Below are 54662 nucleotides of genomic sequence, written 5' to 3'. Positions count from 1 at the left end.
TATGGATTAACGACCCTTTGGTTTCCTTTTTTTCCTTTTTTAATTGAAAACTGATAATTTTAGGGGCGAAAAGAATGACCCTGCAATGAAAATTTTCCTGATTAGTAATCTCAGTCTTTACTCAGAAAAAGACCAAACATTATTGGCACCATTAGAGTGAGGAGTATACAGCTAGGCCACTAGGAACTGGATGTTCGACATCTCAGGTTCTTTGTGAGAGTTTACTGTCGATAAATATGCATGGAGATTCGCTTGCTTGCTGCTGGCATTTCCTATACAATGTTAAACATCAAAAAGTTAGAAAAAAGTAACGGAAAGTGAATGCCTAAAAAAGGCTACGTTCCTTTAAAGAGCAATGTTTTGATAAGGTTATAGCGTCCTTCTCTTTTTTTTTTCAATTTTTTTTCCTTAAAACGAGCTTCGAACGATAAGAATTGCCCGGTTATTTCTCAAAAGCTGCGATCATTCTTTTAACAATTAACCAGAGATTTTCATAGAAACATTGTGACCTCTTTAAAAAAATATCTTCTGCTTCTTACGCCTGCCAATCCTGTTTTTGGTGGCCTCTATTTTTATTACTGAATTGCAATTAGTATTTCAAGAAACACAAAATGATTCAAAATTCAGCTACTTCATCGAAAAGTATCTCCTATCCTATATATCCAAATATATAAATGACTTTAAACTAAGAAGACTGAATGCTTAAAAAGAAATCAGAGCTACTATCATGAATACAGCTGCACCTGTTTGGTATGACGATTGAATTCAGTAAAGCAGATAGAATAGTCGGGCATATGTCGTAAAATGAAAACATCACAAGTCGAGGCTATTTCCGAGACACCATATAGGAAAAGGGCTCGGGGAGACCGAGTAACATCTAAAGAAGAACCGCCTGAAAAACATCTGTTTCAGGTCGTTAATTGTTGGAATGGGGCCAGAAAATTCACATCAGACTGTTTCAAATAAAACAATACCGCAAAGACCCTATATGCCGGTTGGCACGAGATTTACAGATTATGACAGCTATAACTATTACAACTATAATGACGATGATGGATACAATAATCCAAAATCTAGTCCGCATGAGGGGTAAGACAAATTTGAGTGCAACACTTACTGAAGATTCGTCCTCACTAATCCCGGAGATTTGAAAACCCAGCTCCTTCTTACGTGGAAGGTGGGTGAAATGATTGAATTTCTTTTCACCATGGACATTACACCACTTAACACTGCCATTCCTAATGGCGAAGGTCTTCTGGCCCTCCAATTTTTTTTTTTTTTGATCAACGCACAATTAAGGAACCTAAATCTGAAACCCTACTTCGCTTAGCTGAACTAGTGCTCACAGTTAATTGTTTTTCATTCGGGGACCACTTTTTCAAACAAACCAATGGCGTAGCCATGGGTACTAAAATGAGACCTATCTATGCCAATCTTAATGTAGGTTTTGTTGAACACCAACTTTTTAGCCAACATATTGGCCCCAAACCTGAACCATACGGTCGCTACATCGACAACGGTATCGGCGCTACCTCCTCTACCAGAGAGGAGCTAATTCAATTCATAACTGCAGTCAATTCTTTTCACCCGGCTCTAAAATATACCTGGAAAATTTCCGACAATTCTCCACCTTTTTTAGATATCAAAGTTTCAATTGAAGGCAACGGTTTATGCACTAGTGTGTATTACAAACCTACAGACTCACATAGTTACTTGTTGTATTCATCTTCCCATCCATCTCATGTTAACAATTCCATTCCCTTTTCTTAGTTTCTAAGACGTCGTCGTTTATGTTGTGATGACTCTGATTTTTCCCACAAATCAGAGTCAGTGTGCCAGTTTTTCGAAAAATGTGGTTACCCTGTTTCTGTTGTTCAAGTGGGTCACCACCACGCCCAACTTATTGATCGATAGTCAGCACTACAAACATCACAGAAGGAAAGTTCCGACCGCATTCCATTCACTCTCATGTTTCACCCTCACAACCACTCACTTAAATCCATTATTCTTAAAACCTTTAAATTACTTCAAAACAGTCCAGAGACTGGCACTATCTTTGCGCAACCTCTACTTATTTCATTCAAACGCGACAAAAACATTGGGTAACTTTTTGGTGAGAAGTTCATTCCACACTAATGACCAACCCGGTACTTTTAAATGTGTTCGCGCACGATGCAAAACTTGTACTTTCATTCAAAACGCTGAGAAAATATCGGGACCCAAACGATCCATTAAGATCACCGATCACTTCACGTGCACCTTCGCTAACGTAATCTATTACATAACTTGAACTTATTGCAAAATGTTGTACATCGGCGAAACAGGAAGACGACTAAGTGACCGATTCCGAGAACACCTTCGCGACGTAGAAAGAAATGACAAGGACGCATCAAAACCAGTCGCTAGACATTTTAATTTACCTAATCATTCTAAGCAACATATGGCTGGTGGCAATCTGCGGTCTTTCCTTGCATTTAGGTAACACGGAAAGCCGCAAAACTCTTGAACAAAAGTTTATCTTTCAAATCGAAACTCTTAATCCCACAATGATGAACGAACGCTTCTCATTCCACTGATTATTCGTGTTATTCTCATCGCCATGTTCCCACCTATGGCGTAGCTCCACTTTCTGCATATAAACCCACACACAACCCACAATTCCTCCATTCGCTCTGACGAAGGGCTAACGCTCGAAACGTCAGCTTTTTACTCGTTACCGTGGCTAATTTACAATTTCAACTTATTTGATATAACCAAATTACCTGTGAATCTAGTTACCGTGGTCCGTTTCGTATTTGCTGGGGTTCCCTCGTTCTCGCCATAATTTGCCACCAATAAGTACGTTAGGAATTCACAAAATTTCCAAGATTAAATGTCATCTGAAATGTCCTTCGCCAGAAGACACCTGATTACAAGTTCTTGCGGCTCAGAATATCATGAAAATTAAGTGGGCCTCGAGTTACAGTCAGGTTTACAAACAAATAAAGTATCTCTGTGGCTGGATACATTAAATTAAAAGATGTGCCACTGGCACTTGGTTTTACCATTATTTTATGCCAAGAGAAATCATCTTACAGCTTATTAATTAATATTTCTTCGAAAAAAAGAATCGAACTGAAAGAAGAAATTGACTCATTAGTCATAATTATCCTTAAAGTTACACTTCTAGTGTAGGAATACCTAGCTAACAAGTAAATGATTTTGAATGGTATTGCTGCTGTTTTATATGCTATGCAACATTTATGTATCTGGGCTTTGTCTATAGGTACTTGTCTGAGATTCAAGTGCAAAACCTTCCCCCGGGAATCTTTGACAAGAACACAAAGTTGCGATTTTTGTGAGTACTATTCTTTTTTTTTATTTTCCTGTACGAGTTTTCAATCTCAGGATTACCGACAAATGGGTCTTAACCCGTATTGATGTAAGTAACGATACCTATAGATCAAGGTTTAAAGACATGAAAAAGTCCTGCTCGTTTGATTTCAATTTGTGCTGTAAAAAAAAAAGAGAAAAAAAACACCAAAAAAAAAAAAACAATGAAACAAATTAAGAACAGAGAATTCTCCTAGCAGTCTCTGACAACCGCTGGTTGAAAACTCAGACTTCAGACCAGTTATCACCAATTTCTCAAGGCTAGACGAACAAAGAGTTGTAATGATTCAGTAGTGGATAATATGTATTGTCAAATCTTTCTGAAAGAGCGGCCAAGATGTGTCTCTTTTGCTGCACAACAACTCCAAAAGTCTCTTAACGTTTTTGTTTGAAACTGATACAAGTCAAGGTGTTACAGAACCTATGACAGGTGTATCAGATTTCCCGCTCCAAGTCGTCATCTTAGTATTTATAACAAAAATGCAACCTGACATCAACTGTCACATTCTTGACATAAAATTCTGTAATCCGACAATGGTCCAACACTGCCCGTTTACGAGATCCACTCTTTATATGACAGGCGTTCCCTAGTGTCTTTAATAATAAAAGATTTCCATCAAATGGCCGTTAATTATACATAAGTTAGGGAATTAAAGAGGGCACATCGACTCTCTGTAACTCTGTCTGACGTGCGCTTAGGCGCGAAACTCAGAGATAAAGAGAATTGATGCGTCTTCTTTAATTCCCTAACTTATGTATGTATATATATATATATATATATATATATATATATAGTACATTTTCTATATATTATATAGAAAATATATAATATCTATATATTACAGTTTCTTTACATATATCTATATATATACATATACATATATATATATATCTATATATATGTAAATATATATAGATATATATATATATATATGTATATATATATATATATATGTAAAGAAACTGTAAACTTCCATATCGAATAAAGATACTAAAACCAATAAAAAACGAAAGTCCTCTTTTTCTTTTTCTTTGCTTTTGCGCTATGCGTTTCACTGCTAAAGCAGCTCTTAAGGCGTACTCGGGTATTTGGAGAACGAATTATACAACCAGGTCTCTGACAAAATGGGAGAAGAAATAAGCCATTATGTTTACACAGACTGGGGAAGATTCTTAGATGAATGTTATATAAACTGGCCATACGGTGAGGAAAAATTAAGGGAGCTTCATGATATCTTAAACAGTCTAGATGACAGCATTCAACTTAATGCTGAAACTAGCTGCAAAGAGCTCCCGTTCCTGGATGTGATGATAAGAAAAGACAATACTCTCCTAACAACTTATATTTATTATGAACCGACGGATTCATTCCAATACCTCCCAGATACATCCACCCATCTAAGACACACTAGAAATAACATACCATACAACCTGGCTCAAAGGATATGTATGATTGTGGAGGACCAGGAGAGAAGGAAACGGCGCCTCCACGATCTCAAAAAAATTCTACTGAGGAAACAATATCCAGCTTAGATCATTGATTACGGTGTAAACAGAGCCCTCACTCAAACGACGGAAGAGTTCAGAAGGGTGAGAGAGCAAACAACCGAAAATAATGTCCTTTCTCTTGTAACAACTTAGAATCCCAACAATCCGCAAGTATTTCAGCTGGTCAGGAGAACACTTCCAATATTGAACCAAAAATCCTCATTAAAATCCATTATGAGCAAGACTAAAGTAATTCACAGTCAGCTACAGCCCAGAAACCTAAAATGGATGTTAACAAACTCCTATTTCTCCAAGCAAAAGGACACTGATACGGAGGTTAAAATTTGTGAAACAAAACGTTGTAGAACATGCCCCTATTTAAAACAGAGTAAATAATTCACCTTCTCAGCCACGAATGAAACATTTCGGATAAAACACTGGATGAACTGCGCCTGAACGAACTAGATTTACGTAATACCATGTGCAGCATGTCGATATAATTATGTAGGAGAAACGGGTGATATCCTGAAAAACAGAGTGACAGTACATAAACAACAAATTAGAGACCCTCATACACGTATGCTTGGAGTCAGCAAGCATATTGATGAATATGCTGCGGGATTGACCCTCAGTTCACTATCTTTCCCTCTTACAAGATTCTCGGCCCCTCCAAGGTCATGAGAAAGAACAAAGAAATATTTCTTTTATTTCGAAATATAAACTCGTTCTTAATGATTTGAAATTACGCTAGTTACTCACGCGAGCTTCGAGTTACAATAACAAATATTATTGTAATTACAATTAGATCTGTGACGTAATAAGTCAATAAACACACTTTGCTAAGCCTGAAGAGCAGCAACAGCGGTAAAAAGCGTAGCGCAAAAGCAAAGAAAAAGAAAAAGAGGATTTTCGTTTTTCATTGGTTTTAGTGTATATATAATTTCTTGAACTTGATTTGAATGTATTTCAAAGAGCGCTCAACACTTAGAGGAGCATTGATAATGATAACAAACTGGTTCAAAACTTCAGAGGTAGTTGATCGTTTTATTACGACAGCTCTGTTTCGTATGGTCGAAAATGACCACACTCATCAGGTAATTTCAACGATTGACCGTTCGCTTGCAATGACTGGCTATAAAAGCTGGAATACGGTTCCTAGGAGAGATAAAAAAAAGCTACTTTTCCATTTAAGTCATGTGAATGGTATGTATAATTTCGGAAAATGTTACTTTATTATGAAGTTTTTAAGAAGGTATCTGTTTCTATGGGGGCATTAACTTGCTAGCTCATTTCGCTTGTTTCGACTGCAAAGTTCCTTTTTACATATGATCGTGATTTTTTCAAAAAGAAATGAAAAAACATTAAAACAATGAAAGAAATGAAAAGAAATGTAATCGGTGGTGCTCTTCTTTATCCATCGTGTGTTCTGGTGGTACAGCAGTGATTTTTTCGCATGTATGTTAATATGGCGGTCTTGTGGGCTGATGGATGTGAACTGGGATGCATAGTTTAGTGCTTTCTGTAGGAGTTGTTCAGAGATGGATGGATAAAACTCACACACATCGAAGGTTACAAACGCATGTTGAGCTTTATCAGGTATTGAATGAAACCATTCGATGACATTTGATGTGCTTTTCCAGAGGTTTACTTTCGTAAGATCACCATCGAAGCTAATAAGAAAGCAATCAATTCTTTAGATGTAACCTTCGACCTCGCAAATGAATCTTACAACCCATTCATGAAACCAAACAACAAACTCCCCTATGTTCACAGTCAAAGTAACCACCCACCTGCACTGCTATAGAACATCCCGGAAAATATAAACAAGCGATTAACCAGCATATCATCAAGCAAAGAAGTTTTCGAAAGAAGTTTTCGTCAGCCCTCCTTACCAAAAAGCCCTCTACGAAAGTGGCTACGACTATAAGCTTACATATGATCCACAGCCAGCCCAAAAGCGCAACAAAAATCGTAAAAGGAAAGTGATATGGTATAATCCACCATGGAACTCCAACGTGAAGACCAATCTGGGAAGAAAGTTCTTAAATATTGTTGACAGATGCTTCCCGAAAAACCATCCATTACACGAGATCTTCAATCGCCACACACTAAGGATAAGCGCTACTCCTGCATGCCTAACGTCAAAACAATCATCGCGTCACACAACAGAAACCTACTATCAGATTACAACCAGTCACAAACTACACCACAAACATTAGAAAAAGAATGTAACTGCCGGAAAAAAGAGTAATGCTACCTAGAGAGAAAATGCCTCAGATCAAACGTAGTCTACCAAGCAACAGTCAACTGAAACGTCAACGGATTCATACGTGGGACTCGCGACAAACTTTAAAGAACGGTACAGAAACCACACAGCTTCCTTCCGACACCAAAACAAGAGACACGAGACTGAATTATCTAAACACAGATGGACACTGAAGGACAATAATAAACCCTTTAATCTAACGTGGAAAATCATCAAACAATGCAAACCGTAGAACAACATTACTAAGAAATGCAATCTATGTCTGTTTGAAAAATTCACTCTCATATGTAAAAAGGAACTTTGCAGTCTAAACAAGCGAAATGAGGTAGCAAGTTCATTCCCCCATAGAAACAGATACCTCCTTAAAAACTTCATAATAAAGTAACAATCTCCGAAATTATATGACTTATATATATGGGTCCTTGTAAGCTAACGGTCAATCGTTCAAATTATCTGATGGGTGTGGTAGTTTTACGAAACAGATCTGTCGTAATAAAAAAAGCTTGTAAGGGGTCCAACAAACAATGCTGATCAGTCTCAAACGCGCTGCCTGGAGGATCACTGAAGCGATCGTGGGCTCTTGAAAGAACGTAAATAAAAGCAGAAATGTAATGGTCAAGAGGCCAACTCCAATGTAACTTTGTTGGTTTATCAGCTCGACGTTTCGACCGTCTCGGTCTTCCTCAGGAGCACACTAATTACATGAGCAATATTCAAATTTAGAATTCGTGTCAACAGTAAACATGACATGACGTATAAATATTAAAATAGAATAGATAACAGCGAAACGTGTTATGGTGACTAAAGTAGATCAGTTAAAGTAGTTGTAATTCATGTAGCTCACTACATGAATTATAACTACTTTAAACTTTAACTTATCTATTTTAGTCACCATAACACGTTTCGCTGTTAGCTATTCTATTTTTATATTATTACGCCACGACATGTTTACTGTTGACACGAATTTTAAATTTGACTATTGCTCATGTAATTAGTATGCTCCTGAGGAAGACCGAGACGGTCAAAACGTCGAGCTAATAAACCAACAAAGCTACATTGGAGTTGGCCTCTTGACCATTACATCTCTGCTTATATATATATATATATATGTGTGTGTGTGTGTGTGTGTGTAGTGGTTTGAGGAGTATTCATTAGGATTGTACCTATGACAGATCCTGACTCAGGAGACGGATGTCAATTTTTAATTAATGCCTAAATGTCAAAACACCAATATCTGTCAAGGACAACACGCCTGGAAATTTTCAGTGATCCCCCTTGTCTAGGGAAATACAATTATCTTAATTATATTAATCAGTTTATGTGATAAATAACGCAGACGTCTGAATGACAACGACATGAAAGGATTAAATGAAAGTGCCTTCAAAGACATGACTGAGTTAAAGCAACTGTAAGTAAATTTAGAAATACCTTTTTAAAGGCATTCCACGTCCCAAAAAACCAAATTATTCATGGTGACAGTTTATCATTTTGTATTGCTCAATCGCGCTGCATTAAGATCTCTTTTGTGAATCATCACAAGAGATAATGTGGAAACAGATAACAAAAACAGAACTAATAACATTTTGACATTATTCAAAATTATAAAAGTTATCGGACGTTTCTTAATTCTGACACAACTGAGACTTTCCTTGTTAAAAATATTTATTTCGAAAGGTTTGATCAAGTTAAATTATGGAGCAAGTAACTGCTCAGCATTTCAGAACTGAGATAAACTAAATATGAAATCTTCATATTGTATCAGGTTGAGAACCATTATCAGTATGTTGAAATTGAACTGAAAAAATTTCATCTGATCACATGACACAACCCGCTTCACTCGGTCCTTACTCAAAATTTTCTACTTCGGCCCTCCTTCTCATGGAATAAGTTTAAACGAATTGATCGCCCGCTTTGATTTCCATTGAGTCGAGTTGCATTGTTTTGTAACGTGTGGTTAAAAACATAATCAACATAGCAGCAGAACCTTTCACTCCCCCCTATTAGCTTTTAGTTGTTGGTTTTTTTCCTCTTTACCTTTTTTTTCATTTACTCCATTGTTTTCCATTATTGCCCCCGGATCTCTATAACCAGTAGACAAATATTTTCTTTTAATTTCTTTGTGTTTTTTTTTAACTTTTATCGAGTCGGAGAGTGCAGTGTTATAGAAGTTGCACCCTCGGTATAATCACTAACCTTAACACACTCTATTTTAAGATTTTAATTTTACTTACGCCTGCCCATCCTCACATACAGTTTACTTTCCCAGTTCATCCACTGATCATACATCAGAGGAGAGGAATCCCATCCGTCAGGGATTCCTTTTACCAGCAACAAAAAAGCCACATAGGTTGCTAGTGAAACTTCCGATGAATATTTTATCACACACATACAACCAGAGGAATAGTCATTTTGTAAGCTTCTTAATAAAACTACATCACTTTCTCTTTTTCAACACAGATGGTTGCAAGACAACAATTTCACTGAGTTGCCTCCCAAATTATTCCAAGATCTAAAAAGTCTGAAAGAACTGTAAGTTACATGCAAACGCCTTTTTACAGTAATTAGCTTTGTAGCTGTGTTAAGGGGATGATTTTTAGCTTTTATTGTCATCTCTATCCGAAAAGAAGGCAGCTCATGAGTATTGTAAGCTGTTTTAAGTTCTCAGGTGCTTGTTTTGTTAAAAAAAAATCGTGACCTAACTAATATAAGACGAATGTATCACAATACCTGTTCCATCCTCTTTACTAGAATACACATATTGTTTGCACATGAATGATTACCCTCAGCTCTTTGCATTTGGTCACTTTTAATTTGATGACCCGCGTCGGTATGTATTTTGAATTATGAGTTACAAATAACAGGGTAAATCAAGACGCAATTTGTTCTTTTGCCTTTCCAATCAGCTATTTGTCAAATAACAAATTGGATAATCTTCCAGAAGGAATTTTTGACAGCCTTTCGAAGCTGACACTTCTGTGAGTAAAATGAACAAAAGAAAATGTTATGAAAAGAGGTAATCAGAACTTTCTAAAACCCCGACTGTCAAAGCTGTGCGCCATATATCAGTTAACTGAGACATGCTAAAATTGATAGGTCTGACAAATGTTTATAAATCAAAATTTCCAAATGTTAATTCCTTGTTACAGACACACCATGGTTTTTTTTTTTTTTTAATTTTAAACCCAAGCTCGCTAATTAAAGAGCTAGAAAACTATAACGAAAGTAATATAGGATCAAGGAAGACCAATTACTCGAGGATCTTTCCTCGTCATAATGATTAGCAAAAATTAAGGATAAAAAAATAAGCGTACTTTTAATTGTCTCGATGTTTTGAAAATTTTTAAGAAAACAGTTGCGAAACTGTGTAGATGAATTACACAATGCCATATCATGTAGCTGTGTTTGGTAATTAAAGTTGAGGTGCACTTGTTCTTCAGAAGCCGTGAATGATTTTTATTCTGCGAATCAATGGTGATATCTCACAATTATAGATTTTCAACCTTGTTTTGTTTTGTTTTTTATTCAGGGATTTGTCAAATAATCAACTTGGAAATCTCCCGCCATACATCTTCAAAAACATTACAGAAGTAGAAATGCTGTAAGTGAGGTTTTCTGTTTTCTTTAAGAAATTGAAAATTACTTCGAAGGATTGTCTTGCAAATAACAACGAGTGGTAAATAAATCAGCTTCCTAGTTATGAAAACTTACATTTGTAAATTTCTTTTCATCAGTTAAAAGCGTTTTGTCTTATCAAAATTTTTTTTTTTAAAAGAGAGAGAGAGAAGCTTAGAACTTGTTGCCTTGGAGATGTTTCACCCTGAATTTTAAACATCAAAACTGGCTGCTAATTCATTAAAAAAATTCCCTGTAGTAGATTTAGAAGAAAGCTCCAAGCAGAGTTGAGGACATCAATCTACGGTTACATGTGCGTCTTTCAGTCTAAACTTTGCACGGTGCTTTCTTCAGGAAAATGGACTATAACAAAATTGAGAGGCTTCATGAAGATCAGTTCCAGGGCTTGGTGAATTTGTTTGATTTGTAAGTATATTTAGAACTGACACGTTAATTTTCCACGGTGATCTGTTGTATTCACAAAACAATCCAGAGCCAGCCCATTGAACTGCATTTTAAAAGCACGATAAATAACAGTTGGAGTGAGACTGTCTACAGATATTAGTTGGTAACATATATTCGGAGCCATAACAGGAAACACCTCATAAGTGAATGGAGTTAGAATCCTCTATCAGTGACGGCTAGTACAATAAATCTATTAGAATATTTGCCATCAGATAGATATTTGTAAAGAGTGTGATAATATTTGATATTAATTATTACGGTCAATTTAAATGTGCCATGCCTTATTACAATGTTTCAGTTGTATATTAATTTAGAAAAATCCCTTTCACCTGTTTAAGATATCTCTCGGAGAACAGAATTGAGGCCTTACCTGACAAAATTTTCAAGGGCCTTAACAAACTCAAGTCCATGTAAGTACAGCCGATCACGTACAAAAAATGTCTAGAGTTTTCTAAGGAGATAGAATGTATGTAGCAGAAACATTTGAAATATGGAATTTTGATTTCAAAATGTTAACCTGAGGTAGAACAGGCGTGTTAAAAAAAATTGCAATGCTCAACAATGTAATTTTTGCTGATAATTTCTTTTTTGTGCTAAAAAAGGTAATCTTTTTAGTAAAACATGCTTTTAATGACCAAAGTGAATATTTTCAAAAACGCTAACAAACATAGTTCAGTACTTTTTAGCTTTAAAGGCAACTCCATGTGAATTTTTAAGGAATCAAACAACGTTTAGCTTCTGATTGTAAATAGTTTTGTTATTCATTTTTACAGCAACATCTTCGGTAATAAGATACAAGACGTGAGCAGTACGACTTATAAGCACGCCAATAAACTGCGATTTTTGTAAGTTCATTGTAACTGACTGATCTTTGTCATGGTAAATAAAGTCGCATGTTTTGCAATCGGATGAGATGTCGGCGTGAATTTTATTTAAAGTATTGAAGTGGATACACTTTCGGTTTTTTTGCAGTCAGAGGGAAGGGTTGTAAATAGTTATTTGAGAAAATGAGATAATTGAACAGTTTATACATCATAATCTAAGGTACTTTTCACTTTCTACTCGAAATTGCAGGTTCATGCATTACAACCTAATGGCTGAGCTGCCCAAAGGATTTTTCAATTATTTTCCGGACATTATCAGAGTGTAAGATTCCATTCTAATCATTTTACTCAATGGTTTTAAAAGGATATTTGAGGTGGATGTTGTATGAATTGTCTTGGAAAAAATAATAAAAAAATATATATCTATACAGCCAAAAACTAACGGTAAAATTCCGACGTTTCGGCGAAATCTTGGCGTCATTGTCAAGGAAAACTAGATTAAATATGCGATTTCAAGAGTAACTAATAAGAATCCAGAGTCACTAATTTGCATAGGTCAGCCAAAGACCTTGGCGCGAACTGAGTCTGACTGTACGTTCAAACACGGTCGTAGTTTTTTTAATGGGTAACATCTCATTAAAGAGACAATCAAACTTGTTATGGCAATTTTTTCAACACCTTAAAACAATTGTGAAAGTCATCTGGAATCCTGCCCGCGTGTCTACAGTCATAGTGTTTGCGCACTGACGAGGTCTTTCCTCTATATCCATCAACGCGTACGAAGAGATGGCAACGGGTGTATCCGACATAACCAGCATCGCACTGGTCACATTTGAAGTTATACACAACGCATCATTGATCAATAAGCTGAGGCTTTGGTTCGCTTGTCGGGAGCTCCTGAGCAATCTTGCAGCTCGTAAACACTGGTTGGACAATGGTCTGGAGTTTCACACTGAGATCTTTTAACTGTGTCTTAACTATATAAGTTGATTCCTGGTCTTTAATAGAGGGTCTGGCAAGCCGAGTGGTGTTTGGAGTCGTAGATTTTAACCGCAATGAAGACTGTGATGCCTGATTTGTCTACCGCAAGGTACTCCCTCAACACCCTCAACCACACTCATCCCGCCATAAAATTCACTATGGAGGTCGAAAATGATGGAATGCTCCCCTTTCTCGGTATTCGACTCCTAAACCGAATGCCTCACATTGAAACTAAAGTGTTCATGAAACCAACAAACAGCGGTCTGCTCCTCCATTACCATAGTCATGTTGATAATAGTTCCACGCGCGGCCTTTTGACAACTATCCTCGATCGCGGGTATCGCCTGTTCTCGTCACGGTCTTACTTCACTGAGGAGTGCGAACGACTGTAGTCTTTGTTCTCTAAACTGAGGTTTCCCTTGCAACTTGTGGACTCCACTTTTACAACCTTCCTAAACTTAGGGATCGCTGACCAGTCTTCATTGCGTTAGAATCTACGACTGCAAACACCACTCGGCGGGCAGAATTCCGGATGACTTTCACAATTGTTTTAAGATGTTGAAAAAATGCCCTGACAAGTTTGATTGTCTCGTTAATGAGATATTACTCATAAAAACAACTACGACTGTGTTTGAACGCACAGTCAGACTCAATTGGCGCCAAGGTCTTTGGCTCACCTATGCAAATAAGTGACTCTGGATTCTTAGTTACTCTTGAAATCGCATATCTAATTTAGTTTTTCTTGACAATGGCGCCAAGATGTCGCCGAAACGTCGGGCTTTTATCGTTAGTTTTTGGCTGTATATGTTTATCGAAAGCATTGTTGATTAAAAAAATAATAATAAAAGGATTGTCAAATTTTGACATGAGGCGCTGCAACTTGCATACAACTTTACTACAGTAGACTAATAGCAACTTTAAATTTTAACGTCTCTTACTTTGACATGCAGCATGTTGTAATCATTTCAATTATTTTGTCTCAGCTCAGCCTTTTATAGTTCAGATCACCAGTGACTTTGGATTCATGAAAACGTTCCCCAACACTTCGAATTTCAATATTGGAAATGATATGCTATAGTTAGATTTCAAACGCAAGTGCTTCAAACATACTTTGTGAGGCTTTCTTATTATTAGTCAATCAATGAAAAAGAAAGAAATTACTTTCTTATCAATCATCTTTGTCTTAGCTTGCAAAAATCACTGTTTTGCCGATTTTTTTTTATATCTATATAATTTCGTTCTCAATGTTCTAGCGATGCACCTTTTAAAATTTCCTTTTCTTTTTTCGAACTCCAGAACTCTGGACACCAATCTGATGTGCTGTCACCTTGATCTTTTCAAAGAGAATGCCGATTGCGAATATTCTTTCAATGACAACTTTGCAAGCTGTCAATCCATGTTCCGCAACCTTGCTCCAAGAAGAAGTCTTTGGGTTGTCGGCCTCCTGTCGTTGTTTGGGTCTCTGTTTGTAGTTGGGTGGCAGTATTTTTTCCCTGATAACAATATGGTCCAGTCTATCATGTTGGTGAATCTGGGTATATCAGATGGCATAATGGGTATTTACCTCATCATTATTGGTATAAAAGACCTCCAATGGTCAGGGGAATACTACATGCACGACTATAAGTGGCGCACCGGTTGGTTTTGCCATTTCAATGGCGCCATGTCTGTCCTTTCAAGTGAGGTGTCAGTTATGATGATTTCTCTGATTGCATGGGACAGGCTCAAGAACATTGTGTTTCCTTACACGTTTGCAAAAATTACACCGAGGCAGACTCGTATAATGTGTGCAGTTATCTGGCTGGTGGGAGGCATTATGGCATTCCTTCCCTTGTCTGGAATGCACTACTTTGGTGACTGGTATTATGGCAAGAGCGTTGTGTGCCTGCCCCTGCAACTTTCCTCGCAATTACAAGAAGGCTGGGAATACTCCACCTCTATCTTTATCGTCCTAAATTTTTCTCTTTTCATCTTCATTACTGTGGCTTATGTTGCCATCTTGTTGAAATCGTGGTCTTCAAGCAGACGGCTCGGTGCGCATGGAACTGTTCGTGAAATACGAGCAAGAGCACAAAGTCCACAGGCCAAAAGAGAAAGGGCACTTGCCAAGAGAGTCTTCTTTATTATTCTTACCGATTTCTTGTGTTGGATACCCATAATTTCTATTGGTATCAAGTCGCACGTCGAGAAAACGTTTGATCCACCTGGTGATCTGGCCGTGTGGATTGCAGTGTTCGCCCTGCCGATCAATTCAGCTATCAACCCACTGCTATATACCCTTTCTACTCCACAGGTAACATTTTTTATCTTTCTTTGAAATAGGGCAAACTTTTATTTTTAGCTCAACAGACACGCTGCGAGATAATTAATTGAAACAAAAACCGATAGATGGTCCCCAGAGATGTTGGCGATAATTTTACTTCCACGACGGTCTCTTTTTTTTCATGACGGACAAGAAATACTTTAAAACCATCAATTTTAATTCGAGGATTGCTTTTTTTTGCAAAATAACTCGAAATGGAGACAAAAGAGTAAGAGATAAAAATACAGTAAATGATCGCGCAGCTGTTTCTTCTTGCTTTCTTTTTCACGTTTGATCATACCCACGGAGACCAGTTTTCACTAACAAGCGAATAAATTTCTAATGTATAGGTGCAAGCTGTGTTGAAACCGAAACTGAGGAAGCTGTGGGCCAATGTTCGATCTATTTTCCGCTGCAGTGGACAAAATCAAAAAAGTTCAGTTTTATGTTTCATTTACTTATACTATAAGGTTTTGAAAGGGGATAAGGGTGAAATAGGTTTACAAAGGTAAAAAATACATTGTTTCCAGTTAAAAAAGGTAAATAATTGAAGCCACAAAGGTGTAATAAGCAAAATGTGAAAACAGGATTATCATTAAGATCATCAAGTGCCACAGTAGAAGTAGGTATGAAGAAATCAGTCAAAGGATTGGCTTTAAATTCAAAGGTATAGTTGGGGACAAAGGACTAAATGAATAAATTCAATAGGGGCAACCACGCGATTTGAAATCATGATTTAATTTCAATTTATGGACGCTGGTATCTTTAAAGACATCTGTTAGGAATATTGAACTGATTGGATTCAATTTGTAAACCTGCTCGAATTATGAATATGAGCGGAAATTTCTAAACTATTCTTAAAATGTAAATAGATCAATATTTCGAAAAGCTCGACATTATAGTTTTTTCTTCGGTTTGAGAAGTTTATTACAAGTTGATTGTTTTTTCATTGCACAGAAGAAGCAGGGAATGATCAGCAGAGAAAGATCGGAAATAAAGGTGAAGGCGCTAACAACGGTAAAATATGGGTATTTCTAGTGTAATTAGATATAAAAAGCTTTCTCCCCTCTTCGGCAGGGTTCTGCGTGTAATAAATTTCTTTCGTTTCTTTTCTTCCATTTCGTAGTCCTATTTTTTTTTGCACTTTTATCCTCATAGGAGAACAGATTGAAATGCAAGAAATAAAACACAAGGGAATCCCAGAAGTAGAAGCCCCTAAACTGCCTGCTCCGCAACCAGGTCTGTACTCCATCTGTATACTTATTTATTCATGTTTTTCTCGTTGCCATGTTCCCAACAATAACGTAGCTCCATTTTCTGCCTTTAAAAGTACACACAACCCACAATTCCTCTATTCGCTCCGACGAAGGGATAACGCTCGAAACGTCAGCTTTTGTAATCGTTACGGTGGCCAATTTTCTATTTCAACTTTGTTTATATATATATATATATATATATATCTTATTAGACGTTCTGTTGTGTGGTATCGTTGAGTATTTTTACGAGTTGTGCCGTATTTTGACGAGCCCGTAGGGCGAGTCAAAATAAAAATAACACATAAAAATACTCAGCGATACTACACAACAAAACGCCTAATAAGTTATTTATTATCCAACACGCCAAACTGTTATTTCTGTGCGACGAATTTCATGGATTTTATTTACGGGGAGTGCGTGACAGAAGTATGCAAAGCGGAACGGAATTGGCCCCTTGTTGTGTCGCAGTTTCTATTTTCTTCATTAAATGAAGAAATTTTCTGGTCGTCAAGCTGTTTTTCTTCGTTCGATTCATCTAATGAACTTGGACCTATATTTGCCAGCCATTCTGACTCTTCGTCGTCCGAAATATGATTCAAATTGTCCACCACTTGCTTTTTTTTTCGTAACTACAATCCAATTCTTCGCTTGCGTGATGCGAGAAAACTTGTTTGACCGGTACTACAATAGACGAGTACAAATACCGCGCGATATTCGTACTCGTCTATGGCGTTATTTGTACTCGTCTATGGCGTTATTTGTACTCGTCTAGGTGTAGTTGGATAATAAATCCAAATTATTTGCATACTTATTTACACTGATACGTCATTTCACAATTATTAAAGTGGACAATGAATTGGGAAAGCTCTGAACTCAATAATTCCTATTAGAATTCATTCATCTACGAAACGGTGGGTCTTGAAAATATTGATACGTCTAGAGTGAAACCATGGGATTTCTTTTTTGCTCTGATATATTACGTATGTGCACTTTAAAAAAAAGTAAAGATTAAGCTATGGTTTCCTCATATGATATAGGTGGGAAGAGATTTGGTGTTATCATCCCTTTACATAAGTAACATCTACCTTTTATTGTCTGAGGAATTTATCCTCGTTATCCATATGGCACAGATCTAGTTTGGTGTATTGACAATAACCATTCAATGTTTCAAGTTTTCGAATTTATTACGTGATAAATAAGTCTAACTAGAAAATAACTATTTGCTCCATCGATAGCAATGGTATTCATCCTTTTGTCCACTTAGGTTCGGTTGAATTAATTGCTCAGCTTCAGCAGATGCAACTCGAGGCAAGGAGAGTGAATGAAAAGACAGACCTAAAACTTGAATTGAAGAAAATTGCTTCAGACAAGGGCTTCAGAATTGTTGACAATGAAGGATCAGGAAACTGTATGTTCTATGCTTTGTCAGATCAACTGGAAATTGCTTTGGGAATCAAAATCAAACATGGCGAATTAAGACAAATATTGGCTCAGTACCTCAGAAAAAACCCTGAACTAGTAAGTTGACGTCTTATACTCTATGTTAACCACTCGCCTCAGTAAATACTTACACCTATTCACTTTTATTTCGAAGAATAGTTGTTTAATATTTCTGGATTGCCCGTAAAAAAACGCTGTGTGGTTCAAGATTTTTGGCAGAGACCATGTCCGGGTCACGGATGAATTTAGACCTCCTTGTGATAAGGGCTTTATCCTATGAAGAACGCAGGCAACCCAAGTTTTTTTTTAAAGTACTTTGCACTTGAATCTCCCCCAGACAGGTCAATACTAATTGGATGATAATTGGATAAGGTGGACACCAGATATTCGATGTTTCAAAAGGGAAAATGCCGGAGTTGAGACCGCTAAATCCAATGTAGATCCTTATGTTCGTTACTCTGATTGGTTATTATCCGCACTTACTGTTGTTTAGCATCTCGTTGTTCATTTACTCATACGATGACTCCTTCCAACGTACTCAACTTGGTCCATTGTACCATTAACTTTACACTCTAAGTTTTGTTCACTATTTCACTACTCTCACAGCCGGATGAGACAGATCTGTTTCACTTCGTCCATGGACATCAATCCTGGGCTGATTACTTAACGTACATGGAACAAGATGGCGCTTGGGGTGACCATGTTATTCTATATGCCGCCGCAAACTGCTACAAAACTTGCATTCATGTTGTCAGCAGTCTTTCCCCTGCTCATGATGTCATTTTACGGCCACAATGTCCTGTTGACAAAAGCAGGACACTTGTGTTGGGACACATCCATGAAGTACACTATATCAGCCTTCATACCACACAAGGTACAATTCTTTACATTACACATAGTAAATGAGGTGTGGGTTTATAGTGATAATTTTTGTAGTCATCTATATCACCCACGAGGGAGGAGGTGACTCTTTTGTTCTCTGGTATAAGTCGCCGTCAAATGGTCACTGCCAATGTGACGTCACATACCCACATTGGAAGCGCTTCGTTAAGTTTCTCAGTGGAACTTAAGGATAGTACTAGGAGCTTACAAAGAAAATGACATTACGGGCTCCTAGTGGGCTATTGACTAATTTTCTATGAGTGTACAAACTTTGCCCTTCATATTGTGAATATTAACAGTGCAATGTCTTGTGAAAATATTTGGTTGCAAAGTCATCATTACAATTCGGAACGAGTGCAGCTAACCGGCATATTTCTTTCTGCGCGTGCCAAAACAAACCAAAACGTACGTCGTTTTTTCTATAAACTTTGAACAAATCGGCCTCATAAAAGGAGATTTTATTTCTTCTTTATGTAGGTTTATACTTATTGCTGATGAGTCATTTGACTCCTCAATCCTTTTTATCCTTAAGGAGCAAATGCGGCCGAAAATGGAACATTTTCGAAATATCGTGGCAGCGGCCAAAAAATTGATTCGGCTCATATCCTCAAGTTCGGTGGACCTTACAGTGAGACAAACCACTGAATCCCTCCTTTGGCTGAATATCGATTTCTTTTCGAGAAAATCGATAATAACGCCAAAATGCCATTTTAGTAGCTCAAAATTTCAGACGAGTCTCGGAGTATCGCGCACCAATGAAAACCCTCGGACCGATAAAAAGTACCAAGTCTTGAAAAGCAACTATATTATGATTTAGATTGACAGCAATTCTTGATTGCTTGTATACACAATCTAATCGAATCCATCCGTCCTTCTTCTGACTAGATGGATCATGTCTACTAACGGTCGGTCGATGTATCGGCCGACTATCGGTCGATATGTCGACCGATAGTCGGCCAATATATCGACCGATAGTCGGTCGATAGTCGGCCGGTACTCGATCGATAGTCGGCTGGTAGTCGACCGACTCGCAACCGATAGTCGGTCGCTAGCCGTGTCGACCGATACATTCTTACACTATCGATACTCGACCGATACTCGACCGATACATGACCGATACCTGACCGATACATGACCGATACTTGACCGATACATGACCGATGCTTGACCGATACAGCGATCGATATTCGGCCGATATATCAACCGAGAGTCGGTCGATACTCGGCCGGTAGTCGATCGATAGTCGGATGGTAGTCGGCCGACTGGCAACCGATAGTCGGCCGACTAGCAACCGAAAGTCGGTCGCTAGCCGTGTCGATCGATACATTCTTACACCATCGATACTCGACCGATACTCGCCCGATACATGACTGATACATGACCGATACTTGACCGATACAGCACCGATATTTGACCGACACTTGACCAATACTCATCCCCCTGAGGGAGGGGGCTATCCTTTGATAAAAGATGTAAACTTCTAATAAATAATACGACTACCTCATACTTAGGATGTAAATTTGTATCTGCATTTGGAATCCAATTTAAATTTCTCTTTGCGCGTGTCGCCTCCTTCAGCGAATTCCAAGGCCTTACAATACAGTAATATATTTCCCATGGGTTACGTAACCCTTGCTTCGGGGTGTTGCTTGTTCTGTTTTTACAATTGCTTCATTAGCAGTATATTGTTTCTTAAAAAATGCAAGTTTCACTTTATTAGCTGTAATATACAGTTTTTTTAGAGAAGTATGAACAATCTTTCTCACAAGTTTGAGATAAATATTTTCTTCTGATTCTGCCGTCTGTGAATTAAATCTCGCCTACACTTTCTTGATCTCTGTTCACTTAAACAATATGTTTATATTTAAGGTAACCACTTGCACTTCTCTATTTTCCTTTCATAAAAATGTCAATGTTCACAATCCTGGATCCAACAATGATTTCATTATCCTTTTCATCTTCCAGTGAGTTGTTTAGGAAAGTTCTCATTCATTTCATTTTATTAAAGATAAAATCCAATGCGAAACAAACCGTAGCACTCAGAGTTATCCAATTAAAACCTACCGAGCGACCTTTTTCATGTGGTTTCTACTTCACCATCCTCCTTTTTGACCAGTTTCGGCTCCGATTGCTCTTTTTCTTTTTTTTCTTTTTGATAAATTTATTTAAAGCATTTTTTTTACTTTTATATATAAAACAGGAATTAAAAAAAAAAAACTAAAATAACAAAAAAGGCAACTAGGCACACGCACACCAATCCGTAAAGAAAGAAGAATACACACACAGAAAGTAGTTACAGCAAATACATTTCCCCAGTATATAAGGCAAGGCGTTGTGCCCTTGAAACGTATGGTAAAAATAATGCGAGGTCCGCTTCTAGGCTTGGCTAAATCTATTTCAACAATAGAGTATTTCTATCTAGGAACTTTCGGCTCATAGTTGACCCGCGCAAATTTGATGTTCTTAAAACAAATATATTCCCAAGAAGCGAAGGTTCCAGGCCAAATATGCTGGTTTTAAGGACATCAAATTTCCAAGGGGTAACTATCAGACCTTTATAGGTCACCATTAAATTTTCTCCGATTCTTATTGGTTTAAATTGATCAGGTGACGCAATAGTGTTCATCCGTGGAGAGACACTATCAGCCCTTATAGTTCACCGCTAAAATTTCTCCGATTCTTATTGGTTTAAATTGATCACGTGACGCGCTAGTGTTCATCCGTGGAGAGACACTGTCAGCCCTTATTATCCAACTACACTTCAAAAAGTACAAATAACACCATTGACGAGTACAAATATCACGCGGTATTTGTACTCTAGAGTACGGTTAAACAGGTTTTCTCGCATCGCGCAAGTGAAGAGTTGAATTTTAGTTAGGAAAAAAAATAGCCGACAATTTGAATCATATTTCCGACGACAAAGAGTCAGAATGGCTGGCAAAGATACAGCCAAGTTTGTTAGATGAATCTAATGAAGAAAAACAGCTAGACGACCTGGAAATGTCTGCATTTATTGAAGAAAATAGTAACAGCAACACGACAACGCGCCAATTCCGTTTCGCTTCGCATACTTCTGTCATGCACTCTCCGTAAATAAATATCCACGAAATTCGCCCGCTCTGAAATAACAGTTTGGCGTGTTGGATAATAAATAACTTATTAGACGTTTTGTTGTGCAGTATTGCTAAGTATTTTTACTCATTGTATTGTTTTAATTTTTTTTTTTTTTTTTTTAAGTTTTAAACATAGACTAGTGAGAAGCACTTCTGTGAACAGTAGTTTTAAAACTTTTATTTTCCTACCCGTTTTGTCTAACTGTCGTAGACTTCCTCAGGGAGTTTTACAACTATAACTAAACACCTGTATTTATAAGCCAAATTTACAGGGGCCGATGACCGTAAAGGCTTGGCCGGACTTACGAACAGGAACAGGCGAAGTTGTGAAAAAGTTGTGAAAAATTTAACACGTGTAAGACAAGGTGAGAAATATGTTTTGGGAGCCACGGTAGCTAAAACCGTTTTGGAAGCGACTGCGACTTAGAGGCTATCCTTTTTAAGTTTTTACTGCCGCTGTTTCACGGTGTGCGTTACTACGAGAGGGAGACTTGGATCTCCCGGCCGCCTAAACATAAATCTCGGCCAAGCAGGACTCTTGTCTTTAAGACTACGTTCAACTGCAGTCATGCCCGTATTAAGAAGGTTATCAGTAATATTCTGCCAGACTTATATTGTACTGTGTGTTGCATGAAAACTGTAACAATAGCTAATCTATATAAGTAAGTTTTTGGGGGCCACGGTTTTAGCTAAAACCGTGGCCCCCAAAATATATTTCTCACCTTAGCTTACACGTGTTAAATTTTTCACAAACTTTTCACAACTTCGCCTGTTTCACTTCGTAAATCCGGCCAAGCCTTTACGGTCATAGGCTCCTGTAGCTTTGGCTTGTAAATACAGACGTTTAGTTATACTTGTAAAACTCCCTGAAGAAGTCTACGACAGTTAGACGAAAAGCGTCAGAAAATAAAAGAAGTTTTACAACTATTGTTCGCAGAAGTGCTGCTCACCAGTCTATATTTAAAAAAAAAAAATTAAAAAATAAAAAAAAAATTAATAAAAAAAAAATTTTAAAAAAAATTATTAAAAAAATACGGCACAACTCGTAAAAATACTCAGCGATACTATACAACAAAACGTCTAATAAGATATATATAGTACCCGTCCGCGGAAAATACCCGGATGGTTAGTACCCGTTCGTGGAAAATACCCGGATGGATAGTACTCATCCGTGAAAACTTTTGAATGGTTTGACGGCAGCGAAGTTAGGCAGATCGGAAAAGCAGTGAATTTGACAGGTAGAACGTATTATTTAGCAAATGTAAGGTTGCGAATTATTGACATTTGTGACAGGTTGTACGCATGAATAAACATTTGAATGATCTGCATTTAGTGGGTTTTGACTAGTTTTCCACTGGCGGGCGGAAGAAAATTCAGTGGGGAATAATAAAGGCAGTAGAGTCTTTATGTCTCAGAACTATTTAAACAGTAGAGTTTTTCTGTCGAGGAACTAACCGTGCGGTAAAAAGATCTGTTGAAGCCTCCTTAAAATAAAAACGTATTCAGCATGGATTTCATAACCCTCTCTTTGTGGTGTTGCGTGATATGTTCTTACAATTGCTTTTTTATCGGTAGGGTATATCTTCGAGTTGTCATTTACATTCATTCGCGTCTTACGACCTGTCCTTCGCCCTCAAAATAAAATACCCATTGCATAGGTATTGTCGTTTTTATGCTTTAGTACAACATCTCTTCTGGAAATGGCTGTAGACAGTCTCATCCACAGCGACCTTAATTGCATCACAAGGAGGCTGAGGAGAGAGAAGAGAGATCGCGCTCACATTTCTTTGGAGGGAGAATGGTAGGAGGCTCTGCGCGATAAAGAAGGGATATATCTGTTACTCCGCGTTCGAGAGGTTTAGACACGAATTTTAGGTGCACCAAAAATTTTAGGTGCTGCACGACCTCCGCTTGTGTTTGCAATTGTTTTAAAACCATTGGTACTGTCCTCCCCAATAGACGATGTACAAGATATATACCGGTTACTACAAGATATATACCGGTTACTACAAGATATATACCGGTTACTACAAGATATATACCTGTTACTGCAATTTCTCATCCGAAAAGAAAATTACATTCTAAAACTCAAATTTGGAGATGGGTTTTGAGTGCATTCATTTCATCAAAAGCGTAAGTGACTATCTCTCATTTGATCTTTAAAAAGGCACCATTTTTTCAGGAGGAACATGAATTGAAACCTGGAATTACTTTCGCGCTAAAAGGGTAGTGAAGTAACATTCTTGTTTCAACTTATTTTTCTTCCAGGACTTTTTTTTCCTTTTTTTTTCCCAAAAATTAGCTAAAAACAAAATACTTGGACTTATGAAATATTCCTCAATCTCGTCCCGTGCCCCATTCGACTTTCTACTTTCCTGCAAGTAAAACTAATTATGATAATGGTGATTACGATAATGACTGATTCACATTGATGCTCGGCATTCAATCATTAATTTTATTACAGCATAATATAAATATGTTTTTTTTTACAATTTAAAAGTGGATGTTGGATAAAAGGAGTAATATTTGGTTACTCGTTCTTATTTTTAAAAAGTTGCAACAACCTTACTGCATAGCATTCTATTTTCATAATCATCTACATTCAAAGCCTATAGAACAGCAACAACAAACCAAAATTTCTCACAGCTAAGTTATCTTAAACATTTTCTTGGCACACATTCAAAGGTTTTCTTTTCGGTGTACTTTTCTTTAAAGCCTAACAACAAATAATCTGTTAATAACGCATTTATTATAGGATGCACATATTTTAAAAATTGAGTAATTTGTTATGTGGTGCAAACTATACCAAGAAGCACATGAAATAAAACGTTTAAACCCCTCTGCATAAGATCCTCAATAGCCTAATATTTGAAACAGGTTATTATTTGATATAAAAGTAAAGGGTACACATCTGTACAAATAAGATAGGTCAGCATTCTGGACTTTTTGGGAGAAACAGATTTATTAAGTTTTTCTAATTACATGCCGGTGAATAGTGGGGGGGGGGGGAGGAGCTCATGAAAATACGGGGCGGGGAGGGTACGGGAGGCGGAAGAGGAACGGGTGGGAAGCGGGAGAGAAATTCAAAACGCTAATTGGTTAGCTAGAAAAAAATTAATGTATGTAGGGCAAGAGCATTTTATTAGGTCTTAACACAAGTCAGTATTTTACGGTGTAGTAAAAGGTCTTTACATCGAAGAATAGTTCGTTGCAAATTATCGAGGGAACGTTCTGAAAAATTAGGAATAGAACTTTCGTGGATTAATTTAACGTTTGATACTGGCCAGTTAGGTGACTAGGCATGAAAATGATTGATGATGATTGACCAATTAAGAAAAAAGCTGTTTTGCATAATGTACATATTTTGTGGGTTAAATTCGACCTCACAAGCTTAAACAAACTTAAACTTTGTTGTTTGTTGTGCTGAAGGAACTGTGCCGAGACTCGGCGAAGATGGAATTGAAATCGTCGCAAAATTATCGGCGTCTCGAATAAGCTGCACCAGGGGAGAGAGGTTGGGAAGTCGCTCACGAGGGCGCTGTTCACACAGGGGTACCCAAAGGGGAAAATGCCCTTCACTATGGGGTAAAGGTTTATTTTTGGATAAAGGTTTATTTCACAAATACATACATGGCAGCCCCCTAAGGGGCTGAATTGCGTATTTCCAAAAATTGTAAAAGAATATCTAATAGTATGACTACTGTAAGAATAATAATAAGCCTAAAAGTGAAATTGAATACTGTAAAATGATAAAACTTATCATTAAAATTATAAAGCTATATTTATATAACATCATGCTCAATACAAGATCTCATTAAAAATATGTCCCTGAACCTATATGTTTTCCACATTGGTGTTTCGAAACGCCTGCATCCTCTTAGATGGTAAGACGACTTATGGGCTGAGGGTAAAAGATTTCTTAACCAGTTACTCTTGTCATTTAAAATAGAATTAAAGGTCTTCTTACAAATATTTTCATTGTAACGTTCAATGCTTGGTAGTTTAGTGCTGACTAAAGCATCGCTGTAGTCTATCACTGGGAAAATAACAGCCAGCGCCCTTTTCTGGATACAAGTTGGTCTTGCAGCGAGAACACTGGCGGCGCGCTCGGCTTTCAACAAAAGGTTAATAGTTTTAAAAAAATCTAGTTTCACTAGATAGTTTTACTAGTAACGTTAAAAAAACGAAGTAAAAATGGATTTTGCCAAAAAACTTCTAAGGAATTAGAATAACGCTAAGTTAAATTGCTGGACTAACAAAAATCAGTGATGTCTGAGGGTTGCCGTTCTACTTTAGTCTTCCGGTGAAAACACAGGCGGCATGCTCGGCTTTTAACAAAGAGGTGATAGTTTTAAAACTATCTAGTTTTACTAGTAACGTAAAACAGAATTTAGGAATTGAGAATTGAGAAATACGCTAAGTTAAGTTGCTGGACTAAAACAGTCAGTGATATTTGAGGGTTGTCGTTCTACTTTAGTTGCAGATTAATAATGTCGTTGCGGTCTATAATCTTAAGAGTTCTACTATTATGAACTAAAGTCTAGTCTAAGTTGGAAAAACCATATCTATACCCTAAAACTAAGTAAAACTGTCGGTCTAATTGCGAGGCTAAAACATTTCGTTCCTAATCGAACTCTTCTTGATATTTATAAATCCCTCATTGCACCTTTTATAACGTATGGATTAACTTCTTGGGGAACTGCTTCTAAGACCTTGTTAAATGGTCTTCTTGTCTTACAAAAACGCTTACTCCGTCTTATTCACTTTGCCCCAGTAAGGGAGCATGCAATACCCTTTCAGTATTTTTGGAAGGAAAACTTATTCCACTAGAATTACAGTATTATGATAAAATTGCTAATTTAATGTACGAAGTCAATGCTACGTCTGCACCAAGCAATATTTCGAATTTGTTTTCGAGAATTTCCAGCGTTCACTCTTACGGCACGCCTTCATCAATGTGAGAGCATTTTTATACTAAAAAAAAATCTGCGCTTGATGTTAGAAATAAGGCTTTTTCACCTGTTGGCGTTAAAACCTGTAATGGGATACCAACTAGCCTCAAAAATTCATCCAAGAACTCTCTTAAAAAATCCATACTAAAAAATTAATGGATATTCTACCAACTGAAAACTCCCATGTTGAAATGCATATCATAACTTCAATACCCGCACTGGCCTTCATACAAATCATATCAATATGACTTTCCCAGTTCAGTTTTTCATCTATCTGAACTCCCACGCATTTATGTTTAAGTTCGTGAAACGGGTATGTTGTTTACCACAACGGATTGTTCGGTATTCTTATTGTTCAAATTATACGAGGAGCCAATAAACATCAATTTAGATTTACAGGGTGCATTTGAAGTTTGTTTTCTATGCCTTTTGTACACATGATCTTCGATATGATCAGTAATTTAATCGATACTTTACCGACACTTAAACGAAACTTGACCGATACTTGACCGATACTTGACCGATACTTGGCCGATACTGGGCCGATACATGACCAATAGTTGATCGCTACACATCGGTCGACATATCGGCCGATAAATGACCGATGTATCGGTCGACTATCGGTCAACTGTCGGTCGATATGTCGACCGATAGTCGGCCGATAGTCGGTCGACAGTCGACCGATAGTCGGCCGATATGTCGACCGGGACGGCCGTTAGTAGACATGATCCGACTAGATTAAAAATAGGTCAAAATGAACACGTTATTATAACTGTGAACTAAACAGAATAATTGACCGGAAATCTGGCTTTTGGAAGGCAAATTGTAGTTCTTTCGATCTTCGAAGGACCTTTCGGAGAAATTAGTCAGTGCGATTTAATTCAGTTTTAAAGTAAGATAAAATGCACAGATTTGACGGAGCCGTTAGTTGGTCGAAAGTATACACATGCACTCGCAAACTCGACTGTCTCGCATTTGAAATCCAAACTACAGCTTTTTGAACAAAATATCCACTTACCCTCCACGTTGCTATAAACAATCATTATCAGGAGGTGTTGACTATCCTTCCAAGTTATGTTGCTATTGTGAGAGCGATGCAATAATTTCCGGACTGCAATCCTCTATATTGATATAGTTATAGCAGATCTACGGAACTGATGATAAGTGATTGAAGGTTAAGGTGCCTACGGGAACCCTTTTTAATGGAGGAGACTTATCGTTGGTGTACATTGATACAAAAGTAAAATATATACAGCAATTGGTTCGGTTTCAGTGAGCACATTATCTAGCTTTTGATAATGTTAAGATACATTCAATTTAAAGTTATTAAAAAAAGTCTGACTGAAAGTTAGCCCGCCCAGCTTCGTGTCAGTCATTTTGGATCTATGCGTCGATACAGCAACTGTGGCCGGTTTCAGTGAGCCAATCACCTTACTTTAATAGTTACAGTAAAAACCACCTTATCTATTTGACGGCAATAGTGTTAGCCTGCACAATGACTATGAAGGTTACATTATAATTGTATTCTATACGTCACTCTCAGAGTGCTCATACTTCGTTTAAACCAATAACTTTGTTATCACACAGCAGGAAAATCTGAGGAGCAACTGGAGAGTCAAGAGATTCTAGGACAAAGCTGCAAAGGTAAAGAAGAAAATCGTTTTTACTTGGTCAATCAAGATATCAAGGCTCTATATGAGTTGCTATAGAATATTTCAGATTTGGTAGAAACTGAAAAAAAGAGGTCTTAAAATTCTTAGATAAAAACACGACTGAGTGACTGAACACTCATGTATCTTTTATCAAGAGAATCTACGGGTAGGCCTTGCATATGCACTTACATATACCTTGACGCAACAGAGATAGTGGTGACCGGGTAAATTGGTGGCCCCATAGCAAATGCTTTAAGAGGTCCTAGAATTTACCTGTGACCGTTTCAACGCTCTCGAATAATCAGTTATGTTTCCAAAATTTCGATCACGTGGTCGAACAGACATCAATGGGTTAGTATGATTTGCTCAGGTATTTCTGGAGGTCAAGAAGGAGGAAAAAATCCTGACACTGAAGAGCTAACTGAGGAAGGTAAATATGAGGTTTTTTTCAAGGAAATGTACATTGCTTAGCATAACTTTAGTTTACTTACGCATGCAATTCAAGCTTATTATTATCATTATAATTATAATTATTACTATTAGCTTTATTATTATCATTACTATTATTAATAATATTGATATTATTTGTCACTCAAGAGTTTAAGGCACTCATTCAGTACACGAGAAACAGAGACAATGATGATTGGGTATATTAGTGACCCTCCAGCAAAGGCTTTAAAAGATGGTCAAAGTTTATCTCTGACTGTTTCTACGTTCTCGAATAAGCATTAATCTTCCTAAAATCTCGATCACTTCGTAAATTGTAAGTATTAAACTAAACATCAATCGTTGAGTTCAATTTGTTTAACATGTATTTCTTCAGGTCAAGGAGAAAAAAAGCCTGACACTGAAGAGCTAAGTGAGGAAGGTAAATATGACGTTTTTTTAGGAAGTGTACCCTGCTTAATATTAATATATTTCTGCATACAATTCAAGCGTGTTATAATTATAGTTATGATTATGATCATTCATTTCTATTATTGCAATTATTGCCACTATTATTGATATGAATATATTATTATTATTATTATTATTATTATTATTATCATTAATATTTCAGCCAGGGAATCTGAAGAGAAAGTGGAAAGTGAAGACACTCCTGACACTGAAGAGCTAACTGAGGAAGGTAAAAACTTTTATTTCTTAGGAACTGTACATTGCTTAACATAACTTTAATTCATTTCTGCGTACTGTTGAAGTTTATAATTATTACTATTATTATTATTATTATTTTTAATATTCTATCTATGTATTCTACTTATTTCAATCAGAGTCAGCAGATTTTTAAATACATTTTGTTTTGAGATCTTCCTTAGCAACCTATTACTAATGTATTTACATTTGAAATTTAGTTATTTTCGACATATGAAAATATAAAGAGCTATAAATTCCATTTTAAATAGATTCTATCACTTGAAATAAAGTTACAGTTCCTCCTCGGTTTTTTTTTTTTAATATTCGTAATATAAGATTGCTACTACCTTAAGATCATTATTTCTTATGGAATTAACGGCAGACTGGGCAAATTTAATGGCTTAATAGAGGGGCAGGGTTTTAAATGGTACTTATACTTTTTTGTAATTCAGAACTTTGTTATCCCACAGCTGGCGAATCTGAGGAGAAAGTAGAGAGTGATGAAACTCCAGTACCTAGTGAGAAAGGTAAATGACAGGAAAGCTTTTTATTGGTCACTTCAGAGGTTAATGCACTAAATCAGCTGTGGAAGCATATCTTTCATCTTTCTAGTCACTGGAAAAATCAGTGATTCTTTAATAAGCTCAGGTAAGAGACAAGATTGAAAGACTGAGTACTAGTGTCCTTTTTTTGTCAAATACAGAACTTTACGAAGCCAAAAAAGTTGAACAAGAAGAGAAGGGGCTTGAGCCTGACATGGAGATTGCAGATAAGGGTAAAATTCCTAATAAATCAGTCAATGTACACTCAAAGCAGTTATATCGTGAATGATAATCAGTCCAACTTATCGCCTGAAGAAAGTCGAAAAAAGAAGTTCCTGAATTGAAAGCACAAAACAGAACACTTGAGAATTATTATGCGTCGTCACAGTGAAGGGCCAGAAACTGTCTTGAAGTACTGAAATTCAACATTGTCACATTTGAATTTGTGGAGCTGACCTACTTTTTATAACATTTATAGCTTTACAGATATTTGCTCGGATATACAATACATAGCTGCCACGTGGTAAATCTCATTAAATCCAAAAAATGGTTATGACAAGGTGTACCTCAATTTAAGACATTTCAACACAGACAAGTGAGCATTGTAAATGAATTAATAGATTCATAACATGGTAACTTAATTTGTACATATTCCTATCTCTTTTTGTAACAAGGTGAAGAAAAAGTGTTTGATACCAGGCTTTAGCTCTCTGTAAACGAGCCAAGGTAAATGTTTATTATGCTTGTTTTAATATTGAAACCACCGACTGACGGGGTTCGGAAACAAAGCTCATGAAAAATGTTGTGTTTTGATTCATATCGTGAGATTGTTAAAAGTTTGGAAAGACTGGAAAGCCGTAAGACTATATCAACTTATCGGGCTAATGACTGTAAGGCTGACCGAGCTGTCTATCTAACTGCTGTTGTGACCATCAGGTTTAGTTTTTGCCTGAACTTTTGCCAGATTGTCTGTCTGACTGTACGCTAAACCAGTTGGCAGGGGAATCGCCTGACCCAATTTTTTGGCTGCCTGCCTAGAACAGACAGCCCAAGCGGATTGGCGACCTTCTGATTGTCTGATCGGTAGATCAAGTAACCAACTAATTAGATATGTTTTGGTATCGTTTATCAATGTGCTTTTCTTCTTTTTATCAGTAAAGAGACCGTCAGGGCTGGAGAAAGGAATAAAAGAATTCACCGGGGAGAAAAAAAGTGTTTCTAGTAATCATCACGTACAGTGTCTGTGAAAGTATCTTAGTGAACACAATCTAACAAGTTTTCTTTTCCCCTGATCTAGTCATAACGTAAATTAGTTAGCTTGTTCACTAAACTTTAGATTCAATATAACTTGGATATATCAACAAAGTTGAAGTGGTAAATTGACCACCGTAACGATCACAAAAGCTGACATTTCGAGCGTGAGCCCTTCGTCGGAGCGAGGGGCTAACGCTCGAAACGTCAGCTTTTGTGATCGTTACGGTGGCCAAATTTACCACTTCAACTTTGTTGATATATCCAAGTTATTTCGTTACGCCCACTGACGCAGCCCCAAACAGTTTCTTTCGAAACTATCAGCCTTTATTCATTTATATTCAATAGCAGGGTATAGTTAATATTAATATTGGGCGCCATCTCTATTTGTCGGCAATTCTGTCTTTATTTCCGAATTCAATTGGTCTGTTTATTTTCTTTCTTTATTAATTTTTTTGCCCAGTTCCGATATGTCTAACTAAGTGATTATGTAAGTCTATTGCTTTTAGCATATACTAACACGACCTGGTTTGTAGAAAACAGATCAGAAAGTGTAATTTGATAAAATAACATATATCATAATGGCAAACGCAATTGTTTAACTCTTAGATTGTGTATTGACAGCTAAGTGTTATAAGTATCTCTATTTTAGGAAACAAACAAGCACTATTTGAGAAAAAAATCAATATAATCTTGAGGAAAATACGTCGATCATAGCGGATTTAGTAGCATAACAAAGCTCTGTGGCTCATTCTTAACTCAAAACAAGTTTGGGAGTATTTTGTACTTAAAGTGCATTTTAAATCTAAAAAGAGCAGTATTTAGAATGACTATAAAACAACTTTTTCGGTTCATATGGCAGATGCTTAGTAGTATCCTAGTAATCTAAATAGTTCATTTCTTAGAACTCTTTGACTCGTTTACAAGCATTTTCAGTTAATGAAAGTAACGGAAACGGTTATTTGAGACTGCAGATCATATCAAAGAACTTAGGAAAAGTTTATGGTCAAGACTTTAGCTATGAGAAGTTAGATAACGATAGCCTACGTAACTTAGTTCCACAACTCGTCTGGCGAGCAATCGAGCTAAGTGTGGAGTTTTTTGTTTGTTTGTTTGTTTGTTTTGTTTTGTTTATTTTGTTTCTGTTTGTTTTGCTTTGCTTTGCTTTGCTTTGATTTGCTCTGCTTTGCTTTGCCTTGCTTTGTTTTGTTTTGTTTTGTTTCGTTTCATTTTGTTTTATTTGTTTCATTGGTATCTCTAAATGGAAAGAAAAGTAATAAAAATGAACAAAAAAGGAGAAGATTTTACTAAATAGCACATCACTAGTTAGTTTTCAGGCTTTAATTGATATCAGTAGCTCATTTTTGCAATCGTTATAACTTAATTTCAATTTTTTAGAGTAACGTAGACGTAAAGTGAATTTTAAGTAGATGACTTCTACAAACGTTTGGGTAATTAAGTCAGTTATAAGTTAATGATAGGACAACAATATGAATAGCTTTTTTGCACAAATTGATTGCGAGTATTTTGCACTCAAGCTGCGAGTCGAAATATTGAGTTTCATGGGTATCTCTAGTTGAAAAGTAGACAAATGAATAAAACCAAAAACAGCATGGCAAAAAAAAGTACTCAGGATAAGACATCGCTTACTAGAGATTTCGTAGTTTATCAATAACCTAGCTTATTTGTTAGATTTCTAACTCGCTTGGGAGCATGACAGGCAAAAGGACTTTAAGTGACGTCCAATTATACTACGCTTATATTATTGATATTTCTCTCAAAAATAAAATGATAATAATATGATAATAACTAATTAAGTAAATAAAAAGGTCTAAGAATATCACTCCGTTAGATATTTGGTAGTGTTTCAAGTCTAATTTTGTAGTTCATTTCTAGATTGTTGAACTCATTTTGAGGATTCTAGTTCATTGTAGCACGTGGTATTCAATCTGTTTGATAATATGGTTCAAATGCGATCATCAAACAAGGCTGTTACATAAGAATAATTTGAACGTGAAAGTGGCTTTTGGAGGGACATGGCACCGAGTTTAGAAGATTGTACCAAGTTATTAAGTTGTCAACGAGGGAGTCAGATCATCTTTAATGTAAACCAGAGCCTTCAATAAAACACCGTTTAGACCTTACGTTTGAGTCTGATGTCAGGAAAGTGTCGAGTCTCGCTTGAGCTTTATCTGCAGTGTTATTAAATCAAATGGAGCTGGACTTTTGATTTTTGTGAAAGTTTTCAGCAATCTAGAATTTTTATTATTATTATAAACAATGGAATTGTTACAGATGGGCTGTTGGACGAGCTTAATTGAAAAATTTGGAACAATAATGTAGATTTTGTATAGTTTAATTTTTTGCCACTTCGGTACACTGCTTTTCAGTGCTCTGTTTAACAATTGGTTCATGCTTTAGCGTGCACTATCGAGTTATGGAGCACGCGGGAAGTTTGGAGAGCACAAAAGAAGCGTAAGAGTTGCCCGAGGAGATAGCCGAGGGCAATTCTAGCTTCTTGAGTGCTCTCCAAACTTCCCACGTGCTCTATAACTCGATAGTGCACAGCTGAAAGCAAGAACCAATTGTTTTAGAACATAGCCGGTGGAATTGTGCATCAAATCCGACGCGAAAAACGGTAAACAATAACAGTTGAAGTAAATCGTGACGGTGCTGATGCCGAGTCTCCTTTTGTTTTGTTTTTCTCTTTTTCTGCCTCATTTTAGAACTCTAGCCCAAGGGAAAAGGTCGAAACATTGTCTTTGTTTTCGGACTAGTAGGCCGAGTTTCTGTTTGTATCCATTATTGTCGCGAAATATTATTATTTTTCCCCGCGCTAACAATGGCCGCTCGCGCGAACAAAAAAATTTCTGGCGAAGTCGGATTTGCGGACGCTATCAGCGTGCGCTATCGGGATTTTGAGCACGCTTACGTATAATGAATTTGATTCCGCGACTCTGCCAGCTATGTTCTAAATGTATTTAATCTAGCTTCCTCCGGCACAACAACAGCGTGAAATAACCAAAAAATGCTTGCTTCGAGAAAGGGTACCCCGACAGCGAACTATTAACCTTTTCAATTCATCAATTCAAACTCAACACTGCTCATATAACTCTCCCTAAAGATGAAGTCTGACGCCACTGAGGAGGGTTTTAGCATCGACCCATTCACAAAATATCTTATATTTGGGTGAACAACTACTGAACTGTAAATTTCGTTATTTTAGGCAACATTATAACTATAGATTTGCTGTGTGTTATGAAGGATTCTAACTTATTTGGCTAGACCTGAAAGATGAAGCTTTTCCTATAAATTCACCAGGATTTTTAACATCAACTACAAGGAGAAAGGGCACTTACAATTTCTTTTGTATCTCCCTATAAATCAAGAGAGAACGAAATTACATCACCTAAATAGTTATAACTCGAAGATGTGTGTAGGATCTGCTGACTGGTAATTTTTTCACGCAAAATACTCTTATTTTGTCATGGTGACCATTATCTGTGTGTTGAAATCCTTGACACCTATGAAATTTAAAACGTTAAGTCTAACAACTCAAACCACTTTTTATATAACACAAGAGAAATCGGGTTTGTAATTTACCCCAAGGTAACTACAACATACTGGTAAAATGTAATACAGGTGGGTATGTGGATTGATTCACTGAACAAAGTTATAAGCAGCCGAAACCACCTAAAAACCGTAGTGTATCCATAAAGACATCGAGATTGTGCTCATCAATTCTGTGGAGAAAGGACCCTCAAAGTTCTATTTTACCATAGTTTATTATCAACAGTGGATGAGATCATTAAGGTCATGAAAATCTAATTGTCATTTATAACTATCTGTAGAAGATCTGAACCATTCCCTCTTATAGAATATACTTATTTTGTGCAACTAACATTTACTTTTGTGTTGAGAAATTGAAATAAAGGAAGGATTACTCTAAAATGTTAAGTCAAAACTAATCGAACACTTTTATAAAAACACGCAAGAAACTGAACCCAAATAAATAAATTGCGCTACGTGGTTTCTTTGTAATTCATCCCGAGGTAATAATAACATACTGTTAAAATTTAATGCGAACGAGTGTGTTCTTATAAATTGGTTTTTTGAAATAAGATAGGAAACAAGGTATATATAAGACATAAAAAATCCAGGTCAGATATTTTGAAAATTTAGTATGTAGACATTACAACAAAAGACTCATATTCTGCTGCATTTCTATAGGTGTTGATGCTTGGAGAATCTATGTTGATGGTATGACTAGTCTAGTCATTACGTTGACGAACGAGACCTTGACCTGTTAAATAGTAGCAAAAAATACTGGCAATATTTGTTCTTTCTCTGTTCAAACGTTGATTCTTCTCATCGTATATTTTCAATTTTCAGAGCCATGTTGAATAATTGACGTAATTAACGCATTGAAACATACATAGGCGAGCATAAATAGTGCAATAAGTCTGTATGATTTTATGCTTAGCTGGTTGTGGAACAAACAAAAGTAAATCTTAAAATATGAATTTTACCGAGTCATTTGCCTTTATTTCGTTAACTTCAGGAGTATATTTCATAAAAATCGAACTACCTAACTGTTTAAAATAATAAACCGCCTCCCGGTTAGCTCAAATGGTTAGAGCGTTGGACTGTTGTGCGGGAGGTAGAGGTCGATGGTTCGAGCCCCGGCCGGACCAACACTCAAGGTATTAAAATAACTGAGGAGAATGCGCTGCCTTTCTATAATATCAAGGAATGGATAGACATTCTAGTCTTCTCGAATAAGGACGAATAAACTGTAGGTCCCGTCTCCTGCATCTATTAATTAGTTCATCTGGTTAGGCAGGGGACGATAAAGAACCCACTCACGAGATTACTTTGCTGTGGCCTGGCCTGTTTACTGGGAATTGGGGGGAGGGTGCATCTTCAAATAAGTTTCCTTGAAATGTTTGTAAACTGCTGATGCAGGATACGAAACAAGGTGTATACAAGATATAGAAAGCTCTAGTTCAGATATTTTGAAAATTTAATTACATTGAGTACGGCGAAAAGTTCTAACTGGTAATACTTGTTCTAGCTCTGCTCTAATGTTGAGTCTTCGCAATAAACTTTCTTATAATATATATTCAAGTGTTAGAAATTTTCGAGTTTGCCTCACTGGTCGTGACTTTAGATACCGAATTTTTATCAATTTAAATAAGCGATCCTCATTACTTGTCAGAGTAAGGTATATCATGGCAAATTTCGGAATTAAAAACTATCGACTACCTAACTGCCAAGGGTACTTCGTTCTTTTCACATTTTTTTTTCCAAGAGAAAGCGTTTGAAGGAAATTGTACATCATTCTTCAGAGGCGTAGGTGTCTCAGTTGTCTGTTATTTTCGTTCATCTCAAGCAAATAAAGTTTTCGGTGAGATCGTGAAAATAAGCTCTAATTTTGATTTCGTTCTTGTTTCCCGGCAATTGCAGGCTAAAACTTTTATTCAAGGATTAAAGAACGTTTTCCTAACATAAAAATAGGCTCTCAGTCGTCGCTGTAGTCACTGAGATTTAATATTTAAATATTCAATTATCTCAACGCTCTAATCATCCATTAGAAGCGTTAATGAATAATTTTACCTGGGTTATACCTTAGATCTTCACAACACTTTTGACATAAGACTGAGAAATTGGTTAGTTTATGTCCATTATATCATTCTGTTGATCCCACAAATGCTTTTTCTTTATTGATTGCTTTTTAGCGTGAATAAACCTAAAGTTGTTTGAAGACTGTGCTAGCTGATTCAGAAAAAAGTTAATAATTCATGGGCTTTATACAACTCCTTTTTAAAATAAGTAAACAGATATGTAAAGAGAGGTCAAGGCATCTGGACTCTAAAAACGCTTGCAGAATGTCTGAACTTCTAAAGTCCTATTATTTTACCAGGGGCATCTTAAATCATCATGAAAATATTTACCTTAACTCATAGCATCGTTGCTCTTTCTCCCAAGTTTTTCTCTCTTTCTTTTTTTTTAATCGTTGAATTTTATTCGAAATTTTTCTCACAGAAAAGAATGAGCTAGGAGCAATGAAGATGCACTTCTTCATTGTAATTGCACTGTGGTATATGCATGAAGTTTTTGCTCAACAGTGCAAGAGAGATGGACATGCCATTTTCGGTATGATGCTTCAAAGACAAACCTTCAGGACGATGAAATCATCGATTGCAGTCGAGTGTCATCAGGCATGTAACAATGATTTTCGATGTCACAGCTTCAACTACGTAATTTCTGAGGAGCTATGTGAACTAAACAACCGAACTAAGGAGGCCAGACCAGAGAGTTTTGTGCCAAATTCCGAGAGATATTATGTAAAGAGTAATAAGAAAAGAGGTGAGTGTAAACGGAAAACGTCCTTTGCACAGGCGCCCATTGAGGCAAATCGAAACTGATAAAAGTATGTCCTGTCCTCAGTTCCTCTTGGGTCCATTCCTGAACTTCCAGCAGAAACATGTAAAGAGATAAAAGCCAGCGAAGACGGAACAGCGAGTAGTGGTAATTACTGGCTTGATTCCATTATAAAGGGAAAAGCAGTTCTTGTTGCTTGTGATATGGAAACAGAGGGTAAGAAAACTAAATTGCTAGTATTTGTTGGCATTAGTGTAGCAGAACGTGGTGAGGCGTCAACATTTTGGTAAGGTACATCCATATCAAGTTATAACACTGTACAGCGTTTGGTCCCTTTCAATGAGATTACTATTCGTGGGGCAAGTATCATTTATAATTTTAAATTTTTCGTTTTCCTTTGAATTTACTTATCTCTTGACGAAATAATCATTTTCTCTTTTGCTTATTTTTTTTATTGACCTGTTTATTTATCTATTGATTCATTCGTTTATGTATTTACAGAAGGTTTTTGATATTTCATCGTAGGATATGACAAGTATCATAGAATAGCTTTTATGCACGATGATATCATTTATTGAAAAATAACGGTCCAAGCATACTTTGCATTAAAATATTCAGGAAGTTTAACCTTGCCTCATTGGTTTCATGTGGGTGACCTTTGATTTCAGTGGTTTGGAAATACTTCCGTATTAAAACTCGTAGTTATACGTGTAAACCGTAAAAGCGAGGTTTTGGGTAAGAGTGAGTATTCTGACGTAAACATTCTGAGGGTCCATTGCCAATTAATTTCTTATTTTCACACTATATCTGATTTTTCGTTATTAGATGCTGATGAATGCCAGGCCTCGTTACCTGTCTGTGATACGAACGCTATTTGCCAGAATACCCCTGATTCGTATATCTGTGTGTGTAAACCTGGAATTGCAGATGGGAAAACTTGCACTGGTAAGAGGATTTACAGTTTGCTACTCCTTGGAAGTTTTGAATGAGTTTAAATGTGGACGACAGACCTGCACAACTTAAGCCGAAAGGGTGTACAAGCTCATCCTACTCTGTAGAGCGACATAATAAACGTCACACAAAATAGCACGTAAGAATGTAAAATGCTCAAGGCAATTAAGGATACAGCAGACATTCGCCGATGTCCTTCGCGAAAAAAAAATTAAATTAGATTTGAGCAAATTTAAAACAAAAATTAATAATAATAAAAGCTGACGTTTCGAGCGTTAGCCCTTCGTCGGAGCAAATAGAGGAATTGTGGGTTGTGTGTGCTTTTAAAGGCAGAAAAAGGAGCTACTTGACTGGTGGGATCATGGCAACGAGAAAAACACGAATAAATTAGTGGAATGAAAAGCGTTCGGTGATACCTGTGCGATTTAGACTGGCGGTTTGAGAGATGAGCCTTTGTTCAACAATTGTCCGGCTTTCCTTGCTACCTAAGTGTAAGGAAATGCCGCAGATTGCCATGTGTTGCTTAGAATGGTTACTAGGTAAATTAAAATGTCTAGCGACTGGTTTCCATGTGTCCTTGTCATTCCTCTCCACGTCGCGAAGGTGTTCTCGGAATCGGTCACCTAGTCTTCTGCCTGTTTTGCCGATGTAAATCTTTTTGCAATAAGTGCAAGTTATGCAATAGATTACATTGGCGGAGGTGCACGTGAGACCAATTCGAAACTTTTAAATCATTTGAACCAAATTAAGGCCCAAAAACTTGAGCAACTAATCGGTCCCCAGATCGCTAACTACTCATCACTAGAAAACCTCAAAACTGTAGTTACCATTCCAGAAAACCTCTCACTTTCCGATTCACCCTCCTTGCATCATTAGACTTTTTTATCAAAAGATGTCGCCAGGATACCAGTCGCTAGGCATTTTAATTTACCCAGTAACCATCCTAAGCCACACATGGCAATCTGCGGTCTTTCCTTACACTTAGGTAGCACGGAAAGCCGGAAAACTCTTGAACAAAGGCTCATCTTTTAAACCGGCAGTCTAAATCCCACAGGTATCTACGAACGCTTTTCATTCCGTTAATTCATTCGTGTTTTTCTCGTTTCCATGTTCCCACCAATCAAGTAGCTCCTTTTTCTGCCTTTAAAAACGCACACAACCCACAATTCCTCTACTCGCTGCGACCAAGGGCTAACGCTCGAAACGTCAGCTTTTATAATCGCAACGGTGGCCAATTTACCATTTCAACTTTGTTGATATATCCAAATTATTTCGTTGCCCCCACCGACGCAGCCCCAAACAGTTTCTTTAGAAACTATCAGCCTTTATGATGATGATGATGAACTTTATTCATGTTTCAATTATAAAATAGCAGTAATAAAACCACTGAGTAAGGACACAAGATAATTTAAATCAAATAATAAATAACTAAGTATTAAAATACGATTAAATAATTTGTGGTCAGCAGAATTAGGCTCGCCGACCTTAAGACGTGGGGGGGGGGGGGGGGGGAGAGGAATAGTCTGAGCCTAACTAAGATATAACTAAGAATCATGCTCTGCAAACCAAGCAGCCCACACAGCCACCATCGTTAATTAACATTTCTAAGTCCATTCCTCTAACTGCCCTCTTAAAAGCCACTAGTGAATTCAACATCCTAATACAGGAAGGTAGCTTAGCCCATTGCACAGGTCCTAAATACCTTAGGGAATGCCTGCCATAATTAACAGAGTTAAATCTTGGGATAGTAAATCCTTTAACTCTTAAGTTATACACTGTGTGATTTGCTGAAAATAAATCTTGTATATAGCTTGGTGCTAGCTTAAATTTAATTTATACGTGATGGTCGCTGTATCTTGCAATCTACGGTTCACTAGGGTGCTCCGACGAAGGGCTAACGCTCGAAACGTCAGCTTTTGTAATCGTTACGGTGGCCAATTTACCATTTCAACTTTTTTGATATATCCAACTTATTTCGTTACTCCCACCGACGCAGCCCCAAACAGTTTATTTCGAAACTATCAGCCTTTACTGCTTGTTTGTTTGTTTGTTTTTGGGGAGGGCTACGAACCTCTTCGTACTTAGGCCGTAAATCCGAGCGAAAAAAATCAAGGTCCGTTACTGATAGTATGGACCTCGAATTCGGTCAGTAAGAGGTATCTATAATTCAAGAAAAACTGTTGTAGCGCCTAAAGTAGTAATTACAAGGGAACCGCATACAAAAGTCATAGCGTACCTAGAATCTGTCAAAGATGTGATTATCAGTCCAGTGACTGTTTTAAAAGCTTATCTTAAAAAGGTGAACGTTATGAATTTGCATTTCTTCCAGCTGTACCATCTTGCGAAGCGTTAGGAGTAGAAGATGCAAACGTTGTACCTGACGCCCAAATCACTGCGAGTTCCTATTATCTCAGCTATTATCCACATATAGGACGTCTCAATGGAGAAAATGGTTGGTGTCAGAAGACTTCTAGAATCACTGATTACTATTTACAAGTTGATATGGGGGTAGGGCGTACAGTCTGCGGGGTCGCCACACAAGGGAAAGCAAACGGATCGTAATAAAAAGCTACCAGCTCTCCTTCTCTACTGATGGTGCTAGTTGGACTGTATATAAAGAGCTAAACGTCGAAAAGGTATGAATGGAGGCGATCTTTTTCAGCATACTGTATATTTACCCCTACTTCATATATATTCTCGCCATAAGCTTTTTCTTTGAGCTTCACGGCTACGGAAGGATTTACCAGTTAGCAATAATAAAAACTTAATTAAAAATTATAACCTATGGGATTAAGAGTAATCTCTATTATTTCCAAAATGATGTGGTTTTTTTTCACATTTTGCAGTGGTTACAAATCTTGTCCTCTTCTCTATCGACAATGGGAAAAGACTAAGGGAAAGAAGCTTAATACAGATCTAGAAAACAAATAATATTGCTCGAGAATCCCTTTGAAGTAGCTTTACTGAGACTTCATTTTTCCTAACAATTAAGTGTCTTGTTTTGTTTTTTCTTGGCTGACCTTCGACGCGAATTCAGACTTGAATATCATTGTAAAACATACACTGAATAACCCAGTCCAAGCAAGATACGTTCGATTTTACCCGGTCACCTCTTCGATTTTCCCTTGCATGAGGGTCGAAGTGTTCGTGCAGTAGATAAGAAACTCAGCCGCAGTTCAATATATCTGCTTGAAATCTCCTTAGTCTTGTGGAAAGGAAGGGTACAAGTGTTGGTGAATGCCATAGGTAGGCTTCACTGTGGGAATATTTAAACATTTTCGATTGTTTCCTGCGAATATGGACCGGAAGTGAATGTGTGCGTGAGATGTAAGTATAGTGTATTTTATAGTTACATTTACGGTTGGATTACAAGCGTGTATTATTATGTAAACGTTTGAATGTGCTTGTCATCTCAAATAACAGATTGTATAGTTGGACTTAAATTTCTGCACCAAAACTAGGGATTCGTTATTTATCTTGCGTGAAAATGTTTTCCCATGACGTTATAAAAAAAAGGGATCGAAAAAAATAGCCGAAAATATGAAGTCTTCGCATTCGATATAATTTTCGGTTTATAGGAATTAGAACCGGTTGGAAAAAAAATCTAGAGGTTTAGACCAATGATGGTTCTATTTGTATTATGTTGTGTTCTATTTCTTTTTCCATCTTTCCTTACAATATACGGTATTCTACCAAACTTATCCTATATTTATCTTATACCTATCATGTGCTCTTGAAAATAAATGCATTTTGACTCGCTTTAGTAGTTGATATTAATATGTTACTGGGGAGGTTAAGAAAACCACGACGGAAACGGCAACGAGAAAGTCACTAAACAAAAGGTTTAACGAGTACAACAATATCTGTGCACGTGTGTGACAAACTATTATGAAATTCTTTGCGCCCTCTGCAACTTGAAAAACAAGATGGAATGACCAAACTTTGCGTTGTTTGGAGAACGTGAACAAGACGGCTAATTCTTTAAATTTCTATATCTAATCTAACGCTGTGTTTCATATTCAGTTTCGAGATAGATTTGACAGTGAGAAAAAAATATCTTGAGAGTATCGCGAGAAACAAATTAAATAACTTGTGAGTATCGCGAGATTCGTAAGTAAAATATAAGTTAATTTTTTTTATTTACCGACATTTTCCACGGCGTCGCAGTCATCGTTTCTTAAATTCTCAAATGTCTCGAAGGCGGCTGGTAGTATAGCGTGGACAAAGGAAGGAACACGTAACGTTGTTTATAGTATTGACAATCACTTTTGAAATGATTTGGACACAGAGCTAACAACTCTTACAAACCTCTTTTTTTGTGAAACATCCAACTAACTCCCCACTCAAAGTTCAATTATCTGCAAGCCGGCGCCCTGTGAGTTTTGTTATAATCAACATTGAAAGGAGGAAGGAGGATCTTAACTGAATAGTGTTCTAAGGAACATGACGAGTATTGTAATTTGAAGAGAAACATAGCTACATAATGGTGTTTTCTTCAATTCAAATCTATCAAAATATTGCTCGCTATCGTAAACATAAATTGCAAGAATAACTGGCGCTCCAACTTGAAGGAGCTCGTTATGTCATTTTAAGCGTTGGAGACAATCAAGATCTTTTTAATAGAATAAGAAAGAGAATACTGGGATACATAAAACCCAGAGGAAAAAGTTCTTTGAGAGGCACGAAACACTGATCTAGGATTAAAAGTTACACCTCCTATTGTTCTCCCTTGTTTTAAAAGGGTATAGTCTGCAAACGCTTACAGAGGTTATGAAATGTTAGTTGTGCTAGGTCCGTGGGTAATGATCTCGAACCAAATATTTTCCCGTCTGGCCCTCTCCGGCACTCAGTCAATAAGTGTATAGAAACTTCTAATAATTCGTCCGAACCATAATGATGCGGACATGATGAAGAAAACGTAAATGATATTTTAATCATGCGGCAGGTTCTGCCCACATTTATACGAATGATGCAAAGGTAAGGGGGTTCTTTTCAAATCAGAACGGGGAGTTTGAAAAGTACAGATCATGTAAATTCGTTTTGAAGAATATAAAGTGGGAATATTTCACGTTTTGTACCCCCTGCCAAATGACTGAATGACTAATGACACTGAAATACGTTTGTGATGGTTTTAAATGAAAGTGTCCTGTATTTCTCACTCTGAAATCCAGATCAGATGATTGAGTACTCAAACTATATCCTACTTATGGTATTCTTTAAAATGCAGAAATAGAAAACACCTGCAAGCACCTTTCAAATGGGAGATTGCACCAAACCACAAGGCGACGATAATAAAGGCATTTCTGAGAAAACAGGTTGAGTACGCAAACATGAAACAGGTCGAATACGCAAAAAGAAAAAACAAAACAAAACAAAACAAAAACAAAACAAAAACACACAACGGGGACCTTAGGAAAACTGTGATAGGGACAGCAAAACAAAAGATTCTATGACAAAACAATACCAAACCACGTGCGTTTTAAAGCTGTCTACATTTCTTAGCCGTCCTCTGCAAAATAAGAACGTGAAACCTCCACAATCTTCTTGGTCTGAAAACAGAAACCCTATGGTGAGTTCCTTTCTGGGGCTTAACGCTGTTTAGATACATTATGTCGAAGTTGATGTGTGACGCCAGTTTTAATCGACGTCATCCCTGGCGTTGCCATTCTCGGTAGGAAGTGTTCATCTTGCAATTATTTATTCGTCACTGCCTGACGAAAATTCCCCACCCACCACCTATAGCAATCGTTTGGAGCTCATATCGACTATCTATTAATTTTTATTTCTTCCTCACTTTTGATGTGTTCCCTAAAAAATTAATTCAACTTTGAACAATTCTGTCTGAAATTTAGAAACTCAAGGGACGGCAATGTACCTACAACGTGACCTTTCTTAATACCATGGCCTGATGGTTGCTTTAATCGCCCTAATTGATGGCCACAGCGACGCCAAAGATTTTAGTTGGATATCATATCACAGGCGGCCCAAGCTCTCTTTGAGAACCACACAAGGAACACAATTTGCATATCGATTTATAAGGATTTGTATGGGATTTTCTACAAGATAGCCATAGAGATAGTTAAAAGTGAAAATATTAAATAAAAATGGCTTACCTTATTCCATACGTGTGTTGCTTGCTCCTGGTGTCGTTATTTTACCGACTTCACTTGATTTAAGCGGTTTTTTTTTTAATCCTGGTTTTCTCTTCTTAAAGAGAAGACAAGGCCGAACACTTCTGTCCAGACAGCCTCCCGAACGAAGTAAAAAATCCCGAGCTAAAATGTACCCACGGCCACAAATCAACCGCAGAATTCAAGGGCAAAGGTTGACCTTTCATTTCGATTCTCTAGCCACACAATCTCAGCCCTGCGATCGACGCCAGGCGGCTCTTCGTGTCCTCAGTGAAACGTTAAAACGTTTGTAGACATCCGAGTCCTTTTTAAACACGACACAACGACCCTTGAAATCGGCTTGGTAACCTCGTCCTGTTGGCAAACCAAGACTTGCGGGGGTACTAGATCTCAACTTATAAACAAAACTCTTGTAAAACCCGGGGTCCCCTCAGGTTTAGTACCCCGCAGATTTGGTTTTAGTTCTTCCAAGTGCTTTCGGCTCAGTTTTTTTTATGTATCGATGATTTGAAAAAAAAGCAGATAAGTATCTGCAAAATTAGTCAGCCAAAATACTTAAAGGTTTTCGGAATAGTCGTTACCTGTAATATATCGCGTTTCTTATTGCGAATTTCTCTAAATAAAGGCACGCAAAGACAGAGAGCCTCTGTCGTCGGTAATAAAAATCTCCGACAGCATCTTTGGCCTCTAAGCTGCAATATTTCTCACATACAGTAACGCCTTAAAGAATGGCATATACAAAAAACCTATGAGATCTGTTTTCGGCCTCCTTCAGCCACTCTAACTATCTACATTGTACATGTATCATACCGATGATTCAAACCGATTAGTTCGTCTAAGATGAGCTCATAACACTAAACAATAAATTGGCAGTTTTAAAAAACATTTTCATGAGACGGCTCGACGTTGGCACTTTTTCATCGCTATCGTTAGTATTTGCACAAGAAGGTCAAAATCGCACGCAGTCGCGCAGTTTCGTAGGCGGTCATTTCAGTGTTCCGTTAGCGTAAATGAACTGTAAACGTACGAACTAGACATCATGTCCTATCTGTGACATTTCCATCAAAAGATAACGCAGGCAATTTGATTTAGTACGCTTTAGCATTAGCGACGCGGGTAGAGAGCCTGCCTGGAGCACAGTATTGAAAACTATTGTGAATTTTTTTAATAATTGATTATGTGGATGTAATTTTTAAGGGCAATACAGAATAAACATTACTTATTTACCCAAGCTAGAACTGTGCAAGAGAAAGACTTCAGTATCTTTGAGAGCAGTATCGTATGTCTTGAGGTAAGTTGATGGAATAATGACTCCTAGATGTGTTAGATATAATTAACCGGGTGATTGGGAAGCTTCTCAGGACCACACTCATTACCTGTCTGTGTTTTCTTACAGGCACTTTCATCTCGTCAAGTGCTACACGCAAGTTAAAAAAAAAAGGTCTTACTTTGAAATCGAAAACTTAACTGTTCCGCTATGTTTTTAATTTTATGACATACTAAACCTCTAAGGCGCCTCTTCGAATTTGGTAGACCTTTATGTAATCGCTTGAGTTGAAAGTCCATCGTTAGGAGTCGCTAGTGTCACGGTTTCTTGGTTTATATCAGATAAAATCGTTTGAAGAACAAGATAGAAGAATCAATTAGAGTCCAAAATTGGTAGAAATGCAAAGTGACCTTGACACTGCAGAGACTCTGATGTTATGTTTTGGTTATTCATTGCGCAAAAAGAGATTTCCAGTGCATTGGTTCCTAGGAGACGTGAGCATAACGCCATAGAAAATTCTCGAAGAACACAAAATATTCCATACAACTAAAATATTCATTATGTGTATTCCTGAAAACCTCATTTAACTTTAGTGTTCTATGCCTTCTTTTTTTCCTCCGGTGGAAGTTGAAGATAACTGTTAACATTAAAGTACTTCTCTACTTTGTCCGACTTGTGGCCGTTTTTTTCTCATTAACCTTGCTTTGCTTTGAAACCAAAACTAAGGAATTCTTTTCATACTATACCTCTTTTCCTTTTGTCCAATTCATATCAAAACTTTACGCATTACATTTTAAGGTTGACCTCAGTTTTGGAATAGTTACTACTTTATTTCACACCAAAATGAAGTAATTCTGTTGGCAAAAGAGCTGTTTCTTCTTTGTCGAGATTGTGACAAAATTTTATACAATGCAATAAAAGGTTGCCTTCAAGCTTTTGAATACTTTATTTTGAAACCAAAACTAAGTAATCTTGTATAGCCAAAGAGTTCTTGTAGAACTGTGGTTGTGCGATTCACAAGAGGTTAGCATACAAAGCAGATCTATAATTAAAAAAATTAGCAAACCAATTTTTAAAGTTTCTGATCAGGAGTACACTTTCTCTCTGAAGTTGTCTTGTCACTAAAATTTATGCAAATTGAAGGATTCCTGACTACAATAAAACTCACAGCTGTGGCAAACGACATTAGTTTCGTGTTGTTAATTGTTTTTAGGAAACTTCAACTTCAAATAACTCCGAGAAAGTCTCCTGTAGAAACTTTGCATTCAGGCTTCGAGTTAAGAATTTATGGAAATCGTGAGCACGATTTTTTTCAGAATATCATCGATTTTGAATCATTAAGGCATAGCAAAGTGAAAATTGCCTTATGTTTGTTTTGAGTGAAGAAGTTTGTGCAGTAAATCATACGCCTACGGCTCGTGTTCTCTCATGTTCTCAACAAATCCCGTTTGGCCCATAACGCTGGTCAATCGATTAAAAGTGCGGTCTATTGCTGAAAGATACCTCAGTTATAATTGAAGTTGTACTTCGATCGTGAAATGTTATTTTTAGAACCTTGATGCTTGCCGTGTTTGTAAATCTAGTTAGACTTCTTACAGGAGATCTGATAAACTCACTAGGAAATAAATCCAACGGTAAACAAAGTTTTTGTTCCGATAATGTTATTTTTGTCATAAGATTCTTCTCCGAGAAAGTAGAATAGACACAATGATTACAAAGGATGTTAGGGTTCTAAAAAAAAAAACCGCTGCCTCGGTAGGGGGGTATTACAAGATAATTTAGGCGTTGTATCGACTGAGTTTATTAAGTAAATTAAATCGTGTAGAGTGTCTGAAGTTGACGATTTGGGCCCTAGAGTCAGAGCAACACGAAGAGTTAATGACGGCTCTGTTGAGAGGCTAGCGCTTAAGACTTCAACCATAGATACTGTGGCCAATTTACAATATCAACTTTGATAAAACCAAATCATCGTCAACATCATAGTATGTTCTCGGACAACATACCCCAACGCGGAGTTATCATGTTTTATCTTTTTACATGGTTATGAATTATTTGAAATAAAATTCATGGCGATAATATATTGCAAAAAGCATACATCTGATTGAGTTTCAACTAAGATTTCTTCACCAAACTACAAACGTATCTCCGCGCGGTTAAAATAGATCTCAAGGACGGACGCAAACTTCACCTTTACTCAAAGCAAAAACAAAAAAAAAATTTTTTTCAAAATACATTGCTTATTTGTTTTAAGAACTTCATTATGTCGCGCCACACTGCACCCTAGACATGTTAATTGCCAGGGTATTGAGACCAAAGTCTTGAAAATCAGAGACCAATACTAATTGCCGAGCAGACTCCTGGTTTGAATGGTTCAAATTATCTGATTGCTTGAGAAGATAACAGCCGTCAAAAACGTCAAACCATTACAGTTCACAATCTGCAAAAGTTCACAGGTGAAATAGTTTGGTAGGTCGAATTCGACACTTTTCCTTGAATTCTTTTTTTTTTTTTTTGTCTTACTGCCGAGCATGAAAGTGAAATGCTCCAAGAAACCGGCCGAATTGTGGCCCATTGAAATAAGATTTTTTATTTTCTCGCATGATAATTAGTAAACAAACTGCTCAAGGTGTTTGTTTCATGAAATCTGCAAATGCTTAGACGTTCTAGTCTTTCCGGAAAAGGGCCATAAGTTCTAGGCCCGGTCTCCTACATTTACTTTGTACAACTGGTTAGCTGACGACGTGGAAGAACACACGCACTTGCCACAATAAGTAGAGAACATAGCTCTCGTTGTCGTAGTCTGGCCTTGTTTTCAAAAACCCCTATTCTGGAGCACCGGTAAAATGCTCAATACAGTCTGGCCATGAACCCCAGAAAAGTGTTATAAATCGGACTAGAACAATATTCTGATGAAGAACACGCTTTATAAATGCATTGTTACTATGTACTATTAATATTATTAGTTTGTAATCAAACGTTCTATTGTCAAATTTTTTTCTTCATCCAACCTTTTTTCGACCTAACTTTTTCTACAAATCAACTTTCTCTCTTTTCATTTTGTTTGATGTTTTAGTTTCCAGGTGACACATACGAAGATGCAGGTATTCGCAGAGTTGCAAACTTTCTTCCTGATTTTTTGGCTGGGCAATCAATTTTCTAGAGTAGCATCTCAGCGTGTAATAGTGATGACTCTGTTTTTGGCTATATGCTACGTGGAAATATCTTCAAAACTCTACAAACCGCATTCCCGTTTGAGTGTTCCCAGGCCTGTAAGGGTGACGTCAGATGTCAAAGCTTTAATTACGTCATCTCAAAAGACACGTGCGAGTTAATGACCGTACGAAGGAAGCCAGACATGAAGACTTTGCGCCGAATTCTGAACGATATTATTATAAAAAATCAGAAAACAGAGGTAACTTTATACTTTTAGGAGTTACACAAACAGCATTGCTGTTCACTGTATTTGCGGACTCAGATTCCCCTCGCTTCTCTGTGAGGGCAGCCTTGAAGAAAAGTTTGATCCTTTAAACCAAAAATCTAGTGACAGAATATTTTTCTTGTCCTATGTTATTTCTGTTCGTCCACCATTGTTTTGTGTTGTCCTAAGTCAACTGCAACTGGCTAAATTGTAATGACAGTCAATGACTTACCCACATTTATTCAGAAAAAAAAAAACAGTGTGACTTATGTAGGCTATAGGATTCCTCTCGTAAAAAAGTAACGAGAGTTACACAAAAGTAATAGCCTACGACAATAACACGTTTGGACATACAATCACAATCCTTGAACTTCACATGATGCAAATTGAAGTTTATCATATGAGGGTCTCCATTTGGTAAACGATTAGCCGTAAAACGACAAAAAAAAAAAGCCATGAAGTGTAAAAATTGTAAAATTCTAACTTTCAGTATAACCATTACTATTAGACGTAAAATGTTAAAAATTTTAACCATCAGCAGTAAGAGCCATCATCCCGTTTGGATCCTTTTATATGGATAGAAAGATAGAGAAATATTTTCCAGCCAAAGACCCTGGACATCCAACTAAAGAAAAAATACCCAGTAACACCCATGAATGTCAAAGAAGTGTCTTTAACTCAATAATAATCTGTACACAGCTGCTCTTGGTTCTATTCCTGAACTACCTGCTAAAAACTGCAAAGAAATCAAGTTGAGTGAGGGAGAGCAAGCAGTTAGTGGGAAATACTGGTATTATAATCCATGGACGGAAACAGCTAAAGTTGCTTATTGTGACATGAAAACAGAAGGTAACTTATCGTCTTTAGATAACCTACAATGGCGTAACTAAAGTTTATTTTCTTCGACTTCTCCTTTTGAAAAAAACAAAATATCTCTTCAGAAAGCACTACTCTGTTTCCCTAACTCCTGTGATGCCGGTAACTCCATTTTTAGGGAATCGGATAGCAGTTGCAATTTTGTTTACTTACTTGCACAAGTCCTCGTCGTCTCGGCACGCTTGTAGATACCAGCTTTCAAAATGATGATAGGACAAGCCTTCCTCATTTCTGTTTGTTTGTTTTATTGTTTGTTGGTTTGTTTGTTTGTTTTTGCTTTGAAAACTTACTTCTTTTTAGATGTTGACTAGTGTAAGTACGACTTATACTATTGTGAGGCCAACATCTACTGCAGGAATACAGTGGGTTCCTATATTTGCACAAGTGACCGTAAGTGTCCTTTAAATAGCAGTAGACTTTCCAGCAGAAACTTTAAGGGAAATGATCCATCGCTTTGCTAATTTGTCTGGTCTAGATCATATATTTTACAACAGAAAAAATTATCTCTGGATCTTCTCACCATTTTTTTTTAAGCTTTCGCTTATTTTCTTAGTTAGTCCTACACAAGTTAACAGTAAAATCTTGCTAGTTAATATAACAAAGATAGCAGAAGGAGGAAATTGATGCTTTAATACAGAATGTTTAAAATTTTATATTCCTCCCATCTAAGATCAAAATAAGACTTCTATGGACCAGTTCAAACATAGTTTAGCCTTTGTTTAACAAAGCCGCGCCTAACAGTCTGCAATTTAGCTAGCTGCACCTTCTACTAGAACATCTATTCCTATGAATAGCGTCAGGAGGGCCGAAAGTTAACAGTGGAAGGCCATCTATCACATCAAATCAATCCTCTTGTAGAGAAGGCCTAAGGCCCACTGACTGCGTAAAGCAGTGGTTTGGCTTGGACCTTGCGTAAATAACCGGCTCTAAAAGATTCTGCTAATCGAATATGTACAGCTTATTTGAATGTTAATGCGAAAAAAGACAGCGAAAAGAGACTTTTGTCCACCCCCAGTTCATACTTTGCATAAGGGTGGGTTGCTAAGTAGATTTAGTGCAGTCGGATCATAACGTGGTTTTATACCAACAGGTGGCCTCGCATCGTCGAGCATTTTAGGAAACTCGCAAGATACTACATTGGCACTCTTTCGTCTTACCTGGACCCAGTCCTGACAGACTCTTCCTCGAGTAAATTCATCAGATGTTATCACGCCAAGACAGATGGCTGGGCTTCATCAGCCTTTCATTTAAAATGTGATAGGAAGGGACGCACTGTTTCCATTATTCAAGTCGGTGATTACACATTTGGTAGATACACCGACGTGTCCTGGCAAAGTATGAATTTCTGTTTTGTTTTGTTTTTATTTTAACTGGGGTTTTGGCAATAATATTAGAATTTATAAGAAATATCTCAGGTAGGACTGCCGGCATAGTCAAGTCGTGTCAGATATTTACGAGATCAGGAATGTTGGTTGGTAACTAAACTCGCTGGATCTTTTATCAGCATTTTTTTATGGCGAAGAGGTTTTAAAAATGCGATGAAAGCAAGTGCATAAGAGCTCATTACGTTTTGAAACATTTTCAAAGGTCGCAGCACTCTTTTGTAGACACTTTAACCTAACAAAGAGCTAACGCTCGAAACGTAGGGTTTTCAAACTCTTCAAGTCAAAGTGGCAAATTTACAATATCAACTATGCTGACAAAATCAAATTATCCTATTCTGTGTTTTCACGTGACGTCATAAGCCTGGTTAAAAATACTGTTCGCCATATTGGTGGACAGAAAGGTCATTTGCATATGGCAAGTTACACACGTGCGTTTGTATTTATTCACAAGTAATGAGATCTCAAGCGATTTTAAGAGCGATAGCGACCCTAAAATTGAGCAAAACAACGAAATATCTAAAGCAAAATAAAAAATAGTCTTATGCGAGTATGCAGAGTTTAGATGGTCAGATAAAAGCAAGATATTTACAATCTCGACTGTTGGAGTAGACCCGGCGTATTTACAAGATGAGAGGCTAGACTCACCATGTCTCCCTCCGATCGAAGCTTCCGATCTTGTGTCTTATCTCGTATTGGAGACTAGCTTTTATACATTAAAGTAGTTCAAGGCTTTCAAAAGTTCAGAGAGCTATAACCAAATGGTTTCAGGAATTATTACATGCGTACAGGGATACGATATCGCCAAGATGTTTGTCGTGCTCGGAAAGGCACGACATTCACAACGAATGAATGAGTCGCCTTTGTTGATATGGATTATTGCAAACATGGAAGGAACATTTGCTTTAGCTCATTTTTTAGGTTGTAAAGCTGAACTTTCCGAATGTTGCATTTGCTCGCATGTAGGGAGTGTTTCATTTTATATTGAGGCATGGAATCGCATTCATGGCAAGTTGTCGTGCACTCAGGTCAAATGTACTTGGTTGATCCCGAATGATGTTGATGAGGTCACATACGCTGCTATTGAGGACATAAACTTTAAGTCAGCAAGTAAACGAAAACAATAATTGGATGATAGAATCGATGGTGCTTCGGTAAACAATGTTTCAAGTGAGTCAAAGTCACAGTTTTACGAACGTTACTCCTACCGAAAGGGAAGTGAACGCATTTTTCGATAAAATAAACAAGACCGCGAAAAAACCTGTGATACTGTCATTGAAACCCCCATATGCCAATCAATCTATACTGAAAATTAGAAACACTGCAGCTATACCAGATCTATATAACATTGACTATCTAAAGCTCAGCTACCCAGAGCTACTAGTTAAGTGCTGATTCAAGGAGCGCCATTTCATGTCGTCTTTTACCTCGCGCCTTAGATAGTTCGCGTCGTGCTGCTTGCAGTTCGCTCTCTTGTTTGTTTATGGGTCGTTTGTTGTGTCCTAAATTCAATGCAGGCACCCAGTCGATGTTAAACTTGTCCCACGCAGCTGCTGCTTTTCCTGTTACAAAGTGACGGCTACAAACTCCACCATTACATAGAATTTCTTTTGTCAACCAATCAAGGTTAATGGCGGCAAGCCATCTCCGTCTTCTCTCGATTGAAAGCTCTTCTGCCGTCTCTCCTTCGTTTTTTAAAGAAATTCCTTTATCTCTAATACTCCTGGAGTGGCAATTGACCATTAAACAGAGAACCAAAGTAATATAAATCAGATATAAACGATAGAGTTTGCTCGGATGCGTTTGTATTATGCTCACAGCTACGTGTAGGTTGTCTACCAATATGGCGGATAGCAACGGTTGCTAAGAAAATGGTCACGTGAGTGAAAACATAGAATAATATCCCCCATCGACGCAGCACTACAGTCTCGTCAGAAACCTACCCCTTTTAGAAAAGAAATACAGCATAGATTCTTAGTGTAAAATCCAAAGAGCTATACAACATTCATAGCGATTTCGTCTCGAAGCGATTATACCCCGTAGACATTCTTCTGATCAATCTCTCTGGATGAGGGTTCTTGTGGGTACACATCCGCGGCTAAAGCCTTTATTTTCTCGCTCTACAACGTGCATGGTTATAAACCTGTTAAGTTGGCTCAGTACCGATATCAAGGATATGCAATCTACCGCTGTAGTAGTTTTGGAACAACGTTTGGGGGCTATCAAGGACGACATGACATCTACCTACCAAATAACCCTGGAAACCCTCAAAATTCATTCACCACATGTGGGTCTACTTACACCGTCCCTACTGGTTACACGGCGTTCACCAAGTGCGTATTCTTTTCAGGGAGTACATTATTTACCCCGACCGATCTGGAAGTATTTTACGAGACAACATCTTAGTTGCAAGATTATTTAAAAGATGCTATTGAGATTAGAGAATTCTCAAACAAAAAGAAGGAGTGTTGATGAAACCTTGTAAAAACCTTATGTAAAATGGAACTGTTGTTACAATGATTTCCGGCCTAAACCTTAAAGACCTCTCTCGCCACTATTCTACGTGCATATCAAGGAGAGATGTGGTGGTATATTTACTCACAATATCTTTGATTCACACGTCTCATTAATAAAATTACGGAACCCGAACTGAATAGTAGAATTAACGGCGCATTTTATGTCGATGTGAAACGTTTGTATGTCTAATGACCCCTTTTAAAT

The 54662-nt window shown here is 37.2% G+C and overlaps 1 protein-coding gene and 2 pseudogenes across 2 annotated transcripts; all 3 read left to right on the top strand.

Annotated features, from left to right (window-relative positions):
* Positions 1-14824: 14824 nt before the first annotated feature.
* LOC148737770 (uncharacterized) lies at positions 14825-31694 on the top strand. The gene is made up of 14 exons (XM_088749339.1): positions 14825-15301; positions 15661-15745; positions 16268-16327; positions 16469-16549; positions 17831-18084; positions 18613-18880; positions 28541-28597; positions 28976-29035; positions 29429-29473; positions 29666-29731; positions 30210-30266; positions 30443-30514; positions 30956-31007; positions 31437-31694. The coding sequence occupies exons 1-13, from the start codon at positions 14825-14827 to the stop codon at positions 30985-30987; spliced, it is 1614 nt and encodes a 537-aa protein (XP_088605465.1). The 3' UTR covers positions 30988-31007; positions 31437-31694.
* Positions 31695-36847: 5153 nt separating this feature from the next.
* On the top strand, positions 36848-42243 carry LOC148737769 (uncharacterized; annotated as a pseudogene). The gene is made up of 5 exons (XR_015996453.1): positions 36848-37901; positions 37983-38132; positions 38742-38861; positions 41197-41505; positions 41888-42243. The product of XR_015996453.1 is annotated as an uncharacterized LOC148737769 (transcript).
* A 7117-nt stretch (positions 42244-49360) lies between these two features.
* Positions 49361-54347, top strand: LOC148737768 (uncharacterized; annotated as a pseudogene).
* Positions 54348-54662: the final 315 nt, after the last annotated feature.

Source organism: Stylophora pistillata, chromosome 2 (assembly GCF_964205215.1).
Source record: "Stylophora pistillata chromosome 2, jaStyPist1.2, whole genome shotgun sequence".
Taxonomy (NCBI): domain Eukaryota; kingdom Metazoa; phylum Cnidaria; class Anthozoa; order Scleractinia; family Pocilloporidae; genus Stylophora; species Stylophora pistillata.
This window is presented reverse-complemented; position numbering and strand designations above follow the sequence as displayed.

Bases quoted from the DNA above. Each gene is read 5' to 3' on its own strand.
- LOC148737770 (XM_088749339.1), top strand. From the start codon at position 14,825: ATGGCATTCCTTCCCTTGTCTGGAATGCACTACTTTGGTGACTGGTAT. The intron at 16,328-16,468 runs GTAAAATATGGG...TTATCCTCATAG, and splicing joins AGGTGAAGGCGCTAACAACG to GAGAACAGATTGAAATGCAA. The intron at 30,267-30,442 runs GTAAATGACAGG...TGTCAAATACAG, and splicing joins TCCAGTACCTAGTGAGAAAG to AACTTTACGAAGCCAAAAAA.